Source organism: Numida meleagris, chromosome 1 (assembly GCF_002078875.1).
Source record: "Numida meleagris isolate 19003 breed g44 Domestic line chromosome 1, NumMel1.0, whole genome shotgun sequence".
Lineage (NCBI taxonomy): Eukaryota > Metazoa > Chordata > Aves > Galliformes > Numididae > Numida > Numida meleagris.
In genome coordinates, this window is record NC_034409.1 from 91,878,307 (window position 1) to 91,950,395 (window position 72,089).

A 72,089-nucleotide genomic window follows, 5' to 3' on the forward strand; every position below is an offset into this window, starting at 1 on the left:
ATAGTATTAAATAAGGGGTACATAAAAACTGTCATTTTAAAAACTATTTTTCCATATTGCAGTTGTCCAAAACGTTTCACTTACAACAGAGAATTTTCATTCTTCTCTTTCTGAATTAATTGGATTATGTCTCATTTTTTTAATATCAGAATAATTTTTAGTACCAAACTATGGAAAATAACTAAATGTAACTATGCTATGTGTGCGCCCTTATTTTTTTCCTGTTAATGTACGAATACTGAAATTAACAAATGATATCTGAACAGCAGGCTTTCCACTGGAGGAGGGTTTCTTGCCTACAGCAGAGCCCAATTTGATTTGCTTCTGTATTTATAGCTTTTGCATTTTACAGAGGGTAAAAGAGGTTAATTAAATAATCACAGTATTTCATTTTAAAAATATATAACACCTATTTACTATATAAAAGGTAAGTTGAAAATAAAAAATAAGAAAAATTAGTTATGTTCAGTTCATGCATTCTGTTTGTGTACCTGCTACCTGAGGAATATGGCAGGTAATATTCATATTTTATACAGAGAAATGTTTCAGCTTATCAAAACTAATTATCATTATAGCATTCTCAAATACAACCTGCCTATATTTCTCAAAACTATATTTATTCCTAATTTATTAATTTTAGATATTTAATGAAAACTAAACCTATGAAACAGAGTTTCTTGTTCTTCATAATTCTTACAGAGATGACCTTTCCAAAAGTAATGGGGGATCATAAATGGGCCACATAAGTTTACTAAACAATTCAACAGAATCAAAGACGAGATTTGTTCCTTTTGTGGCTCCTATATGCAAATACGGCCAGAGGTTATTAACAGTGTGTGTGCATGAGGCAGTTTGAAGCTTGCAGTAGTTAAAGTATGTGATGTTCCTGTGTTCTCATCTATATCAAAAACTATGCAATTATGTCTGGTGCAGTTGAGTCTATTCCAGCATTGCTGAAGAAATTTTATAGCTTTTTCACAGTCTCCAAATCACAGAATTGCAGGGGCTGGAAGGGATCCCTAGAGATCATCAAGTCCGACCCCCTGCAAAGCAGGCTCCCTGCAGCAGATTGCACAGGTGCGCGTCCAGGCAGGTCTCGAACGTCTCCGGAGAAGGAGACTCCACAGCCTCCCGGGGCAGCCTGTTCCAGTGCTCCGTCACCCTCACTGTGAAGAAGTTCCTACACACATTTGTGCAGAACTTCCTATGCTCCAGTCTATGTCCATTTCCTCTTGTCCTGTCCCCACAGATCACTGAAAAGAGGTTGGCCATGTCCTTTTATCTCCCAAAGTCCCAGGTATTGTAGATTTTAGATGCTTGGTTTTAATCCCTGTACCTTGAAGTAAATTTCTAATGTGATCTTCTCTTGAGAATGAGCCTGTGTTACAATCTGTAGGCACACATTTTCAGGAGGTATTACCAGTGGAAATTACTGGCACAAGCAGAAAATTTTGAGGGATTTCTTTACTGAAAGTTCTCATGCATCTAGTTTGGATTAACAAGTTAATTGCGCAGCTGACAATTGCCAAACAGTCTATGCTGTTCCATGTATGACAGTTACAGTACTTGGCAGCGTGAAGAAAGAGTCTTTCTCCCATACCCAACAAGGATAAGTGTAGGCATTTTTTTTACTATCCTTTACAGCAGGGTGCTACATATCCACGCAGTATAATACAGTAAGAGATCAAGACCTAAATATCAATTGTTTCAACATGATCTTGAAGTCACTGCAAGTGAAAGCACTAGAGCAGGCATACCCAACCTGCATCCCATGGGTCACATGCGGCCCAGCACAGCTGGCACTGTGTCCCATGCCCCCTGCTGCTGCCTCATCATGGCAGCAGCACTGCCCTGGGTATGCAACTGTCAGTATCACCTGAATACTGGTGTGCTATTAACCCCATCTCAGCTGAGCAGGGCACAGGGAGGGCGCAGTGCAGTGCTAACTCAAACTGTGGCAAAGAAGTTTATGGATTTTGATACGCTGGCTAAATACAGTCCTGTAAACAATGAAAACCATGCAGCCATGCTTTCTGTTGTGGTAAAGGCATTTGAGAACAGGTTTCAAGATTGCAAAAAGAATCATCAATTATTTGGTTTGTTCGAGACTACTTTTCAGTCAACATAAATACCTTTTAAATGGAGTGAACAGAATCGCAGTCAAAAATTTGATCGTGTCTCTTTATCAGACTTTTATGACCCTCTCTTACTGGAGGGAAGTATCCTTGGCTTCACAATCACACCTTATTCATGACATCACTTTTTGTCAGTATGTACATTTGTGAACAATTATTTTCAAGAATGAAATACAGGAGGAGTAAAATTTCATCAAAAATCTCTAACAAACAGCTTGAGAACCCACTAAGCGTTGCAGCCACTGCCATCAAACCAGAATGACGTGTTAGTTTCACAAAAACAAGGTCACATATCCTACTAATTTTATGTTTTTGTTGCTCTCTTTTTCATATGTGTCATGGTTTTACGATCTTTGTTATCGGTATTCCACATCATAACATCATGTAAAGCACTGGGAGTTAAAGACTTAATGCTCCAGTTCTGTGGACTGCCAATTTTCCGCGTGCCTGGTTCTCAGAAGAAAAGAACTACATACCCCAGAGCACTTTGCATTTGGAGGGAAAGATAAAACTCCTCGCAAGTCACGAGACGTTCTCTTTTTTTCTGCTGTTCATCTCAGCAGTGAAACATCTACCTGTATTCACCTTCAGCTTTAGAGTAAGGCCTTCAGTTTTATACTCTCTCTCTCTCATTTTATTTTATTAGCCTCAATTCCAATTATATTGTATTACATTGTGTTATCTTGCCTTCCGATATCATATTTAGTTAATTAACTTTCCTCCTCAGATCGTTGCCGCTGTTTTGTTTTTAGGCCCATCTCCCTACCCTTTCCCCTTTTCCACTTTTCCCTTTCCCAGGGCATGGATCCATGGGACCCCCTGCCCCATTGGTCATAGAACTGGGCTGAATGGGCCCATAAACCATTGATCCCCACCCCCTCCCCACCTTTTTTTTTTCCTTTGGGCTGGTGGGCCTGTGGGCCTGCTGTCCCTATGTCACGAACACAGACAGATCTTGAGATAACTCTGTGACAATATGTTTTAATAAAAAGCATTAAAATTAAAACAAGTTTTGTTACTTATATACATTAACAATACATATATATATATGTATTTTTATATATATGTATATATATAACAATACACATATAAGGGCTGCTCTGAAACTAATGTGTCATATTTTATTATATTGGCTCATGCCATCACAGGCAGATATTTGTGATATGGCAGTAGAGCTTGCACCTTCCCACCAATATTCCATTACATTTTGTTGCCATGTGACAGATGGCAGCAGAGGGGCAGTCTGACAAAATGAAGTCTGACATGGAAGTATGAAGCAAAGGTGTGTCATTGAACTCCTCCTTGCAAAAAAAAAAAATGGCATCCAGTGACATTCAGCAATGCTGAATGTTGAACATTTAAGGAGACCAAACTGTGGATGTGAGCACAGTGAGGTGGTGTATGGTACATTTTAGCAGTGGTGACAGTGACAGTGGGTCACTTTCACTGGTGCAGATTGTTACAAGTGCAGTATGCAGGCTCTTGTTCATCACTGGTGACAGTGCATAGCCAATGGTGGTGACTTTGTTGAAAACGAGTGTTTTGTGACTGGGAATTATTAAGAAAACGATTAAGTAGTTTTAATGTGCTCTTTGTATTTGTTGGATTTTCCATGGAAATAATTAGGAGGCATTACTTTTGGAGGAACCTTTGTAGCTGCAACCCTAGACAATTTCTCTTCACTCAGTGCAGCCCAGACAAGCCAAAAGATTTGGTACCCATGCACTAGAACAATTTGGAACAACAGCTAAGCAAATAAATTAGCCTCTAACTGCTACAGTTTTCTTTCCAAGCTGAAGCACATTCATGATCTTTCTGGCCCACACTGTAGTATTTTTGCCCAAGTCTTACTTTTGGTTTCAAGCTACTTAAGGAACTTTAGGGAGGAAGTTTGAAGGTTAACACATGCAGCAGTTTTAAGTGGTTAAATAGTACACTGTTAATTAGTCTATTACGCTAAGAACAGTACCAAAATTAGAAAGGCAAAGGAGTTTCCAGGATTTCTAACTCGACCTTATGTGACCTCTGTAGTACATTTTAGCATTGTTTTGACCTGGTTTTACGCAGGCATTTTATGGAAATATTTTCTATGTGTGGTTTTGCAGTTTGTACTGGTTCTAAGAAATTACTTTAACCTCTCCAAACTGTGGCTTTTGGACTCCATCACTCATTGGCAGGCTAGTAGATAGTCCAGTTTGACACAAATATGTGAGATCTTCGTTTTGACAGTATTTTGATATCGACCCAACTCTACAAATTGCCAATATATTTATCTGTACTACATAAACTAGTGCATAAAGTCAGCTCAGTGGAAATTCTGTTTATTAGCCTCAGTCATTTGCTGTTTGGCTATAGCGCTAAGTAAGGCTGAAGACTTAAAAATTTTATGTAATATAATACAGAAATCAAGTATCTAACACTTTGAGTTGTGCCAGTGTAAGTGTTTCATTTGTTGTTATAGATCATAAGTTGTACTTCCAAACAAGACCATGGAAATAGCTCTTTCTCACTCTTCCTTTTCATCTTATAGTGTATGCATAATCTCATGATGGCTATATGGATCAGTGGTGTTGTACAGTAAAGTTGGAGAAGTGTCTTCTGTGTTTATGGACAGCATAGTAATTATACTATTTTTAAGCTAGTTCTATGGGGTAAATTCCCTGATTACACTCCCTGAGGTCCATACTAACCCATAGTACTTTAAGAACGATGACAAAAATGAGAAGTGAAAAAAGTCATTCACAGGTTGCTTGAAAGCCAAATGATAACTATGCTTTTAATAGTTCTTTGTATGTCATATATGAGTAAGATAAACATTCTACAATATTTGTAGCAACAGAAAATATAGGTGACCCTCAAAACATCATTATGATTGTTTTCCAGCTTCTTAGTCCTTCTAACAATTGATTACCGAGGTAATGGCATTAACTACATATTTATACTTTCTGGAGAAAGTGAGGAGGAAGTTTTCACATTCTTGTTTACGAAGACATGTCATTGAAAGTACTTTTATGTTGTATCGAAAATGCAGCTATATCAATGAATGAATGCACTATAAATATTGAGAAAGTGCAGGATGGCTTTTGGGTGTCAGAACATATTAAGGTTACAAATCTACATGGATTTGCACTGTAAAAAAACATTTTCATAGAAAGATTCCAGGCTGTATTTTAAGAAGTCATAGAGGTAACAAGATATATAAACTTAGCCAAGTTCATGAATTTCGGAGCCTTTCTGCCAAACCATTCAGATCATCCTTAAATCTTGCTAAAAACTATGCAGGTGCCTAGCTACTCTTCTAAATCCTGAATATATGGAAACTTTAGTGTATGCTTATGTTGATATTTAGTTTTTGATAATGTATGCTAATAGTTGGTCTCCAGATCATCTGTACTTACTATGCTTTGAATAGCATGGAGGTATCCTGGAAGTGATCAAACTGGATTTCTTTTGTATAAAACAAAATCAGAACACATGCTAGAATATAGTTTATGGATTTCACCAGCTAGTATGTGTTTTATACACAAAACCAGATTACTGTCAGTCCAATGAACCCTTATCTTCTCCATGTTTGCTTATAATATCAGCACCACATTTTCAGAATAAACGTTGTGCATTCTTATTGTGACTCAGTAGCATATGTATCCCCACCTACCAGGATTTTTTTCAAATGAATTGTATCAATTTCATGACTGCAAGCAAAATAGAGTTTTGTTACTTCTTGGAAATGTGGAGATGGAGGGGAATGTTACATTAGCAAAAACTTTTGTGGACCTGAAATGAAATTTTCGTCCCTCATAGGCAACTGGACTTCTCTTTCAGAAGTTAGTTTTGATAAATGAAATTGCTTTCAAAAACATGTTTTTTATAATCTTGAATTTTTCAGATTGCTCTCCTTTGGCAATGAGTTAAATTAATCCTCATTTTCAACACAGGAAAATCAAGAACTATTGAATCCTGGATTTTCCAAGTAGTGTTTCAAAATCTTATCAGTCTCAGCAGGAAAATAAGCATCTGAGGACTTCTCTCAATGAGCACAGCCTAAGCTTTTCACCTTTTCTTACTCAGCGGTGAGTCATCCCTATCTGGAAAGACTTCTCTTGTTTCTTCAACCAACTCGTGGTGAAATTCCAATTGGGATCCTGCTCAGAAATAAGCACTTCACCAGAAGCACAGCATCTTGGAAAGCTGATTACAATTCTTGCAAGATAACAAGAAGCGTCATGACTAGTAGGTAGGAACAGTAGGAACAACATTAGATAGTTACAATAAATATAGTATAAACAAATACTAGAAGTATTAAATGACTTTAAATTTCCCTCCCATTAAACTGTTAACAGATAAGTATTAAATGTTTGTAAGAAAACCACAGATTCTTTGCTATGTCTTTCTCTTTACCATTTGTCTGAAGAGAGTGGTACAATCCTGGCTGAACATTGTGAAATTGTAGTTTTGATAATGTGGCACCAAACAGTTTAAACAAATCAATTTTTCTTTGGATTAACTTTGAGTTGAGAAAAGACCTCTTTCAGTTCATGGGAATTTTGACTTCCATCACATCGTTTATTCCCTGAAAACAGTGTCAGATTGGATCTGTAGCTCTAGTGGTAATTCATTCTCCCTCTCATATTTTTGTGTGTCTCTTCGACAGCTGCAATTCACACAGTTTGACTGGCAGTCCACTTACCCAGGAATTTGGCAAAAGCTCGTTAGTATACTTATTCTCTTCCCACTTCCAACTTCAGTCTCCTTTCTCATATATGCAGGCTGCCCCCACCCACTTATCTTGTAGTAGACTGGATACCAAGACTCTAAGTTATTCATTTTGTGAAGAAACCTCTATGATAATCTGAACAAGAAGAGATACATTTAAATTTATAATAAGCCAACTTATTAGAATATAACTGAGACAGTTTCAGTTAGAGTTCTGTTTGCAGTACAGTCCTCACCTGCCTGAAACTTCACTCACAAAACTAGACAGACCCAGTGGTAGTCAAGATTATATAAGAATATATATCTCATAACCGTTTTCCCCTAGTACTATTGCTCTGGCAAATACAAATAAGCTTCATTGAATTAACAGTACAATAAAGTATATACTCAGACTGCAATGTTTAGAAAAAATATTGTAAATTAATACTCTTTACTGCAAAAAGTACAGATTTTCTTTAAAAAGTTCTAGGCTTTAATTGTACATTTGGCTATCGTTGCTTCTTTATACTTCAGAAATTTCCAGAATTATAAATAGTGCCATAAAAATGATCGTACAGTAATGTGATGTAAATTCTTCTCATTTAGACACGCTGGTCTGAAACTACTATGTAATTCCTAGTGATATCAGTTAAAAATCACAACCTATCCTCAAATCAAAGAAATAGCATTACCTTTGAGATATTTTAATTTTAAAATTCAGTATCAGACATTACTGCTGAATATTTAGTGAATAGGAAACAATAAATAGTCCTTAAAGTAATGAAGCAATTGAGCTATCCTGTATTTCACTGGAGTTACTCCTAGTTTATATCAGCTTATGCACAAGAAGAATGTAAGTACAAGGTTGTTTTTTGTGTAAGAAAGTGATGTTCTGTTTTTTTTTTTTTAATTATTTACCATTTGCATTTCTAGGTGCATATGGTGTCTATTGCTATTCATTATTTCAGCGTTGGACTGGTCAGTTCTTTTTTTAACCATAATATTGACAGAGTAGATACTTCACTATATTGTTTTTAGAAGAAATTCCCTTTCTACATGATGTCTGTGTGACCTTTAGTTATAGCAGGTTGTTATTAAAGCATGTCCTGAATATGTCAGTTGCTGTAAAATACAAATGGGTCCAATACTTTACGTTGGTACTGACATATAGTCAGTCTACTGACAGCCAGTATCTGACCCATTTGAAAAAATCTTAGTGACACATAGTTGGTGATGTGCGGGTTCACCATCCACCATCCCCTTGACTTCACTGAAGTTCATGCTTAAACAATCAGAAATTTCTCTAAAATTGCTGAGCTCTTCTTTTGGTATGAACTTGTCCATGGTTGAGCTGTTTGTTAGATTTACTATCTTCTCTCCAATCTGGTGATAGTTTTGACTATTTTTTTTCTGTGATATTGCTCTTTTATATCTGTTGATAAGTTCTCTGCTTTCTGTTTGAGGAGCTCAGCATATGAAGAAAATGTGTTATGTTCAAATTCTGGTACTGCAAATGAGGCATAGGCAGACCTCTAGTAGTCTAAATATACTGTGTCAAGAAATTAATCTCTATAACATTTAATGATAAGAGTTGCTCTTGATTTTGGTATAGATTTTATTTTCCCAAAATTAGAAAAATTAACTGTGACAAATTATGCATTTCTAAAACAAATGTGTAGTGTTTTCAACTTCTAAGGAGTCATGTAATTATAAAACAGGCTCCCCTGATAATTAGTTTTGTCTAAAAATCAGAGCCAGTGTCATCCTGTGACATATGTCAGAAAGAATATTAAAAAAAAAAAGGTATACATAAATATATTTTCTACTATGCTAGCTAGTATTTGAGATTCAGAAAGTTTTCAGGAATGCACCTAAAATATATGCAACCTAAAATACAAACAAGCAGACAAGAAAGAACAGTTTATTTCTTTCCAAAACAGACTGACCCAAAGATGTGATATGACAGTCTAGAGACCACGTGTTTCAAAAGTTTTTGCTAATCTGAAATTAGTGGGAATAGTTCTAGTCTGGTAGTAGTGGTGGACACAGCAGGAAGAAGAGTTGCTATCAGGCATAGGACTAATCGCTATTCAAAATGATTCTTAAAACATCAAGTTATAATTACTTGGATATATCCAAATAAGGAAAAAAAAAATGAGACAGCAGAATGGTATGTGAAGACTCTATTAAAGCAACCATAGTTTTGTATGAAGGTTATGTAGCTAGGAACATTTTTGTGCAGCTGTGTGAATGTCTTAGTATCCATAAACAAAAATAAAGGAAGAACAGAAAATCCATGGGTATCCAGTTTCTCCGTGCCATTGAAGTCTTTCCAGATAACTAGCTCAAATAATTTAAATGTTTCTCTTCTTGTTTTTTCTTGTTATTTTTTCTTTCTTTTTTTTTTTTACTAGGTAATGACTAAGTTATCTCACCTATTTGAATGGAAAACACTTTTGAGAATTTGCATTATGATAGTTTCCTTCTCTACTTCTTAGTTCAAGTGAAACTGACAAGTGCCATACTAGGTATCCAAATACAATTTTGCTATCCAAGTCCCAAAATACTGCAGAGGAATTTCTTCTTCTTTATTTGTGATACATTCATTTAGGCAGCCCATAATCTCATATGGCTTTTTCCACTTATGCTGAATAGGTTTTGGAAAGGTTTAAGATTTTATATACTGCTTTCTGAGGACTTCTGCTTCTTTGATGCTTTGGAACTTTACTGCATGGTATGCAACAGCTTGTCTTTTTCTTCCTTTCTTTTTTATCCCTGAGCTTGTTCTCTTACATTGCTCTACACTGAATTACATAAGTCATTACTGCTAATTCTTTCAGCACCTCCTGAATTATACTGTCTTTTTTTTTTTCTGTTTATTGACCCTTCTTCATTCAGTGTTTTCTTATCAGCACATTTTAGCAACTTGCCTCTCACTCTTGCAACAACTGAAAAAAACTGGCTGCAACGCTCTTGTGGCAGTCCTCTAGTCACCTCTTTTCAACTCAAGCTGTTTTCCCAATATAAATTCATTTAGTTGCTATGTATCATTAACTAACTGATTTTTGAAGCAAAGTAAATACATAGATACATAAAAAGCATATTGGAAAAAAATGTACTCAAATTGAAACTTTGCTGAAATCTTTTCCTTTCTGTCCATATTCACGTGTACTATAGCTAGTACCTAAACTCGACATAATAACATAAAGCTATCATCACAGATGTTTTCTTCCTAATGATTCAAAGACTTGGAGAAATCCCGCTAACGTCTTACTCATGTCTTTGTAATAGTCTACTGTGCTGTTGTCCTTTTTACATTTCCTCAGCACTATGGTACAACTCCTGGCTGGTACTGTACCTTTAAAAAGGTAGTAAAAAAGCAAGAGATACAGCACATATTCAAATGTAAATGTTTTAATAGTCCTATTAACTCCTTTGGCCTTTATGCAAATTGTTCCACTGAGGTGGAGTGATGCCCCTTCACTGTGGCTTGTCAGTGGGTATTCTAGTCCATGTGGGATACGATGGACTAGGAGCTATGTAAGTATGTTATTTAGCTGGGGCTTGCTGAATTATCTTGTTATATTTCTCAGCCTCTGAACAACAGAAAACAAAATACGGGAGAGTAATATTTGCTGTTCAGAATACAGAAACAATAGATTTATGTTTCTCATCTATTTGTATTGAATCTCGCTATCTCTTCACAGACAAGGAAAATGCTATAGGTGTGTACTGACTGCAGACCGTTTTCTATATTGATGTGCTCAATTCTTTACAGCAAGCAACCCAATATGCAGACTGCAGACTGGCTTAGCTTGAAAGGAGGCTCCAGCTAGACACAGCATGTGCCATCAGTTGTTACAGAGATGCTGTTAATTGAAGACTTACAATGTCTCTCAGTCAACCAGCACTTCTCAGTCGGAAAAGTCACTGCAACAGTAAGGTGATACTCTTAACCCCTTCAAACAGTAAAAGTTCTGTCAAGTAGTAGGGGAGAGAAAAAAATAGACAAAAATAATAAATTCTGGATTAGTTCTTTTGTTGTTTAGCCAAGTAGTAATATTGAATAGTCAAATGAAATGGAAAGAAATTTACTTTTAAAACCACTTCAAACTGCAAAAATAAGATCACCTCATTGCTCAATTACCTTTGAGGATATAAATTCAAATGGAAAAATTAGATGCATCTAGTTTTTGCAAATTAAATTTCGCACAAGTTGTACAGCTGCTGTTTAATTCCATACTGCTTACTACCTTCATATGGGTAGTCTCAGTATTTTTCATTCTGTGGAAAGAAAAAGCAGAAAAAGCTCATGAAAAGTGGATTTACCCAATGTGAAATATTTTATTTTCTTTTCCACAGAAGTAAAGATGATTTGTAGCTCCGAGTTCCAAATTATGAACAATTATGCAATTTATGAGCAATCCTTCTCATTTTCATTACATGATAAAAGATCACTTGAATTGGGAAAGCAAATAATTCCAGTGTCCAGATGTCCAGAGAGCAGCAAAACAAACCTAGCCTAAGCTTAGTTTGTTTTTTGTTTTAAAGGCTGCACAGACTACACACAAAATCGCTTCTGAACTTTACTGATTATAGAATATGGCTACTAATTTGTTACATTTTAGAACAGATCAGTGTGTTCTCTACTGTTTTCAACTTGATTTTGTTATATAAAACCCAAATAATACACGTTACTTTCCTATTCATTTGATTTGCTTTGCTTTCCCATTCTTGGCTAGCACATTCATTTGCTGACACTTTAACTACTAACACATTAACAGTTTTAGCCTGTTGACATGTGAGCTTTGAAACTGCTTAGGAGGATTCTAAGATGGCACTGAGGTTCCTGAGTAGCATCTAACACGATTTGTGAGATATATGAATTGCCCTCAGGGTAATAATGCTAAAAAAGATCCTGAGATAGCTTGGGAATCAGGTTGGCAATAGCTTTGCAATACGTAGCAGATTTTGATTGTCACTTGTATGGATATACAGCATTATTCACAGCATAATGTGATTTTCTTAGTTTGCATGGTAGTGAAATCCGTGCAGAAATGTTTTAGGTATCTACAGCTAGGAACTGTCAATGGGATTTTTTTCAGTAGAATTTATCAGAAGTTTCATTTAATTGTTGACAATTATGCATGCACTCAATTTATGACTAGATGTAGACAACATCTGTTAGTTCAGCAACTTCATAACTGAACAGTGTTGGAAGACATAAATTGCTCATAAATACGAAGTAAAGAAATTAAAAATCCAGGCTTGAATAAAAACAGATGAAGTAAGAATGCTGTCTGATTATTTTTTACCTAAAATGGAGGAATTACCAAATTATGTCATCCCAGGGTTCCATCCCTGTCAGTCTCCTGGCCTCAGTAATGGCTGGTGGTGAATGCATGTTTAGCGGGTATTGAATGAGACTGACAATATGATCTTTCTCTAGATATGTTCCCTCAGCTCCTTGATACTAACAATGTAGGAGTTTCTTGAGATGGACATTATACTAAAACCATAACTTGAACATAGTCTCAATGGATATTTTTTTCCTGTATCTGTCTGTTCTTTGGAAAAATCATTCATGGTTTTGATTGTGCTATAAGTATTATTCTTTTGTTTGTATTAAGCCACTTCTTGGGTTTTTTTTTGTTTTTTTTTTTTAAGCCTACCACCTGATAGGTTCACTGAGTAACACTTTACTCAGTTTCATCAGCCCTTCAAGATTTCCTTATATCTTGGACAAACATTTCTTCCCTCTTCTCCTCCAGGCTAAAAAGCTCCATTCTATTTTGCCTGGTTTTGATAAGAAAGCATGCTGTACATACAGTCTTCTTATGACTCACTCTATGTCCTTTCTGGTTCTATATAGTTTTTGAGGAGTGGCTACATAGCATTTGAGACAGTATGGACAGCTACACATTCATACAGTAGCACACTGTAGTTTTGTTTTGTCCTCATATGCTTTCTCAATACTTTTTCTAGGCTTGCTTTTTTGCTACTTGACAGTGACCATCAGTGTTTCAACAGAAAAACAGGCAATGACTAGGTGATGCTTTTCCTGAATGGAAATTGCTCATGTAAGTTTATGTTAGAGGTAGGGGAAGAAAAGGGAGAGTTTCTTTCATTTTGTTTTGCTTTTCCACACATATTTCCTCTGCATTTACTGATACTGAATTCCATTTACCATTTTACTACTAGTTATTTTGTCTGAGATTGTTCTCTAACTGTTAGGAATCAGTTTTACCTTTGACTATTCTGACTAATTTTGCATCACCAAAGTCTTTGTCATATCTTTGTTTACACATCTATTTCCTTGTGAGCATATATTAAGCTTTTTTTGTTTCCATTCAGTCCTAGAGTAGCCCACCTCCTGAGGCTGCTTTTCTTTCTACTAGTTGCTATTTTTTTTCTGGGAACTATCTCTGCCTTCCTCTGTCTAATTTTTTTACTGTATATTTTATTTAATATACATAATATTTTATTAGTTTAAAGATGCATTTGTCCAGGCCATGTACTTGATGCTATTCTTAACACTGTAATAGGACTTATGAGAAATTGCAGTTCGTATTTGTTAAATGACATTCTTTTATCTCATGACACTTAATTTGCAATTATTTGACTGAATTATTTTATGTAAGGCAAAAAGGTTTAGTTTGTATTTCAAATTTAGCAACACTATTCAGAAACTAAATGCTTAAAATAATTACTACTGTGTTAAAGAGAGACCTGTGTGATCAATAATCAACAATTTTACGTAAACAAGGGGCTTCTTCATATAAAGATTTACTAAAATGCTGTGCTTCTATAACATGCTTTCTCTATAAATGTTTTCTCATTGTGTTCCAGAAAGGTAGGAAAACCACGATCTGGAATTTTTTGTTTCTCTAACACTTTTAAGCACATTCTATTTTATGTAATATTTATATAATTCTGCTGGAGAAACAAAGAAAACATACTCTGTGTTTTAAAAGAACTCTTTTAGGTTATATCTTCTTATACTTCCATTTACATTAAGATTTTGCAAATCACCTTATTGTGTCAAGAATAAATTTGTTGCTAGAACCTCTTTCCACTTTTACTTATTTTGCTCTTCAGCTATTTTGCATATTTATTAGCTTCTTATCAGAGATACTTTGAATATAATTTCAAAAAGGAAAATAAATATTTTCCTACTTTTTTTATCATGATAGATGTAAAGAAACACATTTTCTGCATGGTGTACAGGGAGTTAGGCATGCAATTTCCATTAATAATGAATCATGCAGAAAATTTACCCTTGAGAGGTACATGCATAGGCTTCACAAACATTAATCATTAGTTGTCCAGTATTCTTAAACTACTTTCTTATCCAAAAATTATAAGATACAAGAATTTCATTTCACATTTAAATGGCTGGAACTTATACAATTCATCGTATATGAAGAAATTATTTATAAAATCAGGAAGGCTGTCTCCTCTATGATATTCACAGTAGAGTTTAGTGGACAAACAGATCCTACCAATCCTGTTACATATTCAGGATAAAGGCAATTGTTTTTAGCTGAAGAAAGGTCTTGTTGTTTATCAGGGAGCCTGTAAAACTGAGATCTGTCATTTCTTAGATATACTAGTTCTCTCAGAAATTTGCTAGAATGACACAACTTGGTATGCCTGAGCGCAGAGATGCCTGTTTCCTTTTTATCTACCAATCCATTGTTCTGTGTAATTAGTCAACATCTGTAAATATCTGCATATGTATTTTCCAGCCTAAGAAGAATTTATTACTTCAGTAGGATGCACAGCAATGATATCGAGACTACATGATAAAATTTGAAGGATTAGGGCCTTTGGTTTTCAGTAGACTGCCAAAGTCCTCGTGAAAAACCTGTGACCTTTGCAAGTAATAAGTTTGCTGGAAAATGCTCTTTTCTTTTGGTAACTCACATTTATAGATGTCCCTTTACTGGGCTCGAATTAAAAGAAAATGTAAGGAACTTTTTTTTTTTTTTGAATGAAACATTCTCAAAACAGTTTGAAGACCTAATTCCATCAAGTAATACATACTATTATTATTTTTTAAGTCTGCAGACTGCTTGAAGCAAAGCTAGTGTTTGCAGTGTCTGATGAAAAGGAAGCTAGAACAATCTGAAATTAGTTTATAAAGCCATTCTTACTCTCTTTTTAGTCTTGTTCTCTTTCCGTGTGTTAAAGAAAGATGAATGTGAATAACCTTATCTTTCAACTGTATTACAAAGTGAGCTTTCATTGCATTTTGAGTAGACTTGCATTAAACTTCTGTTCTGGCAGTCATGAAACTCGAGGATTTTTGAAAAAGCTTATAACTAGTATTGATATAGCTTGCTTTAATTATAGAATAAGTGTGAAGATTCAGTTTTATAACTTTCTGTGATGGTACAACATGTGATATCCTAGTCATGAACTCTGGATTCTGTATTAGATCTCAAGACTTAATTGACTGATCCATTGAAGCAGAATGAAGAGACAGCTTTTTTTTTGGAATGTTTGACAAAATTGGCAGAAGAATTTGAAAAGAAACAGATTTTTGCAACTCTAATTTATTTGGTGAAAAAAAAAAAAAAGGCTTTAAACTTTCCCAGGTGGGAAGGGCCCAACAATTTCCATGTCTCCTTGATTATTAGGGATATCACTCCTTCTTAAAAGCTACCACCATTCACATTATCTTTTATTCTCTGGAATTTAGATTTAAGGATAAAAAACCAAAATTTATAGAAAATACTCAGTGTTTTTGAGTGCATCTTGTTCTGAAAATGCTTTTGCTTTCTGTCCAACTTGGACTGATTTTGTTGAAATTGCTTGAGTGAGCTAGCATAGCAGTACACAGCCGCTTACAGAAAACTTACTTTCTGGCTAACTTCTTTCCTCAAACAACAAGAGCAAGCATATATTTGGGGTTAGTAATGCCACATAAGCTACTAAATTTGAGTTGGCTGTCAAGGATCACCAGATAGCATGATTCTCAATTGCTCTGAAATTTATTCAGGTAAAATAACACAATAATATTCTTTCTATGATAGCAGACTAGTTCCAATACTGTGCTTCCCATTTCAGTGAATTACGGAATACCACTACACATGTTCCAATAGTGAATAGAAGGAAGAACGGGCAAATAACATTTTGCAGTTTAACTGCATAAAGTCTTATCACATTTTTAACAGATGGTTCTCATTGTGTTACTGTGCATTGCTAAAAAGATGGTGTATACCCTCAGCACAGCTAAATTCCAGTATTGCATGAAATACAATGGTGTATTCACTACGTAGGTGTTGATATATAAAGACATTACCTGCCTGGAAGGTGCATCATATGACAAATCAGCATCAACAGTTCCTCTTATAACATCATAACTCTTGGTATTAAATACTAGTACATTTTTTTGAGATGCTAGCAAGACTCCCAGCATCCATTCATGGCCTAAAGAGCAGATAGTGAATAACAGGGGCAGCTGTGCTTGTGTTAGTGCTCTCACGGAGGTTACAGGTGTTTAAAGTTTCCCATAGGCAGGAGCTTTAACTTGTGTTATGATTTCAAGAAAGGAAGCAGGCAAAAGTAGACCAAAAGGCTACCTACCTTCCTGTAAAAACAAAGAGAGTATCTCGTTCTGTAATACTGTACTTAGGACTGGGCAAACAAAATTAAGAAACATTATGGGAAACATGGAAAACACAGGAAAAACGAATGTTATGGATACGGAATTTAGAAAGTTGCATTGAATGCTTACTACATACTTTTTAGTTTGTAATAAATGTGTTTTTATACTTTATTTTTAAATATGTCTTTGAATCAGACAATGTAATTAGCTACTCATACTTATCAGTGTGTTTGTGTATGGGGAACCTTAGGAAATGTGCCCTCTCCAGGAAATTGTGGAAACAACCCAAAATCCTCTCCCATTCAAAATGCAGGAGTCTGCTTGTACATATTTCCTGAGCATGCAGTTTCAACCTCCTGTGTTCATTGCTGCCTACCACTAAGGATAATAGGAAGGAGGTGGTAATTCCTTTTTTCCTAACAAACGTGACCATAAGTAAAATAGAGAAAAAAAAAAAAAACAAAAAAACAGCCTTTCCAACAAAATGAAAGGTTTTACATGACTCTTGGTTGAATGTTACTTTATTTTTTTATTCACTTTCCTTTCTCTGTTTACTACAAAGCCAATAGCCTAAACCTTACTCTGAGCACAGACTTGTGACTTCTAGGTGCTTCTTCCCTCAAGCTTTACAGCAGGTTAGTCTTGGCAACATTTTCTACAAAGCTGGCATCTTTGTTGAGAAGCGGTGTGAGGGAAAGTTACATCACCTGTAAACAGCTATACGTATTTTTCAGTGGAACCAAAAATACGTTGTTGTCATGCAGAGAAATCACATCTCTGCTTTCTTTTCAAGGTATAACTGAGGTTAAGTCTTGGGAAGACAGTAATCATTTTCCATTCTTTCCTTTAAAACTGAAACTAGATTTCCTGTATTATATTCTGTTTCAAAAATTGGATAGTGAACTGAGGAGATAAAAAAAAATAATGTCATGGTCAGGGAGAGTTGACAGAAAAATAAAGTCAAAGAGGGATTACATGGGAGTTCAAACACTCTGTAGAAACATCAGGAGAAAAACTGAAGAAGGGGATCATAAGTACTGTTCTTGCTGCTCACGTTGGCTTCATCTCTGTTTTCCTTTTGTATTTTCTTTGAAGAATTTCCTGCTTAGTTTCTGAAACACAGAAACCACTTCCTTAAATGTTCCCTTAATTCCAATCCACTGAATTCAATTGAAAGTAGTGCCTGCAAAGGTACAGAAAACGAGTCCCAAACTTACCGCTAATACTACCGGGGTTTTGTATGTGTAGAGAATCAAGACTAAAATCATTAGTAAGGCTGACTTGAATTTGGAAATTGAGTCTAAAGTGACCTAATTTGTATTAACAATGCCTTGTAAAATTATACTCAGACAGGGAATAAATGTAATTGCAGGACTAGGTATTTTTCAGATTACTGAGCCACTTAAACAAAAAATACCATCTTTATGAAAGAATTTGAAGTCCAGTGAAGTCAACAATAGAAGAAAGACCAGAAGACCAAAACATCCACAGGTATATATTTTTTAACATATGTTAAAGTCCTATAATATTCAACTCACATTAGGTGTAAAACTGAATTCAGAATAGTTAGTAGTTGTTTTGTGTTTTTATTTTTTTAATTTAAAATATTTCTGTTACAGAAACACTGCTGACTAAGAAGGACTAGCATATTATACTGTATTACAGCATCTTGAGCACACAAAGAAGGTGCTGTCACTGTGTGAGAAGGGCTGCTAAGGATTCATATGAGGGGATAAGGCAGGAACAATGAGAAATAATATGTTCATCTACAGTTGAAAATCTTTTTTTTTTTTTTTTTGATTACTCAATTGTCCCAAATGTGAATTCTCACCTGTTGCCAACTCAGTATTCCTGAGAGAGTAAAGGAGAAGCATAGCTTCAAATAGAGAATAATGAGAAGACAGAATTCATCATTCTAAACTGTCTAGGAAACAGCAAAAATAAATCAGGCAAACCAAACATTGTGGTAACTGTTTTATGGTATTATGTTTCTTAACAGCTATTATTAACTGAATGACTATTCCTATTTACAGTAGGATACCTGGGCAATTTGGATTCAGAATGAGAGATGTTTCTTACAAAAGATTTCAATATATACTGCTGAGAAGTAGCTTCTAATTTAAGGAATAACTTATTGCAGAAACATAGGTTTTTTTGTGCTTTTATTTCTTCCTTATTTATTTTCCTGGAAGATTCCCCCCCCCCCTCAGTTTAGAGTTATTAAAAACTAGTGAATGGATCTTATCTTCAGCTTGGGATTTTAGCTGCCAGGGTAGCTGAAATCCCAAGACATGCTGACATCCTGATCAGAGCTGAAGTGCCTCCATGGGGGCCTTTGCTCAAAGGTTTGCAATTACTAATGCATATTCTGGTGAACAAATATACCTGTGGTGACATTTATAAGCAGAATCTGTATGATACAAAAAATATCCAACTAAGTTAATAGTACAACTGACAGAACTTGAGTAGTAGTTTTAATCATATGTATCTTTGATTTCGTTAGGCTTAAATCTTGAAGGATTTACCATTCTGTAACATTGTTTGAAGTATAATTCTAGGTAATACCTGAAATGTTTCTTTTTTACATTGCATATATACTAGCTGCTCATGCATCAGGCATGCTGTACAGTCTACTGGTAGGTTTTGTGTGCATTTGTAGACCATTACCTTCAACTTTCAGCATAATATACAGATAACATAATCCTTCTCTTGCTGCACTATCATCATATTCCAGAGAACCATCTATAGAGGAAAAGAATCAAACATTAAGTATGATTTGTACTAAGCCTACTATTAATCTACTTATTTTCTTTCAGTCTTGAAAAACAGCCATACCTCTGGAATCACTTTTCTCTCTTAGTTTTGTTTCTTTTGGATTTAGACTGTCATTCACTCTGCTGTTCAGCCTCAGTAACAACGGTTCTTGCTGAATTGGTTGGTTTGGTGTTATCCTTCTCCGCACAAGGATTTTTTTGGTCTCTGATTTCCTCTAGTTTCCAGGTCCTACTCATGGTACTCCAAAAAGTTTTCATTTTCTGGGTATGTTCTCCAACCTAGACTTTTCAAACAAGTGAGATTCCTCTGTCTCTCCTAGTTTTATATGTGAAAAATAAAATGCAGGAGAAGAGAAATGTTCCTTAATAAAGTCATTTTTAATCACAATTCACTGTTAAGTGTTGGTGTGTCAACAGAAAAGACCAGCAACAGCAAGACTGTTTGTTCAAGTACAGATTAGTATCACTAAAATAAATTCAAATTTTGAGCTAGTGACTAGAATACCGAAACTCAAGCAGTTGATGGTGAGTAGATGTACTCTGGATACAGAGCACCATGCATTTTAACAAAGGTGGAGCAGTAGATGGAGATTTAACTGATGATGAAATTGGCTCTACTCTCTGTTGCAGCAGACAAGTGATAACTTACGACTGTCAAAAGCTGAAATTATAACTGAAGATGTGTGTTAATGATTTAAGACAAGCATGTTTAAGAAGTCATAAACACTTGTTAGAAGCTGAAAAGTCATAAAAATTTATCAATTTACAAATTTCACTAAGAAAATTCAGGAAGGAACATCACCTGAAAAGAGCTTTACTTGCTTTGAATTGACTTGATCATTAAAAAAATCTGAGAAGACCAAACATTTGTATTTTTAATCCAAATATTATTTCCACTTCATTATATAGCTTTATGTATGAGCAATTCAACAGAAGGAGAGATAACTGTCTAAATATATTAAAAGAAAATGTTAATTTTTAAATATAAAGAAAATGTAACAAACCCTGAATTGCTCCTGGGAGTTATCACAGGAATATAGAACTCAAAATGACTTCAAGATATTATCTTAGTCTATTAGATGAAAAAAAATTAACTGTATTGAACCTTTACCTATGTTTTTTTTTTTTTTTCCAAGTTATGAACTAGTTCTGGTATTCCAATATTTATACTTAGAAAATATTCCTCCCAAGTCCAACATGCATCTTTTCAGCAACTGAAAATGATTTCTTCTTTATCTTCCTCAGTTTTCTTGAATATGATTGATTATGATCCTGGAAATAGTAGCACTTCTTTCTTTGAAATCAAATCCCCCTCTACACAAACGTTTTTTTTCAGTCTTTCTTCACAGGCACATATTTATAAACTTACCTTGGATATGTTCAGTATTGAAAGCATATGCTATAATCACAGAACTTTAGGGATTAGAAGGGACCTCTGGAGGGACCTCTAGTCCACCCACTCTGCCCAAGCAATAATCCCCATGCCTCTGTAATTGTTTTAAATCTATGCAATAGATTTAAATTTTTAAATTGCATAGATTTAATCTATTGCAAAAACTAAAATTGATTTTTGTAGTTACTGTGATAAACATGGGAAATGAATGATTAATTGAAGGGATTTTGCAAATTAAAAAAGGTTTAAGAATCACATTAATCTTTATTTTTAATTTAGGAAGTTCTAGGGTTAAATTTGAAATATGCTTGAAATGAAAACTCTGAAAAGTTGATTATATAACTTACATTATTATTGACTAATCACTGTATTAATTACAGAACATCTGAACTCCAAAGGCTGCTAATTTTCTGTCTTTTGCAATATTTTGAACTTCTAGGAATTCGGGAAACAAGATTGTAACAGTCTTTTGTACAGGAGGATCCTACCAAATCTAACTGTTTTGAAGTCATTGGTATAAATGTGAATAATTGAAATTAATAATTCTGCATTCAGTGTTTTTATTTTACACAACATACAAGGTAATGATAATGAAAAGTAGGAAGGACATAGTGGGAGAGAGAATGAGATTTACCAAACCTCGGGAAACACAAACTACTTAAGCTCAAGGTATTTTTCATTAATTGAATATTGATGCTGTGGCACCTGTCAAGTCTTGTGGTACAAAGCCATTTCACTAGGCATTCTTACTCTCTCTTAGAACACTTGACAAATTATGGGTTTGCAGGAAAATCTATTGATTACTTTTCCTTTGATCTGGCCTCATATCTGCTACTTCTTTCTTAAAATGTTTCTGAAGTATGTGATTCCCTCTTGATTTTTTATGAGTGCACATTCAGCCGTACATTGCAAATACATGTTTCAGGCAGTGCTGTGATTTTTTTGTTTTATTGCTGATGTGAATTTATACTTTGGGATTTTGTCAGTTATAACATCCACTCTGTGCAGTCCTTCTAGTATCTCATGTTCTTTCTTCTGGAAAAGTCAAAAATTCCCCTTCTTCTGGAGATAAGATGCAAAGAGTATTTACAATAAGCAGCTATTGCCAACTGACATACAGCAAATTGTCAACTTGCTTCTCTAACCCAGTTTCCTTTACCAGCACATCACTTGGTCAGCTTATACCATGAATATAGTAACCTTGGAGTCCTATCATACAGCCTTTAGTGGCTGTAGTATTCCTACATTATTATCTTATTAAGATATTCGAATATATCTGTTCATTTGTTTTCCTTTATTTTGCTTCACTACCTCTATCAAAGAGATGATTGACTTGAGCCATTCAGCTTTTTGCTCTTCTGATTAGCAGAGTGCATATGAAACTCTTCTTTGGTCCTTTTGGATAGGAGAAGGTGGCTGCTGTTTGTTTCACACTGATCTGTAAGGCAATCTATTCACTCATCATATCTGCATGTCTATTTGGTAGAGCTCATGATTGCGTCCCTTCACCAGAAAAACTACAACTTGTCTGCTTCTGTAACTTTTTGATACTTGGGTCCAAAGGGGGATTTGCACGAGGCACTGTTTCACAGACTAGTAGACTTTTTATTCCTACAGTGATGGAATTTGTATTATGCATTTCTTCACCACAGTCTGTGGCTACTGTGCATGTAATGGCAAGCCCTGCTGACCCTTGGACTAGCCAAAACTCTTGCCAATCTTCATCTGTATTCCCTTAAAGGAAAGGTATTGAATTGTACACCTGTGTCTATTTAGAATATCTGGAGCAGTTTTATGGTGAATTTTAGGTCATACACTGAATCCTTTTTTTCTCCTGTATTCTTGATAGAAATAATTCTGTAAATTGATTACTTCGCACCTTTTTCCAGAAATGGGTCATACTCACACTGCTGCATCATTGAGTATACCATCAGCAGCTATTTCATGGTGTAGCTTGAGTTTTAGATTTTCCATGTACTGAGATTTGGTTGATGAGAGCTTCACTGTTCTATGGATCATACCTTCTCTTTGGGGCAATAATGTGTGTTCTCAGTGCTGCCCATCCTTCTGGCAGTGCCTCTACCATGGTCTTTCAACTTCACAGCTGCCTAGAAGGATGTCAGTCTTCATAGTTGTCTGTCTGTTGGGACTGGATTATATTTCTTGCCAAATTTTTTTCCCAGTATTTTTTTTCTGCAGCGTTTGCTTATTCATATTTTTTTTGCACTACCTTTTTATTTCCAAGTAGGAACATGTTTTTGTGCAATTCTATAGATATTCATTGTCCAATCACTTGTTAATTATCATTTATTAATCAATGATAATTAAGCAGGTTATAACATGCCTTTAAATATTAATCATTAATATCCTCGAATATTTATTCTTTTAATAATATCTAGTAATTATCTACAGCCTTTACTATGAACTAATATAATTTGTACACTGTTTTCCCTACCTCTTTTTAACTGATTAATGTCAATTTCTTTTCAGGTGAAACACTGATACATTTGCAGTGAAACTGGTTTCCTTTTTCTTTTCATTTTTTTCCCTTCCTTCCCTGTGCTGCTTAACAGATTACATCTATGCTGATTACCCATAGCTCAGCCCCAGTTGCCCAGTTTTCTAAGGCACCCCTCTTTTCAGTATCTGTGGAAGATGAGCTAAGTAGATGCTTGACTTTTGACACAATGTGTTGTTAGCAGTTAGGCTATCAACTTATTTCAAAGCAAATATACTTTCATTCTATATGTTACTTTAGAAAGTACTTCTGCCATCCAGAATTTGTCAGTTTTAACTTGCTGTTTCTTCAGTAATTCATATTTATACTTAAAATTAGTAATAACATAGTGCCATTATTTTCTCTTTTCTATCCTGCTGTTTTTTAAGACATCTCTTACCTATAGCAGAGTATGTTATAACTTTTCTTTTAAATTGTATGACCTTCATGTTATAACATCAGGCCTCGATGATTCACAATCACTTCTTATATTTAAAACGATAGACTTGATACTGCTGTACACCTTCTTGGAACTGTTGAGGCTCTTGGCACACGGCTAGGTCTAGTGAGGATACACTGACATGTCTGCTTTAGGGAAAACATTCGTTCTTCCAACACTTCGTCAAATTCTCTAGCTATTGTGCTATAGATAGAACAATTTAATTTCTTCCTGTGGCTTTTTTGTCTCTTGCAGCTCCTTGAAGCTTGTACCCCTGTTGACAGAACTTCTGCAGCACCTTGTTTCCCTTCCTGTAACTTTCTCATCTTCCTTTCTTCCTTACTGACACTCTAGGAGAAGTTGGTGCATAGGTTTTGCACTGAATCCCCCTATATTTCTTTTTGTCTGTTCGGCTTGGGTGATTTATGTCTGATGCTGTTCTCTTTCTACTCCTGCTGTCATCATCTGCCTTAATAGCATGGTTTTGACGATGGATGCTATTATTAATCTCATATGCTTGCATAGTATGGAACCATTATCATCTCTGTGGAAGAAAAGAAACTGAGTGAGTCAAGCATATGGGTTTCAAAGGAAGAGGCCTGTGAGTCACAATTCTTTATTCTTCTGTCTTTAACTTCTCAGCCCCCCCATAAGATGTAAACTATCTTATGAAATTTCTCTGCTGCATTTCCAATTGATTTCTGCAATATGAAACTATTCCTTGAATAGTTCAAGCAGTTGCTTCCAAGATCCCTTTTGTTAAAAATCAGGCTCTAAATCTTAATCTATGTTATTTACTAGTATTTAGAGATAACAGCCCTAAATAATTTATCACTTGTCCTGTGGCCAGCTTCTCACATGGTTTCTCATTCTGACATTCCTTCAGAATGAGTTTCCTCAGCTGGAATACATATTTTGTTTCTGAAACTATGTCAATATAGTATATATATGTCAATATAGTATATATTTTATATTAAATCTGGGGGAAAAATGAGTGCTGTTCCTGAACAACAACAACAAAAAAAACAACATAGCTTTGTATTACTATTAGCGTAATTCCTATGATATAAGTAGATTTAGTTCTAGTTCTGTATTACTAAGGTCCTATATAAAAATATTGTAAGTGACAATGTCCATTAAAGAACATATTAGCAGGAATTTCTTTACCAGTTATGAAGTTTTCTCAGATCCAATGCAAATGAAAATCTGTCTTAATTGTCAATGTTAAGCCTGCAGTAATAAGCTTAAACATAATATAACCAACTGAACATCATGAACTGAGGTATTTAAAACCTGCCTGGACACTTTCCTGTGTAACCTACTACAGACATCTGCTTTAGCTGGGGGCTGGACTAGATGATGTCCAGAGGTCCCTTCCAGCTCCCATGATTCTGTGATTCTGTGTCATTCTGTAAACTTTAAGGTCCCTCCCAACCCCAGCTATTTTATGACTGTATGATCCTAGATCCAGCTAGACGTGGTAGACAGGAGTTGGAGGGGCAAGGAGGAGGTTACCCAGCAGACAAACTACCTCCGAGGTGGTAGTCAGTCTGAAAAAAGGCCTAGAGAGAAGGATACTTATGATGCAGTTCATCTCAGGTCCAGGCCATTAGCTCCAGCATGAAATGCAGCTCCTGGAGGAGTTGGATGGATAACAATGCATGGTTAAGTGGTCAGGACCACTAAGAATTATTAGTGAGGGCTCAGAAATAGTCCTACATTTACATTGTTCATCATTTTACTATGAATGTAGCAGTAAAATATCTTGTTGCTCTAAATGTCCCTTAGCAATCTGCAGCTATGAATTTTGGATTTTCCAACACCACTGTTTGTATTTTGTCCCTATTTCTGGCTCCTGTACAGTGCCTTTTTTTCATTGGACCTCTGTCTTGAGTTCTGTGTTTAGTCATACTGTGTCTTATGATATGTCTGCTTGTTTCCTGAGTATTGGGATTGATTGCTTTTGTACTTGGAGGATGTTGTTTTTAAAATTTTTTCTGAGCTCCTCTGCCCTTCATGGCTATCTTCCATAGGATCCTACCCTAGCAATTTTCTTAATAATGTAGCAGATACCACAAACTGTCCGGTTTCCTTGTTTTGCACTTTGCCTTGTGTGTAATTTCTTATTTGCTTGCTGTTTATCACTTTTTTGTGTCTTTTGATTCTGAGTAAAAAATACAAGAATGTTTTACCACAAAAAAACATGACTCTTACTTGCTGGGTGGGAAGCAACAATTAGGTAAGTATTCTCACCAGAAACCAGAATTGTCTAAGGCATTTTATTAGCTTATTTTTAATCCTCTTGAAGAGAGATTTGTTAATATGAGGTTCCATGGTGTTGTCTTATTTCCCTCTCAATGGTTTCATATCGCAGTGGAAGCAAGACCCTATTTTTCTCAAGGAATAGCACACACGCCTCCATCCAGCTTGTCTGCACATAATTTCTAGCATCAGAAACCTAAAGCTTAGCACTTCTGCTATAATAATGCTATAGAACAGAAAGCAGAGAATAAAAACCATTTTCAGTCCAAAACCATTGTTTTTTCCTGAAATCAGCTTTGCCAATGTAAATAATGACTTGGCAAAATAGGGGAATTCCATGAGCCTGCACCTCATTATTATGTATTGAACAGATGTAAAAAGTTCACAGTGACTCAATTTGCTATGGTTTATTTCTAAATATGGTTTATTTCTAGATAGGTTTTGGTTTGTTTTTTTTGTAGATGAACCCAAGAAACAACAAATTGTTCCTGGACCCGATGACTATCCAGGGGAATGGAACAGGTGAAAAGGAATCTGTTACCACCTGTGTGTATGACACCACTTCAGGCTCTTCTTTTCTCTTTTTACCTTTTGATGTTATGGTCAGTTTGATACATAGGGAAGAGCTTTCTAAAATACCAGAGTATGACAGAGTAAGTACATCACCATAAGAACACTGGGAACTCTTGTAGAAATTGGGAAGACTCAGTGTGTTGTCCCACAAGAAAATATCATTCCATACCAACTCCAGTGCAGGCCAATGTCGCAATCTGGCCCTACTTCTAATTCTGAAGAAGTTTCTATTCCTTCTGAGACTTACACCTTGCATACATGTATTCTGTGCTCTGCTGGACTCAGATTTAGGGTCTGTGAGTGATCTTCTGCCACCACAAGTCATTATATATTTTGTAAAACACAGTAGAACTGATAAAAGGGAAAGGGCATCCAGGTGAATTGCCAGAAGCAACCCTCAGGTTTCATGAGCCTCCTGAAAACAAGATAGGGATGAGAAAATATCTTTCTCCTTTGATGGTAGTGCAATAATGTAAGTACATGAAACTCCTAAAATTCTGTATCTTCAACATTCATATCTTTTGTTTAAAGCTAGCTTTTAATTAGGTGAATATTATGGGGAGTCTATTAAATAAAGAGTATAATCCTTGCTAAAATCCTCAGTTACCTTCCTTACCTGAGCAACAAACTGTTTACACACAAAAAACTTTCAGGTAGAGTAAGGCACTGTGTTAAGTGAAAATCTAAACCTTTAGATAAACTTAAAAATGTATACAAATGTTCGTTCCAGCTACGTTCCTAAACAGATTTTTCAGGGCAAGAATACCAGTTTAAGTCATAGGTAGAATATCAGATACACAGAGGAGAAAAGTTTTGAACTTGACTCTATAATTAAATTGGAAAAACAAACAAACTGCAATTAAAAAATCAGACAATACTGTATATACAGCAGGGAAGAAGAGCTCTGTAACACAAAGAATTTTTCAGATGTTCATTCTTCAAGAGGAATCTTGTGTGATATTTTTAATATGCTGACATATCAGATTTTTTAATAATTTTGCTTATGTCATCAAAAGATTATTTGTCACTTTTCCATTTTACTCTTAAGCAGTACTTTAGCGGGATGACTCCAGTTCTATTTTGCAGGTTGTTATGTAAATGGGAAATATTTGCTCAGGTAAGCAATGCTTTTTGATTTAAATGGAAATAGCTTCCTTGGATAAATGACTGCATGGTTAGACCAATTGTTCCTCCATTTTCTTAGTCTTATTCTGTCAGCAAATTGTCAAACGTATGTCAGTTCACTTGAAGATAACTACAAAAGGAAAAAAAAAACAATCTTCAAGCCTGCTGACACAGCTTTTATCTGGTAAGCCATTCCCTGATTCAGTGGGATTTCCAGATATATGAAAATTCCATATCAAATTAAATGCTTTGGGTTGAGGCCTTTACTGAAAAGAAATGAAAAATCTTCTAACTCTTTAGTAAAGACTTAGTGTGTGAATGGCTTTCTTTTTCCTTATCTGATCTGTGCATCTTGAATTTAAACTATTTTCAGGCCTCTCTCCTCTCTATTTTCTCAGAATTCCTAGATCATTTAAAGTCTGAAATTTAGCACAAAGATAATGCTGTCTAGCCTAGAGATGTTCAGTGATAAGCTAAAACTTTTTGTGGAGCAGGTTTTTTGGAAATGTAATGTAAGACTTCTGCAAGGCCCAAAAAATAGCTTGGTATCTGAATCATCAATTCTCTATTGTACCTTGGAAAACTGTAATTTGTTAAGATTTTTTATGGGATAAAACACTAGAATTTCAACCAGACAACTTCTCAAGATGTAGATTTTTAGATGCACCTTAAAAAAATTCCTCCTGGGCTGCAGAAAGTAGTCGGTGTTCCAAGACCTTTCATCCTGCTATCATTTAGTGTCTTGAGAGTGTTTTTATACTTCCACATGTTATTTATCCCACTATCTTCTCTGATTTGGGTGTACAAAGTTGAAATGGAAAGCATTTGCAAACATGATTTCATGTCAGCTAAAAGTCTAAAGAGAAGATTTTATCATATCACATTGAGATAGTCAAGCAAATTGGAAGAATGACTAAGCAAGAAGCATTTTCCATATCAATCATACTTTTATTTTGAAATATTCCTTTTCTGTTAATGTCAATACACTAGATGAGAAGCCTAAAAAAATCAGTTATTAATTAAAAGATGGAAAAAATGTAATATTTATCTGATTCTTACTGTATTTGAAAAATTACAGACAAAATGAATCTTTGTAGATTATCTTGAAATTTATTTTCAATGAAGGGCTACGTTAATAATAATAATACAAATGGACAGTTGCATCAGTAAATTTATTTCTATGTTTTAAACTTTATTTTTTTCATGAAAGAAGATGTTTTTTATGAAAGTAGATGTTTCTCTTTACAAGACCTGATCTGATTGTTCTATTGAAAGGCACAAGACTAACAACTATGGAAAACATAATTTTCTAATTAGTAGATGGAACTCCAGTAATTACTTTTTTTTTTTTTCCACACAATTCTATAACTGAGTGTCAGCTCTGGTCTGTAATACTCATCTGTATCTCAAGAACTATGGTTTATCTATGTAAAACTGTAACGTTTTAATCAACTTGCACACTCAGTAGTAAAGCCAAAGTAATGAATATCTCTAAAGACAAACTGCCCTGCAGTCTTTGGCTTCAATGAAGAGACAGTTTGGTCATATGTTTTGCCAGCGTGGAAATCCATTTACAAAGATTTAACATGAGTCAGAAAACAGGCATTGGAAGACTGATACAATTAGAGCTGTTTTCATTTAAGTTTGAGTTAGCTTATTTGAAATGCCATAATAGCATAAAATCAATAGGATATGTGTTTGTTTGTTTTTTTTTTAAATACCTTCCCACAAGGAAGGATGTGTTAACCTCCAAAGACTATTTCATATGTTTCAAGTGGTTTGGATGCATGTGTGGTTATTGATGCATGTTCATTACAGGCATAAGTTTTGTTGTTTATCCTTACCATTTCATTAACCAAATTCTTCCTCATTTTGAATGTAATATGCATAGTTATCTTTCTATTTCCATGGCTATGGATTCTACCTTCATTTAATTCACACGGAATTTACAAAGAAATCTCAAATTCCAAATTAAGGAAGGGGTGGTTTAACAATGCTTGTTTATATGCAGGCAGAAATACCTTATCTGTGATTTTTTCATAATGTTGTTTGTAAGCTCTGAAGATACTAATGCTAATTTCATCTTTGTTTTACTCCTGGATAATCTGTTCTGTGGCTTTGTGCATTACAGACATACAATGTTCAGAGGGTTTTTTCCTTAGTGAAGGCTGTTGTTTAGTCTTACTATCACTAAAGCTTGTTATCATTTATCCTGTTCATTCAGCTGCAAGGTTCAATCCCTGTCCATCATGTTTTCTAATGCTTCAAGTCTTCACTTGCCTGCAACTGTTATAACATAACCTCTTGTTTTTATTTAGTAGCATAAGCAGTTTTTAGCTTAGTAAGATGATAGCTGATCATGTGTTTGTGAGCATTTGTAGCTTACCTTGTCTTATGTTGTAGTGTTTAATATCTAGATGATTGAAAAATAAAAGAAGTACAAGGGGAAAGAAAAAAAGGGAAAAAAAATGAATATAACAGAAGAAAAATAAAGACATTTCAAGCCATGTTTTCTAAGAAGTTTCCCTTACTAGAAAGTGAAGTAAAATGGAGCTTGTTTATGATTTGGCTTGATCATCCGTACAATGGGATAGAGAAGAGAAAACATACTGCTGTTAAAAGTCACTGTTTTGTCCTATTGACAATATTCCTCTTTTTCCAAATGTAGTAAATGTTTCCTTTCACATGAACTGTACTGGCTGTGCTCCCGTTAATGCAGCCTATGGTGCTGTAGGCCTGTTTGCTGTCAGAGCATGTTAGCAGCAATGATCATGTTGAGCTTGTTGCCTTCCAAGATCTGAAAGTCTTTTTTAATCCTTTATTATCTTTAGAGGTACCATGATTTGGTGTAAATTCTGTCCAGGAGATTTAAAAGCAAAACAAAATAAAACCAACTGACCACCCAAAAACAACAACAACAACAAAAGCATAAGGCTGTACTATGAGGAGGAACTTGTACAAAATAAACAGAGATCAGTATGTGTTCCTGTACATCCAATGAGCCTTATTTCCTATACTGATTTTTCTGGAGACATTTCGTTATTTGACAGAGAAGACAAAAGGCAGCTATTATTATCCTCAGAGAATGATGATTTTTCTATCTGTTTGAATGAATAGTTGGACCACGTTCATGTAGTTTCTATGAATTTTGTATTCGTTAGGAAATCTTATTTGTGCTGTATTCTTGGATAAGACAGAAACAGGTCACTAAAAAGAAAAATCTTAAGTTAAAATAATCTGTATTGGTAGAAAGAAGAGGAGATATAAGCAGAATAGAAAGTCCGGCCACTCTGTTCTTATATGTTCTTATGGATCCAAAGTTTAAAAAATGAATAATAAATGAAAATAAATGAAATAAATGAATAACAAATGAAAAATGCACAGTGAAAATTTATTTAAAAGAACAAGTAGATAAACAAAAAATTACCTGCCTGTAATAAATAAAACAAGCAAGCAATCCTTAGTATCAACAGGTTTATTTTCTGGAAAACAGACTGTTCTTTGTGGAAAGAGTACTTGATTTCCAGAATTTCTGAAGGGCAATATTCAAATCATAGGATATCTTGTACTTACTTTTTTTTTTTTAAATATATTTTCATATGACTTTCATGTTAATATGTAATAAATGCCCAAGTTCAGAAATCAGTTCCCTGCTTTCCTCTAATCTCTCAGAAACATGACAGCACATATCTATTCCACATCACAGCGCTGAAAAAAATGACAACCAACATCCTTCCCACAAGAGACAAATTGTAAATAGAACTGGAGCTTACTCTGAAACTGCTTGGAAGAGCAAAGCTGGCAGAGAAGTGAGTATGAATTTGCAGGACTTTGACCTTGAGGCAACACTCTAGAGCGGCATAAACAGTGAAATGTAGGTGGCCAGAAAAAAAGTCATTATAAGAACTGGTGTGGCCTTGAAGAAAGTATGATGTCTGATTTTTTCTATGAAGTGTTTGAAACACTTTCTTTAATAACACACGAAGAAACAAAGTCTAAATAATATCCATGTAGGCTTTTTATTGAACAATGCCAGGTTTTTCTATAATCTTTCATTTTATATTTCAGTTCTAGTTTATTTTCCTGTTTCTTTATTCTTATGATAAACATTTTATGTTGCTTTCATTAACTATTTAACAGTTGTCTTGAAAAACACTTTACAGTTTCCACATAAAGAACCAAAATCAGTAAGAACTGGCTTCTCATCATCCTGGTAGGTAATTCAGCAAGAAAAAAAGTAATGCCACATATGCCTTTTCCTTATTCACAGTTTCAAAACATTAAGATACACAGAACAATTCAAGACAGTACCCATGCAAAAATACTTATCTTGAAATGACCACTGTTCTTCATAAATCAAAATTCATAGCTTAACTCTATCATTGCTCATTTGTTTACTTTCCCTTAAAATAGAGGCCATCTGCTGATGAATTACATACTGGATAGAAAGACCAGAGATAAATACGATTTGTACTGGAAGTATTTATTTGACATGGAAGCATATACATGAAGGGCCAAAAGAAAAGACATCTGTCTTTCTGTCCATCCATCCATACTCTGCTTCCCCTTCTGCCCCTCTCCCAAAATGCTTAATCTTTTTTTAAGTTTGGTACCCTGTCTGAAGGGCACAACGAGATTTTAACACCTTCTGCAAATCAGATGGCAGCTTCTCAGTTGTAGTCCATGAAAAATATTGTTGCAGATTGATTGTTAACTTCTTTCCTAGAGGATAGTTATATTACACAGTAGGATCTTCTCCCACTTTCACAAACTTGAAGTTAAAAATAAACTGTAGTTTGCACAGTTACTGTATTTTCTCTTAGTATATGTCCAATAGTTGGACTAAAGAACCATTTCACATCACCTTGATTTTTTACCAAAATTTCATTTTTGCTACTGAATGTTTCTGAAGAATATACATTAACCATGTTTCCTCTTCTAAACTACTCTTGTCTTTCAGCATATTTTTACCAACTCTTTTGGAGATAACAGGAAAACAATGTTACACACTTGTCCACTGATCTTTATTTTGCCGTCCTCATTTATGAAAAGATAAAAGTTGGTTTAATTGCCAGTAGCTTTTCTGGTTATTTGTTTAACATAGCCTTTGGCTGTTCAACCATTTACTTTTCTAGCTGAAGGCAGATTGTGGCTTTTTCATCTGCCAGGCAATAATCACTGTTAGCTCATTATGTGCTATATGCTACCTATGGCCAATCTATTGAATTTATTTCTTCATGGAAAAACTCAAATGCTACTGGGCCCTTTAGACTATAAGAAGGGCAAATATGAACAAATCAGTAGCAGCAGGGGCAGTATATTCCATCGGAGTACATTATTTATTGCAATATTTCTTGTAGCTATGATTTGGTCAAAGAGAAGTTTTGAAATACAGCATATGAACGACTTGATAACTGCAACTGTCACTTTACCACCGATAGTTCACTCTGAGTTTTAAAAGAGAAAAAAAAAAGAAAACGTTACTACTATTATTATTAGGCTAGATAATGTTATTTTATTATTTATATTTTATTATGAATTACTAATTTTTAAAGGGTAAGTTTTTCACTTTTTCCCATTATTTTCACCTTAAACCTAAATATCATGGTCAAAATTTTTGTGAAATGTTTTGGAATAGTACTCACATTTCTGTGGAATAAGCAGATGTTTCAAGTAAAACCTCCAGATCCATGTAGTCCAGAGAGGATTTTGTCATCTAGAAGTGCAAAACATCATTAATCAGTTTTTAGTACTAAACTAATAATGAAAGCAACTGAATTTCAGAAGTTGTTAAGAATGTATTGAATACAGATAAGAAGAAGAAGTATGTATTAAAGTTTTTATTCTTTTCTTCACACTGTGAAGAGAAGATGCTTTGTTTTGAAGGAAATGCCTCCAAGATGCTTTAATTTGCTATACTCAGAGGCTGTAAGAGGAATAGTCTAAAAGTAAGTGAACAAAAAGCAAGATAACAGTGATCTACTGAACTGTAGCTAGGCTACTAAGAACCACAGAATCATAGAATGGTTTAGGTTGGAAGGGACCTTTAAGATCTTCTAGTTCCAACCCCCTGCTATGGGCAGGGACACCTCCCTCTAGACCAGGTTGCTCAAAGCCCCGTCCAGCCTGGTCTTGAATGCTCCCAGGGAGGGAGCATTCACAACCTCACTGAGCAGCAACCTGTTCTAGTGTCTCACCACCCTCACAGTAAAGAATTTCTTCCTGATATCTAGTCTAAATCTAACTTCTTCCAGTTTAAAACCATTTCCCCTTGTCCTGTTGCTACATGCTCTTATAAAAAGTCTCTCCCCAGCTTTCCTGTAGGCCCCTTTCAGATACTGAAAGGCTGCTGGCGCAATAATCACTGGAGCTTTCCCTACTTTGGGCTGAAAAGCTCCAGCTCTCTCAGCCTGTCCTCACAGGAGAGGTGCTCCAGCCCTCTGATAATCTTTGTGGCCCTCCTCTGGATCTGCTCCAACAACTCAATGTCCAGAAACCAGCCGAGTCAGCCAGGCATTGTTAAGACATAGTGACTTTCGCTCTGAAACAACACTCTTCTCTTAATGCATTGCTGTAATTGTGCCTATTATTACAAACATTCATTTCAATGGTATTAAGACTGTGTATAACTGGAATTGGACTTGGTACTGAAAAAAAGAAACATATAAGCAAAACATACAAGAAGAATGTCTTGTACCTTTGTTGGGATCTGGTCGGGTATGTAAGATATATATACCTAACAGAGTAAACAAAGATTTCATCGCACAATGAGACCATAAAGCTAAAGCATTTTTCCTTAACATCTTGCAAGTCTGCACTGGGCTTAAATCCTGTAGATAGTATCAGAATAGTAAGAAACCTCAATGTAATATAAGCTTGAAAAACAGAAGACGTTATGCTCTTTCTCTGTATGCTAATGTCATTTTTTAGTGACAGCTACAACAGCATCTTTTTGAGTTTCTTTGCAATCTCTTGTTTACATCTCCTTAGACAATGTTTCATCTTGCAATTGGTACCATTCTGGTCAGTGTTGCGCAGAACAGCGAAAGTCATTCTGGTGAGGAGACACGTGTATTGTAGATGTTCAAAAGGCAGTGAACTGTGAAAACAGGCAAGAGAGCCTAATTGCCAGTATCGTGGATTTACCAACAGTGTTTCTAGTGATATTCACAGAATCACAGAATTGTGGGGGTTGGAAGGGACCTTTGAAGATCACCCAGTACAAACTCTCTGCTGAAGGCGTTCCCTACAGTAGGTTGCACAGGAAAGCATCCAGATGAGTCTTGAATATCTCCACCACTACTTCAGGCAGCTTGTTTCAGGACTCTGTCACTCCTAAAGTAAAGAAGTTCTTCCCTGCATTAGTATGGAACATCCTATGTTCCAGTTTCTGCCCATTGCCCCTTGTTGCTTGCCATTGAAAAGAGTCCTCCCACACTTTAGATGTTTATAAACAGCGGTGAGATCCTCCCTCTTCTCCAGGCTGAACAGTCCCAGGTCTCTCAGCCTTTCTGAGATATTCTCCGGGCTCTTAATCATCTCTGTGGTCCTCCACTGGAGTCTTTCTGGAGAGATCTCCGTCTTTTTTGAGCTGGGAAGCCCAGAAATGAACACAATGTCACGTCCCTAAACTATATAGGAAAGTATTCCTTTTCTGTAGGAAAGTAGTCTTTCCTGAGACATTAGTTTGAAGCACTCACTCTTCAGAAATGCTCCTGTTTTTAAATCAACACAATTTAAGAAAGGAACTTCATAGTTCTTGATTCCCTTTTGGACTCGGGTTCTTTGGAAGGTGCCAGCCTCAAAACTTCCACATTCTAACTTCATCTGGAGCTTCTTGCATTGTTCCTCTAAATTCCTCAGAAAGTCTTAGACTTTCTGATTACATTCCATGTAGCTGCCTTGAACTTGGCCCTTCGGGATCCAAATTCAAAGTCTCAGAAATGGTTTTTGTTTCCATGAGAAACACAGTAATATGCTTTACAAAGTATATTAAAATTCCAATTTTGATATATCAAAGTAAAAATAACTTTTAAAGATCTCTTTAGAAGATAGAAAAAAAATGATATCTCAATTTGTTTTCTCCCATGGAAAATTTGAGTTTAGATAAAAGTACTTTTTTATGAGATAATTTTAATTTATGAGATAATTTTACTTTGAAAAATGACAGTAGTTTCCCTAATGTCATACTCTTTTAAAATGACCCATCTACTAATGTAAAATAACAAACCCACCATTGTCTTCTTTTCAAAATTATTTCATTCTCTGGTTTATAAACACATGTCATGCAGAGAAAATACACAAGCGTATGTCATGAAAATATTCAAATTTGAGTCAAGACAAAGCTTAATCATCAACTAGGCAAAAAAAAAAATCTTTTTTAATTCTAAACATAGAAGGAAATTTCTTACCTGAGGTCTGGAAGTTGCTGAAGTAGTCAGAGTAATGAGAGCCAAACCTTGGATCTTTGTAATTAATGTAATAATGCTGCCTGATTTGCTGGCATAACAATTAAATTATTTACAACGTAGCACTTTCTGTATGTAACCGTATCTTTTGTTATTATCAAGGTCAGCGTTATTACCAGTTCTAAGAGTCAACAATCTATCTAGAACGTTTTTTTTTTCTCCAGAGATTTGTTTTATTGTACATGGATCCAGAGATTTCAGATTTCTTCAACAAAGTAAGACTTTCAGGATGTCAAGAAACAGTGTAAGACTTGTGGCTGTCATCTAAAAGTCTTCACTGAGCATGCCAGTTCCTTTTGACAGGCATGGATGGCTAGAGCAACAGCTGTAGCAAAATGCAATGGCCTGCTGTACCTTCAGATTTTTTTCTAATTGTGTGTGCTGCCTGCAGATTCTTATCTGTGTCCTTAGGCTCAGTTATGATGACAAAGCTTTGATATTAAATATTTTTTTTCTGCCGAAAACATCCCCTGTGGAATTTTCCAAGTCTGTTTCTTCTTGAAGAATTATGTTTTGAGATGTAATGGGAGATCTGCAGGAACTGTCTTTTTCCCAGTAGGAAGAAGACACAGTGCTATTTCATTGTTTGTTAGATCTTTCTTATATTCTATAGCACTTTTATTAGCTTTATTTTTAGGAGGATTTCTCTTTGTGATCTTCTGTGACTTGTATGTGGGACATAAGATGTCAGATCTTAATTACTGCAGTCATTTTACTGTAGTCATCAGGAAGAGTCTGTCTTCACATTTTATTTTCTAATTAAGGGTAATGTACCAAATTTAGTCCTGCTGTGAGTAAGTATTATATGTTGATTGCACCGGACACATTAGGCCTGATGATGTACCAGAGTTCTTTGAACTCGACAGAAGTAAAAATTCAAAACTGTTTGTATTGTTGCTGCTGGTAAAACTGCTCACTGTCAAATATAGAAATGCTCTCATCTGTTTTCTGAGATTCAAGGATAAAAGAAGCCTGAATTATTATTATATGTATTGTTTTCATTTGAGAACTTCTTAGATACCTTTTGCAAAAGCGACTGAAATTAATTGTTAGCGCAACAGATAAATCTGCTTCTGATCAGGCTTCTTAAGCACTGCATTTTTCCTCTCTAGTGGCCCAACTCCATCCCCAAGTAGTAATCCTTTCTTTATAAAAAGAGGTATCAAATCCCCTCCAGCTGTTCTCTGTTGAGAAAAACCTGCAGTCAGCCTTCTGCATCCCATAGATGATCCAAGATTTCAAATTCTAATTTCTGAAGGCTTTTGGAATGAGTGAATTACTTGGGTTATTTTGTACCTGTTTTGGATTGTTCTTTTCTCTGGCCTTATTCCTTTTCCTGGACAAGTAATTTCCCAGTGATTTGTGCCTATCTTCTATAATCTCATTAAAAGAGATCTCCTCAAACATTTTGTGTATTCCTTCCAGAAAATACCATTATCAGCTATAGAAAATGACTTTGACATAGAAGCTTTAGAGTCTCAAATTTTCGTCCATTCCAAAGCTTATGTAATACAAATATACTATGCTCTGAAAATACTTTAGAAGTAATTTAGAACAAAACCTTTAGGTCCTTATGATCACACTGATTTTGAGCAAAAGTATTGGAAAACTTAACTGCTATTTAATGTCAGGCAGAAAAACAGCATTGACACAATGAAACTTGAGAAGAATAAACATTTGTTTTCAAGCAAACTGTATTTTGACTACTAGCTCCAGTACTCAGAAAAGAGAGCTCAGACTTTTGGCACAAATAACTAATAGCAAAGTTAAGTTTATGGCCAGGTCCTTTACTCACCTGTGACAAAGAGGAGAAAAATGACACATCACAAAGATGCACAGATGTGATGCACACAAAGCAGGTTTCAGGCGAAAAACATTTTCTGTACTTGCTAGAATGCTATAAAATAAAAAAAACATCCAACCAAAATTCCCAGGAATTAAGGTACAATTATATATATACTTTTTGAATCACTGCATCAGTTCCTAAGATTATGTGGAAGATTTTCTAGCCTCAACAGAAAGTACATATTTAGATAAAAGTAAAATCAATAAACCCAGAAATCAGCATAAAGGAAAACTTTTTTTTCTTCTCTTACCTACTTTAAAAGCTCAATAATTTTTTAAAAAATGAAAGGTGGGTTACTGTTTTCTGAATAGTTACAAAACACAAACATTTTGTCTCTTTTTATACCGAAGAACCATTACAACTGCAGCAACTAAAATTGTTCAGAGAATTTAAGTCTTTCTTACTTGTGCCATGCATATAGGAAATTTGATTCTTGTGCTGATGTTTCTTGTAATTATTCTGGTGTTAACAGCTCACTGAGCTGCCTTCACATATTTCAAGATTCTTCACTTTTCAAGGAAAAATAAAGCTACATTTGATAACTCTGTCTTGTGGTGGATACCTGCTAGGTTCTGAACGCTTCCTGGAAAATTAAAGAAATGAATAAGAATGTTGCAGTAGAAGTAGACAAGAACTGACGTGTATGGGGGGTTCAGTGATAATTTATGAAGAAAAAGGTAACATTTTCAACTATTAACTGTAATACTAGGGCACTTACAGAATCAGAACACTGCTGATAAACTGAGTTGTTCTGGTCATCATTTATCATTGGTAGGGACCTCAATATTCAGTTCTTTTTCTGTGGATGGTGGCGAACACCACATTTTTGTGATTTCACCTGATTTCAGCTGATTTCATCTATCTGTTCCATCTTCTCTTCCTTTGAAGTCAGAATTATCTAATTGCTCTCTTAATTAAAATAAGGTGGCCCAGCCTAGGTGCATCTACACTAATGCACGCAGCATGGGTAACAAGCAGGAGGAGCTAGAGGCCATTGTATGGTCAGAAAACTATGATATAGTCACCATCATGGAAACATGGTGGAATGACACACACAGCTGGAATACTGTGATTGATGGCTACCAACTTTTCAAAAGAGACAGGCAAGACAAGAAAGGCGGTGGTGTAGCCTTCTATGTTAAGAAAGAATATGAATGTATGGAAATTAATGATGGTGATGATAGGGTTGAGAGCCTATGGGTTAGGATAAAAGCGAAGACCAGTAAGACTGACATAATCGTGGGAGTCTGCTACAGGCCACCCAAACAGGATGAAGTGGTGGATAAGATACTTTATGGAAAGTTGGGTGAGGTCTCAAGGTCTCTACCCCTTGTTCTTGTGGGGGACTTCAACTTCCCAGACATCTTCTGGAATTATAATAGAGCAGAAAGGAAACAGTCCCAGAGGTTCCTAAAGTGCATGGGAGACAACTTCCTGACACAGCTGGCAAAGGAGCCCACAAGGCGATGCGAAATCCTGGACCTGCTCTTTGTTAACAAAGAAGGCCATGTGGGGGATGTAAAGGTTGGAGGCCGTCTGGGGCAAAGTGATCACAAAATAATAGACTTCTCAATCCTTGCTGAACCTCAGAGGGGAGTCAGCAAAACCGCAACCTTGGACTTCTGGAGGGCAGACTGGCCTCTTTCGAAGCATGGTTGAGAGAGTCCCTTGGGAGGCAGTTCTGGAGGGCATGGGAGCCCAGGATAGCTGTGAATACTTTAAGGAAGTTATTTTAATGGTGCAGGAGTTGACTATCCCCAAGTCATGGAAGACGAGCTGTTGGGGTAGAAGACTGTTTCTCGCTGAACAGAGACCTTAAACTGGAACTCAGGAACAAAAGGAAAGTTTATGGTCTTTGGAAGAGGGGGCAAGCAACTTATGAGGATTACAAGTATGTAGTGAAGCTGTGCAGGGAGAAAATCAGAAAAGCCAAAGCCCAGCTAGAACTGAACTTGGCCGCTAAGGTGAAGAACAACAATAAATATTTCTATAAACACAGCAACAGTAAAAGGAGGGCTAGGGAGAATCTCCATCCCTTGTTGGATGCTGAAGGCAACACAGTGACCAAGGATCAGGATAAGGGTGAGGTACTTAATGCCTTCTTCGCCTCAGTCTTTAATAGTAAGACTAGTTCCGCCCTGGGCACACAGCCCCTTGAGCTGGCAGATGGGGATGAGGAACAGAATAGGCCATGCACATGATGAGATGGTTTTGGACCTGCTCTGAGAGCTGAACACTCACAAGTCCATGAGATCAGATGGACTGCACCCTAGACTGCTGAGGGAGTTAGCGGATGTGGTTGCCAGGCCACTCTCCATCATCTTTCGACAGTCCTGGCTAACTGGCAATGTCCCGGTTGACTGGAGACTAGCAAATGTGACTCCCATCTTCAAGAAGGGCCGGAAAGATGATCCTGGTAGCTGTAGACCTATCAGTCTCACCTCGGTGCCAGGGAAGGTTATGGAACAGATAATCTCAGGAGACATCATGGATCAGTTAAAGGTCAACCAGGGGATCAGGCCCAGTCAGCATGGGTTTATGAATGGTAGATCCTCTCTGACAAACCTGATTTCGTTCTATGACAAGGTGAGCTGCTTAGTGGATGAAGGTAAGGCTGTCGATGTGGTCTACCTGGACTTCAGTATGGCCTTTGACACTGTCCCCCACAGCATCCTTGTGGAGACGCTGGCTGCCCATGGTTTGGATGGGCATACACTCTGCTGGGTGAAACACTGGCTGGATGGCTGGGCCCAGAGAGTTGTGGTCAATGGAGTTAAATCCAGTTGGTGGCCAGTCACGAGCGGTGTCCCCCAGGGCTCGGTGCTGGGGCCTCTTCTATTCAACATCTTTATCAATGATCTTGATGAGGGGGTTGAGTGCACCTTCACTAAGTTTGCAGATGACAACAAGTTGGGAGGGAGTGTTGATCCGCCAGAGGCTGGAAAGGCACTACAGAGGGACCTGGATAGACTGGATCGATGGGCCAAAGTACACCATATGAGTTTGAATAGGGCCAAGTGTCAGGTCCTGCATTTTGGTCACAACAACCCCAGGCAACCCTACAGGCTTGGGGAGGAGTGGCTGGAAAGCTGCCTGACAGAAAGGGACCTTGGTGTGCTGATGGACAGTCAGCTGAATATGAGCCAGCAGTGTGCCCAAGTGGCCAAGAAGGCCAATGGCATCCTGGCTTGTATCAAGAATGGTGTGGTAAGCAGGACTAGGGAAGTAATCCTGCCCCTGTACTCGGCACTGGTGAGGCCCCACCTCGAGTACTGAGATCAATTTTGGGCGCCTTAGTAGAGAAAAGACATTGAGATGCTGGAGCAGGTCCAAAGAAGGGCAACAAGGCTTGTGAAGGGCTTGGAGAATATGCCCTACGAATTGAGGCTAAAGGAACTGGGGCTGTTTAGTCTGGGGAAGGGGAGGCTGAGGGGTGACCTTACTGCTCTCTGCAAATACCTGAAACAAGACTGCAGTGAGAGTGAGGTTGGTCTCTTCTCACTGGTGACAGGTGACAGAACAAGGGGAAACGGTTGCGCCAGGGGAGGTTTAGCTTGGATATCAGGAAAAACTTCTTTACAGGAAGGGTTGTTAGGCACTGGAACAGGCTCCCCAGGGAGGTGGTTGAGTCACCATTCCTGAATGTGTTTAAAAACAGTTTGGATGTGGTCCCTGATCATGTCAGGGACGTGATTTAGTGGTGGGTTGTTAGAGTTGGAGTAGTATGGTTAGGTTGTGGTTGGACTTGATGATCTTGAAGGTCTTTTCCAACATGAGCAATTCTATGATTCTATGATGTCAATTTCTGGATTTGTAAAAAAAATTGCTTAAGACATAATGAACATTCAGTGCTTCAGCCAAGTGTTTATCTTTTTGACTCATTGATTTATAGGTTTTAATAGATTTTATAGATTTTGCCTTCAGTGTCCCTAATTTTCTTTTGGATGTCTGCCGTGTATTTTTCCCCACAATGCCAAAATAGTATCTCAGAAAGCTTTAAGATATGCACTTTATTACAAGAGGGAAATGTCTCTCTGACATGCACTCAATTTTGAATCGCCTTGTCTTAGTGGGATAATGCTGTACGAGGAATGGAGGTCAGATCAAATATATCACATCAAACTTGCAGGTTCCAGAGAGAATGCTGTAGCTTTGTCTGGCTTTCAGATGAAATAGCTCGTTAACTGAATGCAAAACCAGAATGCCAAATGAAAGATATTTCTTCAAGGATCCACAGATTATGAACCTGAATTTCAGCATTAAAGATGAGGTATCGAGAGAAATTTCACTACGTAAGTCCCCGAACTGCACTTTCCAATTCTTCAATGCTGTCATTGTTTAGGTGCTTATCTAGGGTGTTCTTTGATTCAGAAATCACTGGATGAATCATTAACTTCACAAAGGTGTTCTTTGGGTCTTCCAAGACATAGGAGTACTTAATCCCTAAAAAATTGCATGACCCTTGTTTTCACAGTTTTCAGAAATAACTGCGGAACCTACTCCAGTGAATCAGGGTACTAATAAGAAAATTGAACAGAAGAATCAGTGTTACTGAATCAGGTTGAAAATATTCTATCCATCACTCAAAGTAAGCTGTACCTCTCCCTTATTTCAGATACTGGTACAATATGCCAAGAATAACTTGCTGAGTCTTGAGACTCAGTGTAGGGTGGGCTCAGAGGTGTGCTGGGGATCTAGATGAGTTCAGGAAGACTACCTCCTCAAATCCTTCCAAGTTTAAAGGAGAAACTTCAAGGGAGAAAATTTATGATTTGACATAAAGAGAGTAAATGAAAAAAGGACATCTAATTCAAAGTAAATATCATGCAAAAGTATATAAATATAGCACCATGGGGTCTAATGTTAAAGCTGATCAGAAAAAAGCAACTTCAATACTGAAGTGTTTTTAATGATAAGAAACAATAGCAGATCAGCAGTCTGGTACTGGATAAAGATAACTGTAAGAGGCTAACACTTCAGAGACTGCAGTTATGTTTTGGCTCAGTCCAACTAGAAATGAATGCTGTACAAATGTTACAAAGAATTTGTCTCTTGATGTTTGTCTTACACATTCATTTAAATTAGCAAAATTACTAAAGACTTTTGCATTAAAAACTAACAGGTAAGTGATACTCACCTAATGATATGAGCTTGGGTCTGTGGTTTGATATTAGTATGCTATCAAGGTGGATGGAAAAACTCAAGTGTCTTAGAGCTTTTAAGAAAACCTGACAACCCAGAAGCAGGTGATCTAAGCAGGCATCAGGTCAGCAATGCAATGCTTCTTACAAAGTGATACAGCTACTGATCAGTTTAGTGGCAGAAAATGTGCTAAAAATATTATGACTACATTTATTACAAATGTTCCAAACGAAGTAGAGAAGAATAGATTTAGAAAGTGTTTATCATATTGTATTAATTATATTCAGTAGATCAACCGGTAAACTGCGTAGTTTTACTACAAAGTACATCATAAATTTTAAATGCTTTCATTATTATTATTTATTTATTTATTGGATCTACACCTAAGATAATTTATCAGATCCAGGAGACGGCAAGGCTTTCTTTGTGAGGAATTTGTATGCTATGGCATTGAGGAGCAGCAAGGTAAATTTTAACCTAAATGTTAACAGGATTAGGAAAAAACATAAGTAAATGCTGCCTGCATGATCTCCCACACTCAATACCATGGTGGGAGATGACCGGTACATGGAGATAACTTCTCTTTTTTAATGTTTAAAAATATGCTTTATGAAAGATGAAATGGATGAAAGTGATGTTATATCTTTTTAACAGATGTAACCAGCCTCCAATTTATAGCTTCAGCCAAGAGTCCTTCAGAAAAGAGGCCTTGATCTAAAGCAATTTTAAAATTAATAATAAAATATACTGAAGTGTCTTTTTTGATGAGAAGCAAAGCGGTACTTTGCCATAAAAAACCTACAACATATTCATGACATTTCTAGGACAATGACTCCTGCTGCTGAGTTTTCCATATTCGGAGAACATTTGTATATTTTCAGACCAGGAGAGTGTAAGAAGACAGCCTTGCAAAAAGAATATAATGCTTCTCAGTAGGATGGTGCCACTTTGGGTGCAAACTGTAAGAACTGTGACCTGTAGCATAATCTGCAAATTTCAATGTCACTGTCACTTTAACAGGGGATAAACATACAGAGGTCTGTTTAGATGGAAAACCTCTTTGTGTTTAATCAGCTTGGAGGAAGACACTTTTCCCAGAAAAGCTTATCTAACACCTGTTGAGCTCCACTGAAAATTACTATTGATCTGAATGAAAATGAGATTAGCCCCATACTGGTAAAAATGACATGTACATTTATATAATAGTTAATGCAGCAAAGCAATTAGTTCCTTATTTGGTAAACTGATATACATTTAGCAATTAATTGCGACCAATTAACTAGATAACTTTTTTGTTTCTGAAGAATTCTGTTGCATCTAACATTTAAAAGGGTATTTTATCTGTGGGTATCACACATTGTCAGCCTTTCCTTAGAGAAATGAAATAATTCTACAAAGTGTTCTTTTTCCTTCATGTACCCTAAGGATTTAAATAATCATATCAAGAATTTTAAAAAAAAGGAATTACAAGTCTCATTTAGAAAAAAAAGATAAATTGGAGTACAAAGTGGTAAGGCTTTATATACATGAGGAGGTCATCTTAAACAAATATCAGACATTGCAAAGGTGAGTAAAAGAAGTTATTCTCATCACTTGGAGTATCTGAGAAGTAATGAATAGTTTAAAGTCAGCTGTATCTCCATATCTCCCTGGCAGACAGTGAGATTTGAATGCAATAAATATCACTGTACTAATTGAAAATTAATTTGTTGAAGAGCATGCAATTGTTGCAGAGGTAATCACTTTTAAAGAACATAGTCTTCCTGTGTCTAACTTTGCAATAAGGAATAAAATTTATTAGTAGATGTTAAACTAAACTTCAAAAAATGTAGAAGGAAATAATCACTGAATGCATATGATCTCTTATTTCACATTTTAAATTTTAGCATAATCTCTGCACTACACTAAGGCTTGTAGAGAAAGAGAGAAAAGCCTGTCTAACAGGAGCTGCATGAATTCAAATCTGCTAAGTTTCTTATTCTGGTAGACTTCAGCGGACATATGGGAATGGGGCCTACAGTCTTCTCTATGTGTTGAACAGATACAGAGCAGATTGTGCTGAGAGTAGTGATATCTGCTTCATAATCTCACATATGAGCTGTGACCTGTCAATCACCAGCATGATGTTCCAACAACCAAACATGAAAATGTGGATTGGAAAAGCCCATATTAACTGCATTTTTATCACCTACTTGACTGATGTTAAATCACTGCTGCAGTTCCAACTGATTGCTACAAAAAAATCATTTGATTTGCTCAAAACTCTTGACAACAGTTACATAACAGCTGGAATTTGAATGACAGTAAGCAATCCAAAATATAAATCTGGGAAAATTTTAAGGAACTGTGTGCTCAAAACTGTTCCATGTTTTGTCTAAAGCTGAAACTGTCTTTCATGACAACAGTAATACGGAAAATGGGTTTTATTGCTGTCATTTGCTTCTTCCTTGAGCAAATTATTGACTTTTGTTGAAAGGACAACAAAACTGAGTTGATGATAATTGCATACAACTTCAATTGAAAGAAGAGTTCTTTGCAGGAATGGACTCTTCATTGGCTAGATTCTGTTACCAGCAAGCATAGACATGTAGTCTAATCAGATTACCTGAGAGGAAAGATTAGTCATGAAATGCTAATGCTGACAAATTGCAGATATGTGCTGAGGAAAGCCATGTGCGCTGCTCTTTGCTGAGCTTGTTGCTCAATATGGCACATGACAATGGCCATCAAGAACAGAGAAAAAAACCTGCAAATCACAGATTGTGGAAATAGAAAAAGGTGTTGTACCTATCACCATCTCCTGATTGTCAACACATCCATTCCCAGAGGTGTGTGAGATCTTGAGATATCTATTTTCACCTTAGGTAAGCTGCCAAGTGTATGTGAAATGAACAATGCAGTAATGTCCAACAGGACGGCAAGGTGCGCAGTTTAAAAGGCATCTTGTCTTCAACAGAACAAAGGACAAGAACTCCTATGAGTGGTTCCTCCATCTTTGTTCCTCACCCCCTTAAATTTTCTCATGGTTGTATGTAGAATTAAATGAATGGATTACGTAGGATTTCTGTATACTGATGAAAATGAACTTATGCAAATACTTGGAAAAATACTTTCCTTAATTGACAGGTGCACTGCTTGTGAAATCTGCTAGATACCATGTCTCAACTTGGCTGTACATCTTTCAACAAACCATTACTGGAAGCCATGTCTGTACCAGTAAGTAAAATGACCATTTGCAGCCTTTAAGGGCACACAACACCATGCAGATTGCAACTCTGTAGCTCAATTCTCCTCTAAAATAGGGCTCTCTCTTCTATGCTGTCTATTGAGACCCTGAGCACAGCCACCCTCCTAGTGCTTACCTGCCCATGCTCAAGTTTAGTGCTGGTACGCAGCTGTACAACCTTGTTTCACAGTATTGCAAGAGATTGCTGTGCCACCCACCCATGCCTCCCTCTTCTCTTGGGGTTGTACTGAAGTTCAGGTTCCCAACCTCGGGCTCATCAAGAGCTACAATGAATCTTGACATCTCACCTTGACCTGAAACCTGTCTCATTAGTGTAGCCTTGCTTGGCAAGTATAGAGCTGTTGTCTGACCCTGTCAACTGGTACCAAACTTGCTTGTCTCCTCTTGTTTGGGCAATCACAACCTTGCTGACCCCCATCCTGTGCCTGCGTTGCTGTCATGTTAGCCTCCTGGCTAGCCTTCCTCTTTGGAGCAGCCTTGGAATAGCAAGTACAGTTAAATTATAGCCCTTACTTGTGTAGTTTTTCTCAGTTTTATGAGGACTGCTCTGAAAATAATGCCTCTGAAAATAATGGGTTGGCCCACAACATCAGAGGCAGATGTTGGTGGTATGGCAGTAGAGGCTGAACCTTCCCACAAATACTGCATTATATTTTCTTGGTGTGTGACAGACAGCAGATGAAGGGCAGTCTGACAAAGTGGTATCTGACATGGAATTATGTATGGTGCAAAGGGGCGTCACTGAATTCCTCCATGACGAAAAAATGGCATCCACTGACATTCATCGATGCTTGCTAAACATTTCTGGAGACCAAACAGTGGATGTGAGCACAGTGAGGCAGTGAATGCTGTGTTTCAACAGTAACAATAGTGACAGATGGCCATGCAAATTTTACAAGCATGGCATGCATCTTCTCGTGCATTGCTAGCAAATATACAAAGGTAATAGCGATGTCTATATTGAAAAATAACATTTCCTGAGAATTTGCTCTGTCAAATAGCGTTATTGTGCTCTTTGTATCTGTTGTAGTTCCCATAGAAATAAATATGAGGCATTACTTTGAGGGACCTACATACACTGCAGTTTAAGAAAATATCAAAATATTTCCCACAGGAAATATCATTCCAACAGGCAACATTCTTAGCAATATGCTATTAAAATAATGATCAGATTTCAGTATAGATTTTCTAGTTTTCCTAGCTGAAAGTTATCTGAAAAATGTCCTCCTTTTATTCTGCATACAGAAATTAGGTTGAGTACAAACGTGACGTTTCTCTTTCTCAACTATGTAAAATGTAACCCGTATTTTCTTCTAGCTGATATTAATGCTGTTGCTTTAATATGTGAAAGGTGAAGATCAGGAGGTTTTTTATATAATTTTAAAACTTTCCTGTCTTCAGTGAGTAGTTTTTGTCGCTAGGAGATAAACAGTCCTTTCCAGTATGTTCATATATCCAGAAGAGCTCAGTTACACCCTAGGTTTTCTATTATTTTGATCAATTTATACACCATGTTTCTACTGAAGACCTGGAGGGATTTGTTTGTTGCTTTACACTGTTTAATATTTTTTTCTTACTTAAAGTATCTTTTTTGATAAAATCTGGGGGTGACATAAAGATTAGAGAAATATTACACAGTAGAAGGAAGAAGTTTTTTATTGATACTAAAATGGCTGTTAATGAACAACATACTTTTCAGTGTGACTGAGTGTGAAACCATACCATTAAGAAGAAAAAATGCAGGTGTACTTGAAGGATAGAAATTTTGCAAAAGATTTGGATAATTGGTTAAACACAAATTTCCAGTGCAACACTAAGAGTTCCCAGTTCTTTATATGTATTCTGAAAGAGAGGCCAATTTGCATTAAGGCCCTCTTGACTTTTTCATTATTATTTATTCTTTATTTTTAGTACTCAAGTAATTGCTACAGGCATGCTATGTTAATTCCTCATTGACTTCAATTTAAAAAAAAAAAACATTAGAAGCCTAACAAAGGGCTAAGACAATCATTTATGAAAAGGAAGTTATACCTTAAAATGAATCAAGAAGCACAATTTATATCTTTTATGAAAAAAGGTAAAATCAATTTTATTAAACAATTTATTAATTGAAAATATAGGGTAATTAAGATTCATAGGACACTCCGGGAACATGTCTCATTGAAAATGATATGTCTGCTTTATTTACTCAAACATGATCATATCTAATGCACTTTCTATGCTCTTTCCTAAGATCTCAGAAAAGCTGTTGCTACAAGCAAGCTATCTATACAAGCAAATTAAAAAGCACCAGAGAGCCTTACTGAACAATGGGATCTCAGCTGGCTGTGGTATTTGTAACACGCTCCTAGCATGATTTTGGTCCAGTCCATCCAGAACCTTCCTCAGTGACCTCCAGACACAGCTCCTGAATCAACCTGGATCAGGGAATGTTCTCATATGACACTTTGGGTGCAGCCAGAATGTTCTGGAGGATGAGAGTGTTGAAGTGCAGCTGGCTCTACTCCATTCCCGTTGGCCTTTATGCCAGAGAACAGTTTCAAAGATGTTTAAATTACTAATAGATGTAGATCTATTGTCCACGTCTCAGGCCAGAAATATTTGATCTGAAGTACCCCAAAGTCAACTGTACTTAGTTTAACTGCAGATGAACCAAAGAATGTAGACTTACTTTACCAACGTAAAAGAATTAAAGAAGGGTAATATTTCTAAAGTCCCCTTCAGCTCAACTGCTCAGGTTTGACGCACTTCTGTTGTTAACATACCATTAATGCAAACGAGCACTAATTGAAAACTGACATCAGCTAGTAAATCAGTTAAGTACTAGACTTAGTAACCAGAATTATTCATAGAATCATAGAGTACTGCATCCAGGCTCAGCACCCCCAGCACAATAAAGACGTGGAGCTCTGGAATGGATCCAGAGGAGGGCCACCAAGATGATCAGAGGGCTGGAGCATCTCTCCTATGAAGAAAGGTTAAAGGAACTGGGCTTGTTTAGCTTGGAGAAGGCTCTGGGGAGACCTCATTGTGGCCTTCCAATACTTGAAGGGAGCATATAAACAAGTGGGGGAATGACTGTATCTTAAATAAAGGCTCTACCATTGCCTTTCTTTGCTTTACATGCTCCCATAACATGAATCTGATGCTGTTAGGACCCTGCTGTTAATACTGGGAAATTTAGACATACTTGCATTTTTCCTGAATAGACAGAGTAAACTGTGCATTCTTAACTCATCTGTGAGGCACATCGCTCAACATCAAAAACAACATTTTAGCTTAGGTCTTGATTAACTAAATGCACACCTCATTTTACATCTTCTTTCCTTAATAGTACAGAACTGCAGCCACCAGAAGAATGTCATGAGAAAAAACTGACATTCTCTACTGTCTACTAAATATATTGTATTGTTTTTGTATAATATATATTTTCTTTTATTGAAACAATGGAAACAACAGTGTTTACATAGAAACTCTTGTTTTCCAAAATTTGATGGAATTATATGGGGTATTCATCCCTTCATTTGTGGCTGTGTGAGACCAGAGTGATAAGGTAACAATCATTTAATTGTGCTACAATAAATTCTTCAGCTACAAAATCTGAGTAGGTGATGCTTAAACTGCAGTGTTGGAATTGTTGTGTAAAAGCTGTGGAATCTAGTGAAAGCATAGAACTATACTTACATTAACCACTCCTGAGTGGTTCTCTGTGTGCTAAGCTGATCAGGTTGACACCATGCTTGGTTACTAGGAAATAAGAGTCTTGAAGAACAATTCTAACAGGCTACTTCAGTAGCAGCAACATTTCTGTAGAATTAGATTGACTAGATACCATTATGTATTCTGTTTGAACAGAAAAAGTGATGGTTTCTGTTCATTATTTTGCCATACTTGATTTATCTGGGCTTTCATCTCCTGTGGGATTATTATGATGACTAATATTAATATATAATAAATTATGTATGCTTACACCACACAAGTGGATTTGATAATCAAATACATGTTGATGTTTCCATCAACACTTATAAGTATCATACTTTTGAAATTTGTGAGATTTAAAATAAAATGTTTCAGTACTTGGAATGTCAAAATTTGCTGTTTTCCCAGAAGATCCTGTTTGGATTTAATAAACATTTAATAGCAGCTTGTATTCCTAGTAGAAAGCTTTACATTAAAAAAATTACTTTTTTTAAAAAAAATACTTGATTAGCTTCTTCAGTTATAGTTTGGCAGTCTTTCTTTCAGTCATTCTTTGATGTTGTTACTGCACACATTCAACTGAAGATACCGTATCCAAGCTGAATGAGTAAAACGTGTCTCATAATACATTTACTTTATAATTGTTGATAGTGCAAAAAAATGTATTTTCCTCTCAATGAAAGTAGTAATGGGGATAAAAAAAAACAGAAGATACTTTTCATTAAGGGGCAAATCGCAGCTGTGATGACACAGGCCCTACTCATTCTGCTACAAGAAGTAACCTTTGTTTCTTTACACATTTTGGGAGCAAGCAGATTTTGTACTATGCTGCTGCATGATGAAATGGGCTGTGTATTAAGAGGATCTGCCCAGCTACTATCATCCAGAGAAGTTAAGCATTGGTATCCTGCAGCTCTCCTTGTGAAGTGGCCCAAGTACAACTGACCAGGAGAAGCTGTTGCTATCAAGACATCATGTAGGTGAAGGCCCTGCCCTTCATGCCCAACCAGCCTGTACTTAGTTAGCCCCTTGTGAGGCAAGAGAGGCCCTTTTCATTGCCCCCCAAAGGAGGACCATGAAAATAGGGCAGAGTCTGGACAAGGCGTATAAGGAGCAGCTGAGATACCCTGGTTTGTTCAGCCCAGAGGAGCTGAGGGGAGGCCTCATGGTGGCCTGCAGCCGCTCACGAGGGCCACGTAGCGGCAGCACTGAGCTTTGCTCTCTGGTGACAGCAACAGGGCCAAAGGGAACTGCGTGGCAGTGTCAGGGGAAGGTCAAGTGGGGATTAGGAACAGGTTCTGCACCAGAGGGTGGTGGGGCCATGGAACAGGCCACCCAGGGCAATGCAATCATGGCTCCAAGCTGCTGAAGTTCAAAGAGTGTTTAGGCACTGGTCTCAGATACAGGCTTCAAATTTTGGGTGGTCCTGTGTAGAACCAGGAGATGGACTTATAATTCTTGTAGGGCCCTTCCAATTCAGAATATTATCTGATTCTAAGTTAAATTCCCCAAGAAATTTACTTGCCTTGTGTAACAACAGAAACAGCAGCATGATGGAAAGATGTTACAAAGGAAGGGAAAGGATTGCTCACCTGTCTTTGAGGATCTAGGTTCACAAAGGAAAGTCCAGAGAGGAGACACCTCCAGAAAGAGATCCTTCCTCAGCGGCAGTCGGCCCCTAAATGAGGCCTAAGAGAGGTGGAGCCAGGCTCCACCCCCTTGTGGTCACACAGTGAATTGCCTTCACCTGTGCTCCCAGGGCTGACCAGATCTTTTCTCCAGGTGCTCAATCAGTGGTTCAGGCCATGGCTCAACAGTTCCCATACACCTTGCATTTAATTTATATTTCTGTGATAAATTGCCAGGGAAGCATGTGCCTCAGCCATGCCAGCACCACCACATCTATGCCTTTAGCCAATCATAGAATCATAAAGGTTGGAAAAGACATACAAGGTCATCCAGTGTAATCATCCACATACCACCAATATTTCCCCACTAAACCATGTCCATTAGTACAACACCTAAATGTTTCTTGAACATCTCCAGGTGACTCAACCACCTCCCTGGGCAGCCCATTCCAGCTCCTGAACACTCTTTCAAAAAAGAAGTTTATCCTAATATCCAACCCGAGCCTACTCTGGTGCAACTTGAGGCCATTCCCTCTAGTCCTGTCCCTAGTTACAGGGGAGAAGAGGTGAACTCCCACCTCGCCACAGCCTTCTTTCAGGCAGCTGTAGAGAGTGATAAGGTCTCCCCTGAGCCACCTCTTCTCCAGGCTAAATAATCCCAGTTCCCTCAGCCACTCCTCAGAAGACTTGTGCTTCAATCCCCTCAATTGCTTTGTTGTCCTTCTCTGGACACACTCCAGGGCCTCGATGTCTTTCTTGTAGTGTGGGGCCCAAAACTGAACACAGAGCTCAAGATGTGGTCTCACTAGAGCTGAGTACAGGGAGATGGTCACCTCCATGCTCCTGCTGGCTACACTATTTCTGATACAAACCAAGATGCCATTGGCCTTCTTGGCTACCTGGACACACTGCTGGCACATGTTCAGCTGAGTGTCAAGCAACACTCCCAGGTGCTTTTCCTCTGCACAGTCTTGCAGCCACTCTGCCCCAAGCCTGTAGTGTTGCCTGGAGCTGTTGCGTCCAAAGTACAGGACCCAGCACTTGATCTTGTTGAACTTCATCCCATTAGTGTCATCCCAGCTATCCAGCCCATTCAAATCCTTCTGTAGGGCCTTCCTACACCCAGGCAGATCACCACTTCCTCCCAGCTTAGTGTCATCTGCAAACTTACTGAGGGTATACTCAATACCCTCATCCAGATCATCCATAAGGATATTAAACAGGATGGACCCCAATACCAAACCCTGGGGAGCACAACTTGTGACCAGTTGCCAGCTGGATTTAACTCCATTCACCACCACTATCTGGGCCTGATCCTACAGCTGGCTCTTTACTCAGCAAAGAGTGTACCTGTCCAACCTGTCCAGGAGAATACTGTGGGAGACAGTGTCAAAGGCTATGCTAAAGTCTAAGCAGGCTTTAAGAACAGCCTTTCCTTCATTCACCAGGCTGGTCAACCTGTCATAGAAGGAGATCAGCATGGTCAAGCTGATATCCTGGTTCTCCCGCACATACCATGTGATCTCCCTCAAGATCATCTGATCCATAACCTTCTCTGGAACCAAAATCAGGCTGACAGGCCTGTAGCTCTCCAGATCCTCCTTACAATGCTTTTTGTGGATGGGAATCACACTGGCAAACCTCAAGTCCTCTGGAACCTTTCCAGTTGACCAGGAACGCTGACAGATGGTCAAAAGAGGCTTGGCAATCACGTCTGCCAGCTCCCTCAGCACCCTTGAGTGGATCGCATCTGGCCCCATGGACTTGTGACAGTCTGGATGGAGCCTCTAACAGCCTCTAACTATTTGAACCTGAATCGCGGGGGAGTTTATTCTGCTCACCATTCCTGAACACTGGTAGGGTGAATCCCTTGGGAGTCTGTCCATAAGAGTCCAGGAAGGCTGTCCGTTCCTCAAGAACAAAGTCTGTCCCTGAGTGCTGTAAGATGAGCCAGAGGGGAAGAAGAAGAGTGTGGATGAAAAGGGAACTTTTCCTGAGGCTCCAGGAAAAAAGAGTCTACCACCTGCAGAAGAAGAGATGGGCAGCTTGGAGAGAGTACAAGGAAGTTGCTAGGATATGCATGGAGAAAATTAGGCAAAAGTCCAGCTTGAACTCAAGCTGGCCACTGTAGTAAAAGACAAAATTTTTTTTTTTACAAATATATTGCCAGTAACAGGAGGTCTAAGGAGAATCTCCGTCCTTTAGTGGACAAGCGGGGAATGTGACCACTGAGGATAAGAAAAAGGCTGAGATTATCAATGCCTTCTTTACAGCTGTCTTTAAATGTCAGACCAATTATCTTTGGTATCATCTACTCCTGCACCTGAAAGACTGGGATGGGGAGCAGAATAAACTTGGCCATGATGCACACTCCAAGAGCAGACGTAAGTCTTTCTCATTTTCCACCTTTGCTACTGGGGCAGTGGACTCTTGCTACAGAGTAAGTGTCAGTACAGTGTCGGAGATTTTAAAGCCATGACTCTGAGTGAAGGCATCAGGTACACATAACCTCACTCCTTATCCTCTTTAGAAATTCATCTGTGCTTGTGTGGGAGTCTTAGATTCTGCAACAGCTTACCATGGAAGAGAAGGAAAGTACAAGACTGTAGACATTAAACAAGCTCTGAAGTAAACGCATAGATTTGTATTTTGCTTGCTTTGTTCATATCATTTGGACCATCAGCCTGTGAATTGCATCAATTTAGACTCCTGAGGCCTCACTCTCATTTATAGGAAGGGCACTTCACACCACTCTGGTAATAGAAAGAGGCATTAAAATGGCAGTAATTTCTATTTACATTATTTTTATGGCCCTGTTGCTATTAAAATGGTGTAAAGTGGCATTAAGAGAAGCCAAGATCAGGCTCCTGAGGGTCTTTACTCCCAGACTGCCAAGGATTACAATTAAGAGCCTAAATGACTAAGGGAGTGTAAGTGAAAAAATTTAAGAAAGGCATCTGTGGCAGAAACCGTATATTAGAAAGGCCAGGAAATGGTGTTGGTTTAAATTTGCTAAACTCACTTATAAACACCTGGGACAAAATATCTGCTGGAATAATGCCATTAATTTGTCTGGAAGCTGTTAATCTCTTTCTCAAGTCCAATACTGCAAAATGTATTGCTGGCATCATAAACAGCCTACATGAAGTAAGTAAATTTGGAATATAGATATTTCCTCAGTAGAAACATATTTATTTTATCAGAAATCTCAGAAGAGTTGTCAAAGATTTAATAGATAGAAAACTAATGAACTTGGGGACAGAACACTCTTCCTGCTGACCTGAGACAGAATAGTATTGGAAAAGACTCCTGTAGAATGGTCACATAGGCCCATAGGTCTGGGTCACTTTTAATTTTACTGTGTCTTCACATGTGTCTTCTGTCCCTTAGTATAAGCAGGATGCACAAAAGAGCTCAGTATTCAGAGTCTCGCTGAATAAAAATCACAAAACTAACACAAAGAAAACCCTGTTGGAATCCTAAAAATAACTGGACTGTGATATAACTACATGAAAAGTTACTGTGCTAATAAATCTCACTGTTCATCCAAAGATATCCTTGTCTTATGACAATATTGGTCCATGGAGCATACCTATAATTGATAAACATTAGTTAAATTGCTAAAAAACAAGACAAAAAGAAACAACAAAACCCAGTGAACTCTCTGTATGCAATAATTAGAACTCAATGCAGTCCTAAGATGGCAGTGTTTTTGTTTTTTTTAGTGGGGGAAGATGTTGAAACCAAATCTTTAAAATATCAGTTGTATACCCACATTTCATAGGTATCAGAGACACACCTATGCATTTGTGTAACAACAAGATATTTTAATATTTTTATCTGAATAGTTCTAATGACGTACACTTTTCAGTCATATGGAGGTTCTACATAAATGTCTGCATGCAAATCCCTTTCAGTAACCATTCTTACAATAAAGGAAGATTTTTTGGAGAATATAAAAGGGAAAAGACAGCCTTAGCTAATGCATGAACTGAGGCAACCTCGGATCTTCCTATCTACCTTCAAGATTAGCCTGAGTGGTTTCTCTGTTAAGATATCTTGCAGCATAGATTATGTTCAGCAACCTGATGAGTATGGAGTACTGTCTATGGGAATATTGTTAGTGGCCCAACTGTGCAAGCAAAAGAGGACTATGCTTTCCTCAGAAAGAAGATAAGGATCCAGCAGTCCTAAATGCAATTAGGGTTTGGACACTCTTTGCATCTCTAATGCCTCCGAAAGGAACAGACTCCCTTGAGACTTGGGCAGTGGGCTAACTCTCCAGTCCTTGGCTCTTTAGCTGCTAGGATTGTGAGCAATGAGTAGGCATAAAAAATGTTCCTATGCTTCAAGGAGGAACAAAATTATAATGAATTCTTTCATTTTAAACTATTGCAGGAAGTGTTGTCCAACTCCTGAAAACATTTATCTCTTGTCTACCAGCTGAAAACTCTTGTTGTAAGAAATCAGTTACAGCAAAAACCGCTTCAGCTCTGCTGAACAATTAATAAACTTGCTGTATTTTTTTATTATTGTTGTTGTTTTCAATCACTGTACGCCAAGGGATTCTTGGACTATTCCACTATTCTCAGATTAAAAATTTAGGACAATAAGGAACTACAAATAAAGCTTATGTGTCTCGAGAGCTAGTAGCCAGAGATTGTTGTGTCCATCAAATCTGTGCTTACATCAATAGAGAGCTGAATGATATTAAAGTAGAAGAAATCGCATTAGCTTTGTTCATATGAGTGATTCTTGCATCTGCGTGGTCCAAAACCAGCAGATCACTTAACCATCCATCATTCACAGTGATTCTTACAGTATCTAAACTCATCTTCAGCACAAAGAGAAATCTTTCATGTGGTACTGCAGGGACTGGTAAATTCAGAACACAATGATGCTATTATTGATTCAGGCTAATAAACACATGGTTGTGTGGGTCCAGTCTCAGGCCTGATATTTTTGTCAAATTCAAATTCTTTATGTTCAACACTACAAAACAAACAAACAAAAAAAAAACAAACAACAAAACTTTTGGAATTGAATCGTACTGAAGGAAACGGGCCTGCCACACATCTATCTATCCTTGAAAGTTCAGTAGTAGGAAAGTGAGAAAATGTTTTCCATTTTTAATAATCACAAACATAGAATGGACTAGGTTGGAGGACACCTCAAAAATCACCTAGTTCCAACCCCTTGCCATGGGCAGGGTGGCCAAGAACTAGAAGCTGTAATTTACAGAAATGCATAACCTATATGTTTTAGGTAAATACAAAACTACTTTTCAGCAAAACATGGAAATAACTACTCATTTCATGCGTTACTAAATGCTTTTAGAAAAACTAGTTTTATATGGAATTTCAAGTTTATGATATAAATGTATGTATCTATACGATGAATGCATGCAATTGAATTAGATCAGAAAATCTGGTAAGAAATTTAGCTGCAAAGTCAGCAGTTTCCTGCTGTGGCTGTATATTTTACATATATTATTCAGCTGCTTGTCATTGCAGCTCTCTGTAGCAAACAATTAGGAGATCAAATGCTCTGGTGAGTATTTTTCAAAGTTGCATCTTAGCACAGTATTTTTATTATAAGATTATGATTTAGCACACATATGTACCAGAATGAGGGGTGCTCCAAAAATAATGCCTCCTATTTTATTATGTTGGCCCATGACATCAGAGGTCAATGTGGGTGATATAGCAATAGAAGCTGAGCCTTCCCACAAGTATTCCATTACATATTGTTGCTGTGTGATGGATAGCAGCAGAGGGGCAGCCTGACAAAATGGTGTCTGACATGGAAATGCACATGAAGCTAAAATGCGTCACTGAATTCCTTTGTGTGGAAAAAATGGCACCCATTTAATGAATGGTAGCATTCATTGACACTATCTGAATGTTTATGGAGACCAAACAGTGGATATGAGCACAATGAGGTGGTGAGTGGTGCGTTTCAGCAATGGTGGTGGAAACAGTGGGTCACCTCTGCTGGTGCAGATTTTTACAAGTAAGGCATGCAGGCTTTTGTTCATTGCTGGCGAAAAATGTAAAGCTAATGGTGGTGACTATGTTTTAAAATGATGTTTTCTAGCTGAGAATTTGCTCTATCAAACAGTGTTATTGTGCTCTTTGTGTCTGTTTTATTTGCCATGGAAATAAATAGGAGGCATTACTTTCAGACCAATCTACATAATTCACTGTTGCCCAAAGTGGAAGCTAATTTTCTCCTTTTTCCTTCCTTGTATTGGTTCCAGCACTGCTTGACTCTTTCCTGTCACTGATTTGACTTACTAAATGATTAGGAAAACATTTATTTTCCACCTTTTCTTGCTTTATGCCATTTTAGTGACTTGTGTAGCAGTCTGACAAACTCCAGAGCCAGCATAAGGCAAACGGTGAGAATGTGTGTGTTTGGAAACAGGGAATGGATGTCAACATTTCATCCATTTTGAGACACTGTATTTTTCTGCATCTGATGAAATTGTGTACCAAGGCTCTCACCCTTGGTACGCGTAACCAAAGCGGATTGTGAGATAGGTTGCTAATTTGAATGGCTGAAAAAACTCGTAGTTGAGGCTGAAATGAAACACTTTATTTTAAAAATTGCTTTTGATTGAAATGATTATTTAGCTAGGGATTAAACACTTTGAGTTTTTTTATTTGTGATATTTAATATTCTATGTAGCGTTCTAGCATTATATAGGATTTTTTATCTCTGTTTTTGGAGAGGTGATGAAGTAATGTATGTCCATGACTGTGCAAATTTCAGCTTGGCAGTGCTAAACAGCCAGAAGGTGCTCAATGCAGAGAGGAATATAAATTTTCTGTGCTTCTTTATTAATGGTAACTGAGTTGAGAAGCTCTGTATTTCACTTGCTTTTCCCTGAAAATAGAACAATGGCATTAAAAAAAAGAATCAAGCAAACAAACAAACAAAAAAAAAAGGGGGGGGGGGGGAAAAATAGGGCTAAGCTGTCTAGCACTTTCTTTTCCTATAAATAGCCTTTTAAAAAATGAAATAGCTCTGTTTAAAATTAGATATAGTTCTCTAAATAAATTTAATCTCTTCGAAAGAGTTTTTCAGTCAGAGACTCTTTGAGCTTGTGACCACAAGCATTTATTATGAGCTTCATGTTTTTGGATAATAGGCCTTCTTTACAGTCATTCAAAGAGCTGGTTCACTTTTCTCTCCAGACTATGATTTGCCCTTCTGTCCAGTGCACATTTATTCTCCTTCTTGTAACATTTAAATTAGCTTCAATGGTTTACTCTTGGAATGGATCCTCACATGGTAAGAAGAAGCCTTCCTTGTACATTGCTGGGAGATAATTCAATTTTCACCAAAATAAATCCAGTTGAAAATGTTTTGTTTCCATTCTCTCACTTAACTCACATTCCTAGAGAAATGGAGGCTGTGTTTTGTATGCTGTTTACTCATTTAAAGCCAAATCATTATGTTTTGAAATTTTGACTGATTTGTTAAATTTTGACAGTGTGATCCTCACTTAATGTCTGCTAATGTATTAGACCACTTATGATGACAGTGTTGTTGCAGATAGATACTATGGATCTAAGCAACTTACATTGTCATTGTCTGGGACTGGATTTAAAATTGGTTAGCAAATATCTGTGAGGAGGAAAAACTCAGTCAGAAGATCAAAAGAAAGGGGAAATGTGAAAGACAGGAGTAGGTTCTACTGGCAATGTTGAAGACAAATAATGTAATGTACTCTGAAGGATGGAGAGTCAAAAAGCAAAGTTACCATTGATTGACATTCAGTTTCAAATATTTCAGATTATTAAGTAACTACTTTAACCAAAGATATCACAAAAATTGTATCTTTTCTCTGAGAGTGACTACAAAAGAAGAAGACCAAGAATAGGTGAATGCTCATTCTTCTTTGTAGATTACTCTGACAGTCAGTGGGCTACAGGAATATGTGGATCAAGTACTATATGTAGAATGAAGCAGTATTATCTGCATACCCTGTTCTGGTAACTTGAGGGCACATCAGTGACTTCAACATGATTTTCAGGATGTGCCTTTTTAATATGAATTTATTTTAAAATTAATTTTGCAAGGAAATGCTCCTGAACAGCTCTCAAGATTTATGATTTTTTAAACATTATTTGTTATAGTTTCAAAGTTTTTAGTTGAGGACATGGTCTTATTTTCATTCTTACTCTTCCCATTCCCATAAAAAAAAGCCAAGATGTCAATAATTTCTTTTAATGCTTACTTAAATAATTGTACTAAAGCATCCCCAGTATTATATTGATTCATAAATCTTATAGGACAATGAACAGATTTCAAATTAGTACGAAAACAGCACTATGACAGTGAAAACCATCAAATTCTGTTATTTCTTTCTTGAATCTTATATATTCTTAAAGATGTTTATAATTCCTTGTAAGAAAAGAGGAAAATTTCTTGAAAGAAGAATAAGTTCCTGCTGTCTTTACAGAAATTCTTCTACTTACAATGAAAAAAAAAATCTACAGGGTCGACAGTGAGCATATGGTAAATGGCTGTTTTTTTCCTCTTCATGCAAATTTGTCTGAAGTAACGTCCACTTGAGGCAGAAAATACCATTATCACACTGTGCAACAATACATCTGAGTATATAATTGAGATTAGCTTTCAATCACTACAATTTGTGAATGTGTAATTTTAAGAGGCTTTACCAGTTTTTCTATGTAGAAGAAATCTACCCCCTGCTTTTCTCTGGAAACATGGAAGACAATGCAGTGATTCTTTGAAGAGTTTTAACTATTAAGGCTGAACATATCAGACTGAATATTGTATATGCATTTATGCTTGAGATGAGTTTGATCCTCATTCTTTAGGCTTCGTATGTAATGTCTTTCTTTGGTCTTCAGAATATAAATTAAAATATGTATTTAAATAACTTTTTAACGAAGATAAAAAAAAATGCTGTTAATGTGGAAATTCTTGATAATATAAGACCAGCAAATCAAGCGTATATTCCTATGTCTCCTGTTGACTTATTTCAATTTAAACAAGTTAATAGACTTTAGATCTGAGTTCAAAACAAGTAAAGCCACAGCTTAGTTTGCAGACACAGATAAAAAATGGAGAGTTAAAAGAGACAGATGTGTTACATATTCACTCACCTAAATGGAATTTAGGCAGTGTTTAGTTTCAGTCCCAGAACTGCTTAAGTCGCAGAATCACAATATCAGAGAATTGTAGATGTTGGAATGGACTTCTGGAGTTCACCGAATCTAACCACTGCCCCTCCACTAAAGTAGGTTTTCTACAGCAGGTTGCACAGGAAAGTGTCCATGCAGGTTTTGAGTATCTCCAGAGAAGGATACTCCACAACCTCTCTGGGCAGCTTGTTTCAGTGCTCTGTCATTCTAAGAGCAAAGAAGTTTATCCTCATGTTCTGATTGAATTTCCTATGTTCCAGTTTGTGTCTGTTGCCTCTTCTGTTACTGGGCACTGCTGAAAAGAGCCTGGCCCCATCCACTTGACTCCCACCCTTTAGATGTTTAAAAACATTGATAAGATCCCTTCTCAGTCTTCTCCAGGCTGAACAGTCCCAGGTCTCTCAGCCTTATGCTCCAGGCCCCTCATCATATTTGTGGCGCTCCTCTGGCCTCTCTCTAGAAGTCCTCTGTCTTTCTTGAACTGAGGAGCCCAAGACTGTACACAGTACTACTAGATGTGGCCTCACCAGGACAGAGCAGAGGGGGAAGATCATCTCTCTTGCCTTGCTGGCCACACTTTTTTCAATGCACCCCAGGATACCATTGGCCTTCCTGGCCACAAGGGTACCCTGTTGGCTCATGTCTAACCTGTTGTCCACCAGGGCAGCCAGGTCCTTCTCCACAGGTCCTTCTTTCCAGCAGGTCAGCCTCTAACCTGTACTGATGCATGGGGTTATTCCTCCCCTGGTGTAGGACTCTGCACTTGCCCTTGTTGAACCTCATAAGGTTCCTATCTGCTCAGGGAGCAGACAGGAACAATGTGTTCACTTTCTTTTCACACCCATGCAAAAGCAAGCAACATCGAAGTGGTCAGGTTCTAACCTTTGGGCAAATGTATGGAGAAGCATAGTGCAAGGCTTTTCGAACTTGCTGGCAGGGCTTCTGAAAGCCATATGGCCATAAGGCAAGTTGAGATATAATTTTTCAGAGGCTTGTCAGCGCTAGAAATGTTGCAAGCCTTCCTTGCTCTGGAAGTGAATTTCCAAACCTAACTTTGTGCTGTCCAAAACTTTGAGAATACACTTAGTTGTCCCCAAAAATGAAGCCTTTTGTTTCTATCTCAGTTTAGGAATACTAAACAAAAATCTTTGAAGAGAACCTTTTTTTTATATTTATTTCTCCCTTAAATAAAATATATTTTCCTAATGATTTTTCTAATGTGAACAAAAACATGAAAAAATCAAAGGAATAGGCTTACATAAGTTTCACTTAAGTACTGCTAGAGCACTTAAAAAGAGTGCAGACAATCAAGAAAGATTAACTTCTCACAACAAATAATTGAAAGATAATTAATGCATTCTGTAAACAAAATAATAGTCACTAGATTATAATTCCTGTTAGCTAGAATGATTTGATGTTTTTTATTGAGATTAAAGATTTCAACTAGCAAAAGCAAATATGTTGATCTAGAATACTTAATTTTCTCCAGACAACTGGTTTTACTAGATACTAGCACAATTCTACCTTTAAGTGGGAAACATAAATCAGTTTAGAACCTTGGTCTCCTACGGTTCTCTAAAAGGTTACAGTTATATCAATGTGACTGTATTAAACAATCACAATAGACACAATAGAGGCATAGATTCAATGATACTTTACTAAGAATTTATGACAGAAGGGAATCTTCTGCATTATCAAGTGCAAGTCCCTGAATGGTATAATATAATGTGCAAATTGTTTCAGACACCTTAGTAAAAAAACACAACTAAATTTGTATATTTGCCAGAAAAAACACACATTGCAAATAAATGATCTTTCACTGTAAGATTCATTTAGTGGTGATCTATGTTTTATCTGCATAGCTGCAAAATGTTTACACTGGGTTTCTAGTTCATAAATCCTTAGTTCTATGCAAGCTTAATGACAGTCAGTCTTAACAAAACTTGCATTTATTATACATTTTGAAAAATTGCTCATGACAAATGCTAGTTTGTTCTGAGACACCAAGTTTCCCTTCCTTCATTGTCTGTTCTCCTGATTGTGGAAATGGTAAGCTTCTATACAGAATAAAGATTTAATAATCTAATGTTGGTTAATTAAGAGCTGTTTTTGATGCCCATGCTCTTACTGAGAGGGACCTTGTGCCTAACAGATCCTGTGATTTCATGGTGTTGCTCTCCAAATTAAGTGTTAATCAATAATGTAATGGACATTGGACTTAAATAATTAACTGTGCTGAGTAGGGAAAGTAACTGTATGATGCCACTGGTACTTTTTTTGTCTTTACAGAATGATAAAGAGACAGGAGAACATAGAAGATATGCAGAGCTTGACCAACTTTTTAAAATTCCCTTCTCTAGGTTTTCTAGTCATCATTTCCTGAAGTTTAGTGTACTTCATTTATTTAAGATGCTGGTTTATTCTTATTTGTACCCTTCTGTTTACTCAGTCCTTCTGCTACTGCTCATATTTTCTGTACTGATGTGTACATTCTGCAGAATTTTTTTCATATGTGTAAACATGCCCACCAATTATTTTCCCCTTCACTGTTTTAATGATAAGTCTGTTTTTTATTCCTCTCTGATCGTTCCAGCCTGATCTCAGTGATTACTTACTGTTAAAATGAGAAAATTCCCATTACAATCTTGGCACACTGGAATGTACAAGAGTAGTCCGATAGATACACATTTTCCTTTTCAGTTAATGTTACTTGACCTAAGTCTTATGAGCACATAAGTGTTTTAGAAGTGTCACTTTTTTTAATAAGTTGTAAAACTGAATTTCTGGTTATTTTGTGACTCAACAATGAGATTCTTCAACAAATGAAATATTCTATGTTTTATAAACCAAGATTTTAATAATAATTATATTGAATAATAATTACATTGACCTGTTTTTCTGAATTTCATACGTCTGACTGAATTCTCTGATTTTTCTCCTTGAATATGCAGAATACACTACATCCTAATCTGTGTGGATTTTATTGTCATGTATCTGCAGACAGTTTCATTTTCCAGCTTAACAGTAATTATGAGTAGTGATTTTGTATATCTGAATGCTTAGGTTGTATGCAGTTCCACATATGCTATTCATGTGACCACTGAAATAATGAACGTGTGTATTCAACTGTAAGTTTCATATGTCTTTCACATATCCCTTGATGAAAAGTACATGTAACTCTTTCCCACTAAACAAGGAAATTACATGGGAGAGATTTCTTCCTTTGTTAGCTCTTCAAGGAACCATGTGGAGCTGGGAACCTTCTCAGAACTGTCCCTCAAGAGGTGTGGATGAGGCTAGCCTGTGGCAATACCAATGACAGACTCAATGTCTTTTGACATAACCCTTCTCAAAATTTGCACCATTTCTATCTATATTGGATTTTAACTGTGCCTTTGACCTTCGACTATCACCAGGCTCTCAGGAGTAGGGGAGTAGTGCCTTGGATAGAGCAGAAGATGGTTCATAATACTTAAATGTTACACTGTCAAGAAAAGAAGAGCTGCGAATGCTTCAGGAATAAGAGAAGCATTAGAAATAGATAAAAATACACACATAAAGGCTTTGCAGGAGATGGTGAGCTAAAGATTGCTCTCAATAAATGAGAGTTTAGATGTGTTTCCTCAGGAAGGAAGGGAAACGGAAGAACATATCTCTCTGATTTTCACTGTGGCAAGATGAACATTGTGATGTTGTGCCTCTATCTCACAGATATGAACTACCTCTCAAAAAAAAATTATGTTACAGAAGGGAGACCGAAAGGACAGTTCTACCCATTTTAACTGATGGAAATTACTCATCCTTTGTATAGGAAGTTTCAGTAATAGGACTTTACATCTCTGTTCAGCAGAGCAGAAACTTGTACAGTCTCATCTGATATCAACAACTCCATGGTTAGTTGGAAATTAGGGATTAAATTGTGTTTAAATGAGATGGTCATTACATACATGTAACTTCTGCATAAATGATCCTCCAATTTTTGCATCTATATAATTCATAGAATCATAGAATGGCTTGGGTTGGAAGGGACCCCAAGAATCATCAGGTTCCAACCCCTCTGCCACAGGCAGGGCCACCAACCTCCACATCTAATACTAGACCAGGTTGCCCAGGGCCCCATCCAACTCGATCTTGAACACCTCTGGAGTTGGAGCATCCACAGCCTCTGGGCAACCTGTTCCAGCACCTCAGCACTCTCTGTAAAGAACTTCCCCCTGACATCCAATCTAAACCTTCCCTCCTTGAGCTTAAAACCATTCCCCCTTGTCCTATCACTATCTACCTGAGTAAAAAGTTGATTCCCCTCCTATTTATAACCCCTTTTTAAATGCTGGAAGGCTGCAGTGAGGTCTTCTCGCAGCCTTCTCTTTTCCAGGCTGAACAAGACCAGCTCCCTCAGCCTGGCTTCACAGGGGAGATGCTCCAGCCCTCTGATAATCTTTGTGGCCCTCCACTGGACCCTCTCCAGCAGCTCCACATCTTTCCTGTATTGGGGGCGGAGACCTGGACACCCTTGTTTCCACTGCTGGTAAAATCCCTTATTTTCCCACAGTCTGACCAGCGGGTCCTTGCCAAGCCATGCTGGTTTCCTGCCTCCCCTGCCTGCTTTCTTATTCTGAGGGATGGAGAGCACTCGTACTCTCTGAAAGGCATCCTTAAAGAGCAGCCAGCTTTCCCCCACTCCTTTATCTCTAAGGATAGCTTCCCAGGAGATCTCATCCAACAATTACTTAAACAGCCTAAAGTTTGCTCTCCCAAAGTTCAGTATCCTGACCCCATTCTTTGCCAGGCCCATGTTCCTCAAGATCACAAACTCAATCAGGACATGATCACTGCAGCCTAGGCTGCTTCCAATCTTAATGCCTTTAATGATCTCCTCTGCATTAGTGAGCACCAGATTCAGCAGTGCTTCACCTCTGGTCAGCCTATCCAATACATGAACCAGAAAGTTATCATCCATGCACTCCAGGAGATTCCTGGATCTCTTGGTGCTCGCCATGTGGTTTTCCCAGCAGATATCTGGGTAGTTGAAAATCCCCCATCAGGACAAGTGCCTGTGTGTGCACTGCTTCCTGCAGCTGAAGGAAGAAAGCCTCCTCAGCAGGCTCCCCTTTGTCAGGTGGCCTGTAGTAGATCCCTACCACCAGGTGCCCTTTATTAGTCCTACCCCTAATTCTAACCCACATGCTTTTAACCAGCTCCTCACAGTCTATCCACTGTTTACATAAAAGGGCAACTCCCCCACTCTTCCTACCCGGCCTGTCTCTTCCACAAATGCAATACCCCTCTACAGTGGTATTCCAGCTGTGAGAGTCATCCCACCATGTTTCTGTGATAGCAAGCAGATCATAGTTTTCCAAGCACATCACAGTTTCCAGCTCCTCCTGCTTATTTCCCATGCTGCATGCATTGCTGTAAAGGCACTTCAGCTGGGCTGACACACCTACTTTCTAGAGGTGCCCTCCCTCAAACGTCCAGAAGAAATCTGAAGTTTTCTCCTGCTATTTCCTAGAGGGACATGAAACAGTTTTGTGTGGGGGTTTGGCAACATTACCTCCTCTAAGGAGTCCCTGCAAGATCCTACAGGACAGTTCAGAGGTTTTTCCCCACAGTCTCCTGGTGTGACAGCAACTTCTATATTCTCTCTGTCCCATTGCACTTGACAATCTTTCCCCATCAGATCTAGAATAAAGTCCCAGACTACTCGCTTTACCCTAGCGAGTCTCATTGTAGCCCCTTCCTACTTAATTTAAAGCCCTCTCAATGAGCTGTGCCAGCTCTTGGGCTAGGATCCGTTTCCCTCTTAGAGACAGGTGACGCCTGCCTGCAGCCATTAGAACAGCTGCTGAGTAAATTGCCCTGTGGTTGAAAAACCCGGAGTTCCTGTAGCAGCACCAGCCTTTCAGCTGCTTATTCATTGCCTGGATTTTCCTAGCCTGCTCCATATCCCTCATCATCCCAGAAGGGACAGAAGAAAATATCACTTGTTCTGAAGTGATTACATCTCTTGGGTTAATTCTGCAACTTCTTTATTTTCCTGGCTTTCATTACTCATTGTTCTTGCTAGGCTTTTCAACACAATGTTCTTCAAATATCCATCTACACTGAGTCTGTTCATCTAACCACAATCAATCTGCCATTAGTCATTTACCAGACTAAGGATCCCTGAAGTTACAGGCCAACAAATAAATCCCCTTTTCTTCTGAGCATACAACACTTGAAGGAAATAAAACAGTAATGGTAATAACACTAATTCCTACTGATTTCTAAGACATCTAATTCCCATTAATTTGTTTGGGACAAATGATTACTTCACCATGTTTCTTAAGAGGACTGTTCTATCAGGTAATATTGACTAGGTGTCAGTCACCTCACTAGGTTGTTTACAGAAAGTGCTCTTTAGCACAATTTTTTTTCTGAAAACTAAATTTAGATTAGGATTTATGTATGTGTGTTCAGTTTTTTATATATCTATTTTGAAAGATTAGCATGGTCTGTGAGGTTTCCCAGAGAGATCAGCTTGATAAGATATCCTTCACTGGAAGAAAAAATATCCTATTATTTTCAGCATAAAGTGGATTTAGTACAATTTATGCACTTTTAACAGTGATAATTTGTAGGTGCTGTAACTCAAATGTCTTTAGACATCCTGACTATGTTTCATACTGCTTGTATTTAGGGTAAAACAAAAAAGAGGAAAAATTTAGTTGGATAAAGTTCCTGCTGATTTAAAGAAAATGAGGAAATAAAAGCAGCTGCTCTAACACTAGTGAGTATTGGAACAGTAAGATGTCACATGATTACATTTAGGATGTATCTTTGATGCAGGCCATGAGTCGATCACATGATTCTGTGATTTTTTATGTATATACTCTTGCAATTAAGAGAACACGGAGAAGCACTGTTGTGGGAGTTCTTTGTAAACAGGCCTGTTCTTGTTTAAACAGTATTTCAGATTCTGGTTCTGAGCAGAACACAGTGGTTAGATATCATAGGGACATTTGTAAGTACTTAAGAATGATATGGATAATACTTCAGTGGCAATATATCTCAAATTATTCTACTACTATGATGAAGGAAAAGTACTCTGAGAATGACTAGTGTTAACTATGTTCATGTATAATGCTGTAATGGATAACTGCAGAATTTCTGGTATACTGGCCAGGATCTAGACAGACACAGGTGACAGCTTGATGTTTCCATAGAGTGTTCATCAAAAAGGGAAGAAGAACTATTCATCTCTTCATATCAGATTCTTTTGAGGACTTTTTATCAAAGTTCGTAAATCCATGCCCACTTATGTGGACCTCTGACATAACAAGCTTGCTCTCTTGTTATGAAGTTGGAAGATTCCCCTTTCCTTAAAAATGTATAATATTATTCAAACCAAATCATACCCAAAACTGGTGGTGACAGAGGATGCAATTCTGGTGATGCAAAAACAGGTAGGGATTTTGAATTTAAATTAGAGAAAATGAAATTAGAATTTCCAACACTGAAAGGAAATACAGTTGTCTCATTAATTGATTTAGTACCAGTTGTGTCCAATAGCAATTTTTGTAGATGTGTTTTGGGCAATTGGTGGCTATTCCTTTATGAAAATATAAGCATGCTTGTTTTGGTAATATAGGTATTTGTTTTATATGTCTCCACAACTTTGGTCTGTCCTCAATTCAAAAGGTAGTGCAGAATGATTTCTGAGTAGAAAACTTGTCTTCAAAATACTTATTTTCTGTTGAGACACTTTAAGAGAATCTTGGGTTAGAGTTACGGTTATATTTGCTTTGATAAAATGTGGATAGGATTTTTTCATATTTACTCATAGAAATTATATTTCAGAAAACTATATTCTACAGTGTAAAGCAGACCAAAATTCCCTCACCCAGCTTTAAAGAAATGCTGTGTGGTACTCATTGTGGTGCTCAGGCCTTTCTTCTATTCGTTCCAAAAAGCACTGCTCTGTCAGGCTAGATCTTGCCATAGAGGCCTGTCTCAAATAATGCATCAAATCCGGGCTTCTCAAAAATAAATTTGTTTTAATACATACAGTTCCTGAGAAATCAGAGTCTAAGTAAGACCACCTGGAAAAGTAAGAGCATCAGTGTTGACATAGTTGAAGGTGACTGCTTTAGTAAAAAAAATCTGCCGCAGGCGTTCTGAGAAGTAACTGAAGAAGGAGCCTGGAAAGAACAGAGTTGAAAACACCATGAAAATTTAAGAGAAGGAAAGAGAAGATTGAGGCTATTACTACACTATAAAATAGTGATATAGCAGCTCTGTGAAGTTATATAGAGAAGGTAGAAGTTATCTGAGAAAGTAGGCTTATCCTCATGTGAATATCGTTCCCAGACTAGAAAAACAAAACATAATTTAGACCTAATGTGAAGGAAAGCCAGGGAAAACGTTGAATAATTCAGACAGAAAGGAAAAACAAACCAAAACAGGCTGTCTTGAAGTAAATTCCCACTCTCTAGGAAAGGATGGGAGAGGGCAAAAGATTGGTTCCTTTACCTGACTTCCCAGCTCAGCTGTTATACCGGGAAGGAACAGTGGGATACCTCTAGAAGCTAAAGGTCAAGTTTTTCTTTTCACCAACACGTGAAAATGAGATTCATAAAGAAATAGTAAACATTGCAGGAAGGGAAAGATACTCATTTTTGGTACAACCTTAAGCCAAGCATTAAGAAAAGGAAATTAAAACATGCAAGTTGCTGACAACAGAAAAAAAATACTGATCATCTAGAAACTAAAGGAACTGATTTTTCTTTTTGGTTGGCCAAAAACCTCAAAAATCTCTTACACCACCTGACTATGATGCTAATGCAAGAACTCATGCCAATGTTTTAGACAGTTTTGCATTTGCTCGAGAATAAAGCCCCCTTTGGAACTGTTTCCGAAGTGCTGTAGTTTCATGTCTTCACAGTTCAAAATTTGTAACACTGTAGGAACATCATACTAATAATCAAATATTTTCTTAGACTTCCTCTCCTCCCTCATGATCAAGGATCCATCTACACATGTCTGTGTTAAGTTGCTAAAGAATAGTCACTGATATTTATCATATCCCTATTTCACTGATTCAGACAAGTCCATATATTTTTAGCTGTCAGCTTGCCATCATAAGTCAGTGCAACAGTGACAACAAGATGTTAAAAATCATTTGGCTTTCACATTCTACAATTTGAAGCTGTAGATGAATAGAGTAAATCATGTATATCTCCTTTAAAATACCCGTAGTAATCTGTTCTTAAAACCAAATTCTTTTTCTCTAGCAGAGAGGTGTATGGATGTCTAATAGTTTGCCTGCATCTGCAGATTTAGATATACACTCTGTAACTTTTGTTCTCTGAATGAGGATTTATCTATACATCTAAAATAAGGGAAAAAGGAGAAAAAAGTATCATAATTTAAGTTCAGTTCACATTATATCCTTGTGTTATAGCATATTTTTGTTACTTACTAAACATTATCAATATTTTGCATCAAACTTTATTTTTTGTTGCTCTATTTTGTCTTATTGTGGCAAAACTTTCACTTTCTTTTTATCAATATTTTGTTATTATTATTTACTTCTTCAAAAATCACCTCTTTGGATGTTTGGACATACTGCAATGTTTTCTCATTATCTGCAGATGTTTCTGAGGAAGATTCTCTTCCATGGCATTGAAAAAGCATTGGTTATACGTAATTTGTTTACAGAGAATGTCAGGTAGTGTAGCTACCAGATTTTAGAAGATAATCCAACAGAGTAACATTTTTGTATTTGGTGATTTTGATCCATTAGCATGGCTGATACTTCCAAGATATGACAGCAAATTGTCAAAAAATGAAGTGCTCATAATGTCAAGTGTACAGTAACCATGACACTAATTTGGTCCCAATAGAAATCATAAGTAATGAAGTAAACTAAGCAGTTATCAAATTAACAATTAAATAAGTAATGAGTGTCTGTAAACAAGTCAAGCATACAGTCTTTGTTTCTGAACTCTTCTTATCCTTCACTGGTTTCAGTTTGCACACTGTGTGAATCTGAGACTTACGAAAAGAGGGGAGTGGGGCTGTAAGAAAAAAAAAGAAGTTCAAAGAGGAGCAGAAAAGAAGAGAAAAAAGGAGTAGAAAAGAAGAGAAAAAATGTTGTCATACGATTCATCCTTCCTAATAGTCAAAAACACTGGAGTCAAGAATGATATGATACTACAGTTTTGTTCTTATATGAAGTCAGTGACAACTGCTGTACAGAATAATCAATAATATTGCTCTATGAGAACTCTCTTAATAATTTAATGGATGGATTTTTTGCAAAATTTTTATCATGCCTGATCCATTCTGCTGGGAGATCATTAAAACAAGTATTGTGCATTGATAAAGGCTAAAATATGATTCTAAAGAACTTGTCCCCTGACAGAGTAGAAATGGACGGGATCTAACCCCATCAAATTAATGAGGATTGAAAGTCAAGGCTATTTATGACCAGGAGGTGTCAGACTAATAGTTAAAAGTCTCAATTTCCAAAGTGCTACTGAATTATTTCTATTTAGTGTCATGAAGATATCAGATTTTATCTTGGCTCCCAGGTAAAAAAAGGACTCTGAGCTGCTCTGGTGTCCTTTGACAACGCGCTATGAGGAACTGAGCTTGATGAAGTTCACTGTGCAGTTGCATGTAACTTAACTCCTCTCTGTAGCTTAGAGGGGATTTTACACTGTAAGCCTGTTGAGCTTAACTGGCACCAAAGTTCACTTTAAAATATGCTATAAGTTGGCAGAAATCCAGTGAGCTATAATTTAAAAAGGCCTGTAGTAACACATGACAAGGTGGTAATGAAAGATTGGTTGTTAAATCAGGGTCATCAGGGCTCCTAATTTTCTTAAACCCCTGCCTGATTCCTCCTTCCAATTTTATGATGTCTTCATTTAGTTACCTCCAGTTCCTCTGAGATGTTAGACAACACTGTAATGTAGGTTTTGTGTTATTATAAAACTGCCAATATCAGAGTTCTCCAGGACACTAGAATGTAAACCATTCCTTTTCTGACAGCCAAGACAATCTAATCCATTTCTTGAAACCATAATCTTTCTTCCCTTCCTCCCTTATTTATCCTCACACCCCTTCTGTTCTATAGTACTTCTGTCTTTCCCATATTCTGTCTTTTTCAAAATGACTTGTTATAAAGCATATGCAGACAGTAGTTTATAATCTAATGTAAGAGAGTATTTTATGGAACCCTTTCATACTAGCCTATCTCGCTCCAATTTATAGGAGGGAGAGGAGGTTCTTTTAATACATGTATACCCGATGGCAAGATTAAGACACAACGGGTCAAATGTTAGCCTGACCAGTTTATTACAAATCCTACTTGCTTGGGGAGATGGGGAAG

The 72,089-nt window shown here is 37.0% G+C and overlaps 1 long non-coding RNA gene across 2 annotated transcripts; it reads right to left on the reverse strand.

The window, feature by feature from the left end:
* Positions 31,967-51,581, reverse strand: LOC110392551. Of its 2 annotated transcripts, none has more exons than XR_002434473.1 (3): positions 51,498-51,581; positions 33,149-33,219; positions 31,967-32,225 (listed from the first exon to the last, which is right to left on the reverse strand). It is a non-coding gene; the product is annotated as an uncharacterized LOC110392551 (long non-coding RNA). The 2 variants fall into 2 exon arrangements; XR_002434474.1 differs by having other exon boundaries at positions 31,967-32,950.